General features: G+C 44.8%; 1 protein-coding gene and 1 pseudogene across 1 annotated transcript; both read left to right on the top strand.

Annotated features, from left to right (window-relative positions):
- Positions 1 to 1,858: 1,858 nt before the first annotated feature.
- On the top strand, positions 1,859 to 32,786 carry LOC121582956 (transmembrane channel-like protein 3; the record flags this gene model as incomplete). The annotated part of the gene is given in 22 exon segments (XM_045219732.1): positions 1,859 to 1,940; positions 2,601 to 2,707; positions 4,211 to 4,309; positions 4,735 to 4,800; positions 4,803 to 4,879; positions 11,055 to 11,202; positions 12,419 to 12,462; positions 15,395 to 15,542; positions 16,813 to 16,922; positions 17,102 to 17,195; positions 17,554 to 17,832; positions 21,459 to 21,587; positions 22,041 to 22,108; positions 25,881 to 26,009; positions 27,315 to 27,425; positions 27,914 to 28,039; positions 28,357 to 28,435; positions 28,649 to 28,691; positions 30,659 to 30,806; positions 31,453 to 31,715; positions 31,718 to 32,169; positions 32,201 to 32,786. Coding segments are annotated over 22 exon segments (3,072 nt in total), but the record flags the coding sequence as incomplete, so codon positions are not given.
- A 500-nt stretch (positions 32,787 to 33,286) lies between these two features.
- On the top strand, positions 33,287 to 40,718 carry LOC123489019 (annotated as a pseudogene).
- The last annotated feature ends 26,913 nt before the right edge of the window (positions 40,719 to 67,631 follow it).

A 67,631-nucleotide genomic window follows, 5' to 3' on the forward strand; every position in this document is an offset into this window, starting at 1 on the left:
TAACTGAATCAACAGATCTTCTCTGAGTAAATTAAGCAAAGAGTTTAACCTCTTCCTCCTTCTTAAACACAAATATACACACACACGCACGCGCTTGCGTGCACGCGCACACACACACACGCGCACACACCCTGAAAATAATTTACTGTTTAAGTCCAATGGTATGGGCATCTGAAATAAGACATGATAATAACAGTAAATCAATCAATCAAAAAAGGCTCGCGCACAATTATATATATAAAGGGAACACTTAAACAACACAATGTAACTCCAAGTCAATCACACTTCTGTGAAATCAAACTGTCCACTTAGGAGGCAACACTGATTGACAATACATTTCACATGCTGTTGTGCAAATGGAATAGACAACAGGTGGAAATTATAGGCAATTAGCAAGACACCCCCAATAAAGGACTGGTTTTGCAGGTGGTGACCACAGAACACTTCTCAGTTCCTATGCTTCCTGGCTGATGTTTTGGTCACTTTTGAATGCTGGCGGTGCTTTCACTCTAGTGGTAGCATGAGACGGAGTCTACAACCCACACAAGTGCCTCAGGTAGTGCAGCTCATCCAGGATGGCACATCAATGCGAGCTGTGGCAAGAAGGTTTGCTGTGTCTGTCAGCGTAGTGTCCAGAGCATGGAGGCGCTACCAGGAGACAGGCCAGTACATCAGGAGACGTGGAGGAGGCCGTAGGAGGCAACAACCCAGCAGCAGGACTGCTACCTCCGCCTTTGTGCAAGGAGGAGCAGGAGGAGCACTGCCAGAGCCCTGCAAAATGACCTCCAGCAGGCCACAAATGTGCATGTGTCTGCTCAAACGGTCAGAAACAGACCCTATGAGGGTGGTATGAGGGCCTGACGTCCACAGGTGGGGGTTGTGCTTAAGCCCAACACCGTGCAGGACGTTTGGCATTTGCCAGAGAACACCAAGATTGGCAAATTCGCCACTGGCGCCCTGTGCTCTTCACAGATGAAAGCAGGTTCACACTGAGCACATGTGACAGACGTGACAGAGTCTGGAGACGCCGTGGAGAACGTTCTGCTGCCTGCAACATCCTCCAGCATGACCGGTTTGGTGGTGGGTCAGTCATGGTGTGGGGTGGCATTTCTTTGGGGGCCGCACAGCCCTCCATGTGCTGGCCAGAGGTAGCCTGACTGCCATTAGGTACCGAGATGAGATCCTCAGACCCCTTGTGAGACCATATGCTGGTGCGGTTGGCCCTGGGTTCCTCCTAATGCAAGACAATGCTAGACCTCATGTGGCTGGAGTGTGTCAGCAGTTCCTGCAAGAGGAAGGCATTGATGCTATGGACTGGCCCGCCCGTTCCCCAGACCTGAATCCAATCTGGACATCATGTCTCGCTCCATCCACCAACGCCACGTTGCACCACAGACTGTCCAGGAGTTGCGGATGCTTTAGTCCAGGTCTGGGAGGAGATCCCTCAGGAGACCATCCGCCACCTCATCAGGAGCATGCCCAGGCATTGTAGGGAGGTCATACAGGCACGTGAGGCCACACACACTACTGAGCCTCATTTTGACTTGTTTTAAGGACATTACATCAAAGTTGGATCAGCCTGTAGTGTGGTTTTCCACTTTAATTTTGAGGGTGACTCCAAATCCAGACCTCCATGGGTTGATAAATTTGATTTCCATTGATAATTTTTGTGTGATTTTGTTGTCAGCACATTCAACTATGTAAAGAAAAAAGTATTTAATAAGATTATTTCATTCATTCAGATCTAGGATGTGATATTTTAGTGTTCCCTTTATTTTTTTGAGCAGTGTATATATACACACACACACAAACAAACAAACAAACAAACACTAATACAAAATGGTCATCATATTTTCAGCTGCTGAAGAAGGTCTCCAGGTTGCTGTACAACATTGTGGTTCTGTTCATTCCCTGGGAGATGAGGATCAAGAAAATAGAAAGTAACAACTTTTAATGATCTCTTTTATTACTTACTTGAACATGTAAGATATTGACTATATTACAGTAACATTTTATTTCATTTCCTTTTACTGTAATGTGTATTTGATTGTAAAGCGTATTGGCACACTGTCGCCACACACAAACTTCCACACTTCCACACTCATCGCAGACGCTGCTGCTACAGTCTATTGTCTATCCTGTTGCCTAGTCACTTTATCCCTACCTATATGTACATATCTATACCCTGTGTATATAGCCAAGCTGTCATTGCTCATTGTGTATTTTATTCCTCGTGTTACAATTGTTTTTCTATTATAATTAGTTTATTTTTCGTATTGTATTCTGCATTGTTGGGAAGGGCCCGTAAGTAAGCAGTTCACTGTTAGTCTACACCTGTTGTTTCTGAAGCTATGTGACAATTACAATTTTATTTTATTTTGATTTTATTGAAATATCAAATAAAATTCAGTTTGGTTTGAGATGGTTTGTGATTATCTGTTTCCGTCTCTGGGTGAAGTTTCCCCTAGTACAGATCCAGGATCAGCTTCCCCTCCCCCAATCATTAACTTAACCATTAGTGGTGAAAATGCTAAACTGACCCAAGATCAATGTCTAGGGGAAACTACACCCCTACACCCCTGTCTCTGCATCCCTCTTAGGTCACTTTGGGTCAGGGGTGGCCTCGTACTTCATCTTCCTCCGATGGCTGTTTGGTATCAACATAGTCCTTACCATCATGACTGGAGCATTCATAGTCATACCTGAGGTAACCGTGTGTGTGTGTGTGTGTGTGTGTGTGTGTGTGTGTGTGTGTGTGTGTGTGTGTGTGTGTGTGTGTGTGTGTGTGTGTGTGTGTGTGTGTGTGTGTGTGTGTGTGTGTGTGTGTGTGCGTGCGTGCGTGCGTGCGTGCGTGCGTGCGTGCGTGCGTGCGCGGTGCGTGCGTGCGTGCGTGCATGCGTGTGCGTGTGCGTGGCGTGCGTGCGGCGTGCGTCGCGTGCGTGCGTGCGTCGTGCGTGTCTGCGTGCGTTGCATGCGTGCGCGCGTCGCGTGCGTGCGGCGTGCGTCGCGTGCGTGCGCGTCGCGTGCGTGCGTGCGTGCGTGCGTGCGTGTGTGTGTCTTCCTTATGTCCGAGGGCAATCAGTGCTCTATCTTGGTCAGGTCGTTATTGTAAAATAATGTGTTCTCAATGACATACCTGGATAAATAAGGGAACAATTAAACAATAGAAGAACAGGTGAAGTGTTTGTACCATAGATGTGTGTATTATGAGTAAAAAATAAAGTTATTAGTGAAAGGATGTCAACTGAATTCCGAATAAAACAAAACTTAAAAATAGCAATAGAGAATTTCAATTAATACGATTTGACTGCTCCAAATGTAGACTGTAGCTGAATGTCACAATGGTGAATTGTATGCAGAGGATACTAGAGAGGACCTAACAGATATCGTAAATTCCGGTATGTGCTTGCAAAGTATGACAATAAAAATCAGCACTTTTGGTGCCAGCCGTCACAAATAAGCGTAGAGGGCATTGTTTTTGGTCTAGGTATGGCGGGAAAAGCAGGGCTGATTTATTTAGCCTGCTGACATGCAGACACAGGCAATTTCCCCAGACATCAGCTGGCGCATCACTCACTCCCAATCTCCTGCATTTAGTCCCTCTTTCCTTCCATTCATTCTCCAACCAACCTTTTCCCTCCTTCATTCACCCCAACCTCACAGATTGGACTTTTCCTTTGTAAACTGGAGTTTTCCGTTTTCAGAGATAAGTTGACTTTAGTCGGGATTCAATCCGATCGCAGGTTGCAGACAATGCAGCTTTTAGCTTGGATGGGACAATACAACATTTTACCGTCATGGTGAAGCTGAATGGTTTATGTACTATAATTCAGTCAATATAGATTTCTTTTTTTTAAGCATTGAGTATCTGACTCCATTTCCCACCTGTTATTTATCAGAACTTACCGTTTTCTACTTGATACATATAGACAACCAATGTTATGGTTGGTTGGAGATCATTGTAGATTATGATTGGAGGAAAATCAGAAAATAGAAAATAAAGGGAAAATATTGTTGTGTTTGAGGCAGTGGGTAGTTAAAGTGTCCGTGTGTGTGTGTGTGTGTGCAAATTCAATGGTAAACATTTTCCCTTCCTAATCCATTTGCCCCCACTCCTCCCCACAAAACGGTATGTACTATATCTCCATATCTTTGATTGCATTGGCATAATAATCCATCTGTTTGTCTGTTTTTCCATATCTTCCCTCAGCTCCTGGCCGGAGAGCCATTTGGAACGACCCGAGTAAAAACCATTCCCAAGGAGCACCTGGCCTCAGCTCAGGATCTGGACACCATCTGGTCTCTCGGGGCAAGGCAGATTTATCTCTTAATGTTCCCTTAATATCACTGTTAAATTACATCCATTTTGTTGTGTAGTCCGATTCAACTAAGCAATATTTCAACCACTCCTTGTACTATGAGTGATGTTTATGTTGCCAGCCTTCTTCTCAGCATGACATGAAGTACGGAGGCCCCGAGGATCAACAGAATTGAATCAGGATTTGTTTAAACATTATATATATAATTATATATATAATATATATATATATATTAGTGTTCCATGATTGCCACTATGGTCAGAGAGAGGACTCAGCACTGAATGTGCCAGTAATGCCTCAAAAGCGTGTCTTGGTTTTATTTGTTGTAGGCTTTCAGTTTCACCATGTTTTAAAGACACAAGCCACAACTTATTTTGGTTCCCAGGTAATTTCTTGTGTTTGTTTTGGTCCACAGGGCTATCTCCAGTACTCTGTGTTGTTCTATGGGTACTACAGCCCGGTGAGGGAAGATCGGCAGTGCACGGCTATCGCCTCCCCCTGGCCTACTTTCTGGTTGGGATGGCTGTTTTTGCCTACAGTTTCATCATTCTGTTAAGAAAGTAAATCACTAGAGTCTCTTTTAATAAAGCTCATTTATGTGGATTGATATTGATGTTAAAATGAAAGTGAAGTAATATTGATAGGAATGTATTACCAAAGGAGACCATTGATGGGGCTACTGTAGCTAATAGCTACTACTAATGCCAAATATTATATTTTTAAGGTAGACTGAGTGACGGAGATACACAAAGTAAAAGCATAGTGGCTATTACATTGTAATAGCATGAAGGGAACCCCTGCACATGCACAGATACTGTGTGGGACTGTGTGAGAGCCAAGTCTTGCATCTCGCTCATCTCAATTTCTGCGGCACTGCTCGTGGCATTTCGCTGAGTCTACCTTTAACATGACTTCAAATTGTATTATTTTTCCATGGTCTGTCTGACTAACCTGTCACGGTTTACTAAGCCCGAACCCAGAAGCAGACCAGGACAAGGTACGTTGAGAGAAAGGTGAGTGTTTATTTAATCGATTCCGAGTGAGGCTGAATAATCCAGGGAACAGAGCGGGTGGCGTGGATGGGTTGTTGAGGGTGCAGTGGTTGGTCCGGTACTGGCTCGGCAGCCGCCCGACCATCAGGCAGAGGTTGGGTGAAGGTTCCGGGTGAGAGACTGCAGACAGAACAAAAACGGAGGTCAGTACACAGCAAGTCACAAGGTGCAAAACAACAAAACTAACACTAATGGCTCAGAGGCTGATACGCTGACAAACATACTGTTCATAGCTAACGATCCGGCAGGAACTGGATGTTAGGGCCAGAGCCTAAGAAGGGTGATGATCAGGACCAGGTGTGCAGATTGCTGATGGGATGCAGGTGCGGAAAACAAGAGCGCTCCCGGAGCGTTCCCGAACCCTCGGGAAACTGGAGATTACGAACAGGAACACTAGTCACCAGCCAGGACCCGACTCAGACAGCCGGGATCGTTACAGTACCCCCCCTCCGACGAACGCCACCGGGCGGACTCCCCGGAGCGCCAGGATGGAGGCGGTAGAAGTCACTGATGAGGTCCGCATCTAGGACCTGTCGCCCGGGGAATCCAACTTCTCTCTTCAGGGCCATACCCCTCCCAGTCCACGAGATACTGGAAACCCCGGCCCCGCCGTCTGGAATCCATGATGCGACGCACCGTGTAGGCAGGACCACCTCCGATCATCCGAGGAGGAGGAGGAGGAGGCGGAGGGGAGGCAACAGAGGACTGAGGAAGACAGGCTTGAGGCAGGAGACATGAAAGGTGGGATGGACTCTGAGCGTCCTCGGTAGTTTGAGTCGAACAGCCACTGGATTGATCACCCTCTCCACCACAAACGGACCAATGAACTTCGGTAACAACTTCCTAGACTCAGTCCGTAACGGAAGATCCCGTGTGGCCAACCAAACCCTATCTCCGATGGTATAGGTGGGAGCGGGGATCCGGCGACGATTCGCCTGGAGCTGATACCGGTCCGAAACTCTAAGGCAGGGGTGTCAAACTCATTCCATGGAGGGCCTAGTGTCTGCAGGTTTTTGGTTTTTCCTTTAAATTAAGACCTAGACAATCAGGTGAGTGGAGTTCTTTACTAATTAGTGACCTTAATTAATCAATCAAGTACAAGGGAGGAGCGAAAACCCGCAGACACTCGGCCCTCCATGGAATGAGTTTGACACATGTGCTCTAAGGAGTGCCTTTCTGGCCCGATGCCAGGTCCGGTGGCAACGACGAATATGGGCCTGAACAGAAGGCACTGAGAGCTCCTTCTCCTGAGAAGGAAACAGGGGAGGTTGGTAGCCATACAGGCACTGGAAGGGAGACATCCCAGTGGCAGATGTAGGAAGAGTATTGTGGGCATACTCAACCCAAGGCAACTGAGAGACCCAGGAGGTGGGGTTGGAAGAGACCAGACAGCGTAGCGTGGATTCCATCTTCTGGTTGGCTCTCTCCGCCTGACCATTGGATTGGGGGTGAAAACCAGATGTGAGACTGACTGTAGCTCCAATGGCCAAACAGAAGGACTTCCAGACAGCAGAGGTAAACTGAGGGCCACGGTCGGAAACGATATCACTGGGCAAACCGTGGACCCTGAAAACCTCCCTAACCAGGATCTCGGACGTCTCCGAGGCAGAGGGAAGCTTGGCAATAGGCACAAAGTGGGCGAACTTGCTGAATCTGTCCACGATAGTCAGAACGACCGTGTTCCCCTCAGAAGCGGGCAACCCAGTGACGAAGTCCAGGGCCAGATGCGACCATGGTCGCGGGGAATAGGAAGGGGGTGAAGTAGTCCAGAGCTGGGCCGATTGGTACTCTTATTCTGCGCACACACTGGACAGGCAGCAACAAAACCCCGAGTATCCTCGGCCATGGCAGGCCACCAAAAACGTCTGCGAAGAAACGCCATTGTCCGAGCCACGCCAGGGTGACAAGCCATCTTGCTGGCGTGGGACCATTTGAGGACAGCAGGACGAACCGACTCAGGCACAAACAACCGACCGGGTGGACCGTTACGGGACCGGGCTGAGTCCGAAGGGCCGCCAGCACCTCCTCCTCAATCTTCCACATAACTGCTCCCACGACGCAGTTCCGGGGAGGATTGTCTCGGTCTTGGACCCACTCTCCTCCGTCTTGGAGAACATCCGGGACAAGGCGTCCGCCTTGCCGTTCTTAGATCCAGGTCGGAACGTCAGGGCAAACTTGAATCGTCCGAAAAACAACGCCCACCTGGCCTGGACGGGAGTTGAGACGTTTAGCGATTGCACGTAAGCAAGATTCTTGTGGTCAGTCCAGACAATAAACGGTTGCTCCGCCCCCTCCAACCAGTGGCGCCACTCCTCCAAGGCAAGTTTCACCGCGAGAAGCTCCCGGTTACCCACATCGTAATTCCTCTCCGCAGGCGAAAGGCGACGAGTAGTAGGCGCAGGGATGGAGTTTACTGTCCGTGGAGCATCGCTGCGACAGGATGGCGCCAACTCCCACATCAGACGCGTCCACTTCAACAGCGAACTGACGGGCCGTGTCCGGTTGAGAGAGAATCGGTGCGTTGGTGAATCGCCTCTTCAAATCCAGAAACGCCTCGATCCGCCTCCGGATTCCACTTGAAGGTCCTGATACTGGAAGTCAAGGCAGTTAACGGAGCGGCCACACGGCTGTAATCCCGGATGAATCTGCGGTAGAAATTCGCAAACCCCAAAAAATCTCTGGAGCTGCAATCTCGTACCGGGCTGGGCCCATTCCAGAACCGCTCTAACCTTCTCCTGGTCCATCCTAATCTCTCCCCTGGAGATGATGTACCGAGAAAGGATGTCGTGTGGGCGTGAAACTCGCACTTCTCGGCCTTCACGAACAGGCGATTCTCCAACAATCGCTGCAGAACCTGCCGGACATGCTGGACGTGGTCGGGAAGGTTCCTTCGAGAAGATCAGAATGTCATCCAGGTAAACAAACACAAAGAGACCGATCATATCTCTCAGACGTCGTTCACCATACTCTGGAATACCGGCTGGAGCATTGGTCAGTCCAAACGGCATCACCTGATACTCGAGTGACCCATCGGTGTATTGAAACCCGTCAACCACTCGTCCCCCTCTCTGATCCGGACCAGGTGATACGCATTGCGTAGGTCTAGCTTGGTGAACACCGTAGCACCCTGTAAGGAGTCGAAGGCAGAACTCATCAAGGGCAGGGGATACTTGTTCTTGACCGTGATGTCATTCAACCCCCGATAATCAATACACGGTCGAAGAGAGCCATCCTTCTTACCCACAAAGAAGAATCCTGCCCCCCAGGGGTGATGACGAGGGCCGAACGAGACCAGCAGCTAGGGACTCCTTGATGTAGGTCTCCAACGCCTCACGTTCTGGTCGGGAGATACTGTATAACCTTCCCTTGGGGTAGACAGCTCCAGGGACCAGGTTGATGGCACAATCATATGGTCGGTGGGGAGGGGAGTGACAGAGCCTTCTGCTTACTGAAAACTTCCCCCAAATCGTGATATGTCTCGGGAACCAGGGACAAATCTGGGGGTTTAGCCTCAATCACCTGACTGGGAACCGAATGGGGGCAGGCAGTCTTGAGACAGTTAGCATGACAATCAAGGCTCCAACTCGTTACCTTGCCCGTCACCCAATCGAACGGGATTGTGTTCCTTCAGCCAGGGGTATCCAAGGACCAGAGGAACATGGGAAGACGGCAGAATGAAGAATGAAATCATCTCAGAATGATTCCCCGACAACCGCATCTTAACCGGTTCAGTCCTCATCGTGATACGTGCCAGACTACTGCCGTTCAGAGTGGTCGCTTCAATGGCTTCCGGCAATTGCTCCTTGGAAAGCCCCAGCTGTTCCACCAACTCGGCATCAAGAAAGCTTCCATCGGCACCTGAATCGATAAAGGCGTTAAGCGCTAAGCTCTGATTCCTGTTCACAAGGGTAGCCGGGAAACGGGGGTCTGACAGAGGTACTGAGAGGTTGAAACTGGCTCGCTAAAAGTCCTCCCAACTTTAGCGAGCCGGGCAGTTTGACGACCGCCGGGAACAAGTGGAGATGTAATGTCCCGAGCTACCACAGTAGAGGCAGCAGTTGGTCTTACGTCTATGTTGACGCTCCTCCTTGGTTAACCCGTGCCGCCCCACTTGCATGGGTTCAGAATCGGGAGAGAGGACCTCTCCACTAATCCATTGTGGTGGAGAATGATCGACGTGTTCTGGTCCACCACCCGACCCGACTGGGAACTGAGAAGCTGATCGATTGGACGGACCCCATTGCTTCTCCCTCCTTCGGCTCTCGGACTCGATTATCCACCCGAATAGACAAGGCTACCAAGCTGTCCAGGTCACTAGGCTCCGGATAGGAGATCAACTCATCCTTGAGCTGCTCCGACAGACCCTGGTAAAAGGCCGCTTGCAGAGACTCCCTCGTTCCACCCACTCTCCACAGCCAACGTCTTGAACTCGATCACGAAGTCGGCCACGCTACGAGTTCCTTGGCGAAGCGAAAACAGGCGCCTAGCTGCGTCCCTCCCTCGGACGGAATGGTCGAAGAGCTTCCTCATCTCGGCCGTGAACCCCTGGTATGAAGCCATGCAGGGATCCTGTCGTTCCCAAACGGCTGAAGCCCACTCCAGCGCTCGACCACGCAGCAACTCAATCACAAAGGCTATCCTAGCCTTGTCTGTGGCATAAGAGTAGGGCTGTAGATCGAACACTAATCCACACTGCATAAGGAAGGAACGGCATCTTCCCAGCTCCCCCTCATATTTATCCGGCGTCGGAACCTTGGGCTCACGGATGGACACAGCTTCAGAAGCGGCAGGCGAGATGGGTGAAACCGGCAGTGGATCCTCCACCGGACACTTGCGTTGGTTCTGGACCTCCGTCAGACCGGTAGAAAGGTTCCGAACTGACAACGCGATCTCCTGTAGTACCGTGCTATGATGGCCCAACATCTTCTCCTGCTGGGTAATAGCATGGCGAACAGAGTCCAGGTCCGCTGGGTTCATTACTGGCCGGATCGTTCTGTCACGGTTTACTAAGCCCGAACCCAGAAGCAGACCAGGACAAGGTACGTTGAGAGAAAGGTGAGTGTTTATTTAATCGATTCCGAGTGAGGCTGAATAATCCAGGGAACAGAGCGGGTGGCGTGGATGGGTTGTTGAGGTGCAGTGGTTGGTCCGGTACTGGCTCGGCAGCCGCCGACCATCAGGCAGAGGTTGGGTGAAGGTTCCGGGTGAGAGACTGCAGACAGAACAAAAACGGAGGTCAGTACACAGCAAGTCACAAGGTGCAAAACAACAAAACTAACACTAATGGCTCAGAGGCTGATACGCTGACAAACATACTGTTCATAGCTAACGATCCGGCAGGAACTGGATGTTAGGCCAGAGCCTAAGAAGGGTGATGATCAGGACCAGGTGTGCAGATTGCTGATGGGATGCAGGTGCGGAAAACAAGAGCGCTCCCCGGAGCGTTCCCGAACCCTCGGGAAACTGGAGATTACGAACAGGAACACTAGTCACCAGCCAGGACCCGACTCAGACAGCCGGGATCGTTACATAACCATTGTAGTGATTATATTTGAACTGTTTCTGTATTATCTATAATGGTGTTTGAAAACTGTTCTATCGCCAGTTTAACCTCTTATTAGGAACACAATGATGTGTCGCTAATTGATGCCATTTTGTGTTATTTATTTACATTTTCCCTCAGGATGGCTAAGAACTCCCGTCTGAGCCTGGCCAGTGCCTCTGACGAGAACTTCACCTTCTGCTGGAGAGTGTTCTGTGCCTGGGACTACCTCATAGGGAATCCTGAAGCTGCAGAGAGCAAGGGAGCCGCTATCGTCAACAACATCAGGGTGAGAGAGACACAGGTCATGGTGCAAGACTCAGGGACACATTTCTGTAGTGGAAAATAATTTTGTATTAGTGCAAAACATCTGTAAACCTCATCATCTTGCAGTGATTTAATTTGAAAATAATTATTCAACGTTACAATGTAAACTGAGAAATACGTAAATAGTTGCCTCTTTATAATGCACATTGTTGAGGTAAAGTTTCAAATGTAAAAATTACTATACAACTCATCATAATGTGTTACATGTAATGAAGTCAAAACTGAGGAGTGGGGCAGTATTTTTTTGCACTACGAAAATGTTGCCCTCAATAGTCTAAACGGACCTCCTCTGCTCATCTCCTGTCCGTCATCAGCATTGATCTGAAAGAACTGGACTAGTGGAGCAGATTCACACTAGTCAGTAAAGTAAAGTAAATTAGGTGATTGGTGTGAATGAGCTTCACTTATCCAGTTCTTCCAGATCAGAGCAGATGAAGAACCGTAGATGAGCAGAGGAGGTCTGTTTAGACTATTGAGGGCGACATTTTCGTAGTGCAAAAATAATAGTGCAAAGTGCAAAAATGACTATACAACTCATTATATTCTGGCAGCGTGATTACATTTTAAACTTTACCTCGATCTACCACTTTGCTTTCACTTATCCTGTGTTTTCAGATCATCACAAATGATGGAGAGGAGATGGGAAGAGGAAGCCATGTAACACATTTGAGGTGCACGCTCAATCATCTTACCAGGTTTCCTTTCCTCATCTCCTCTCCTTCATCTGCACTGAGCCATTGAGAAACACTGCACCACTCCACTCCTCAGATTTGATTTCCAACGATCCCGACTTCTTTAATTCACTCACAGCACTCTGTAGAGTAGAAGTCAATGTACCATTGTATTACTGCTGATTTCCCTGAGGGATGATCTATAATCTGTATTCTACGTCTAAACAAGAGAGCCCTTTAACCTGCCTGTTGAGTTTCCCTGTACAGTCAGCAAAATATACATTATATTCCTCTGTTTCAATAAGCTCAGTTTAAATCCCTATATGCTTGATTCAATACATCGTTTTTGATTTATTTATTCTTATTTTACCTGTATTTTACCAAGTTTTGTCTCATCAAGATTTACAATTTAATTTTCTACAGATTACTGGACAAAATTGCAGCAAAGATGTAGTTACACAAGATGGATGACATGAATAAATGCTAATTCTTTGCCCCTTTTTCTAGGAGGCCATTGTTGAGGAACAGGAGAAAAAGAAGGATACTAGTCTGTAAGTATGTTTATTCTCTTGTCCATGTAGAGGGTGGCTAAGTTAGCATCACACATTGATATTGCTTTCCTGTGAGTTGCTGTCACCCTGGACCCATTAATGGACCCTTAGCTTTTGTGCGTCAGTGGTGTTATCCTTTGCAAAGTATCTTGTGTCATTCTGACATTGGTAGAATCCAGGACCGTACCACATTCATTGATGATGCTCTTTGGTTTAGGGGTCTAGTGTGGGAGGAGGGTCTTCCTGGAGTCTTCCTACGGGGAGGGGGATCTTCCTGGGGTCTTCCTGCGGGGAGGGGGGTCTTCCTGGGGTCTTCCTGAGGCATACATCTACACATCAAAAAAAAATTCCAGTGGCAGCCATGAATTTGCATATACTGTAGGGGAAACACTGTATAAAAATCAATATATTGTTATGACTTGTTCATCTCCTGCGTTCCCCAGGTTGCTTTTGAGCCTCTTCTACCTCCATGCGTTCTCCACTGGTCTCAGAAGGACTGATTTACTCTCTCGCTCCCAGTCCATTGCTACCCCGTCCGATCCCACGCAGGCCATCACTTCCTTGTGGCGTAACTCATCCTAACAGCCTTGTACTGTCAGAGATGACTGGCTCTAAATCACCTCCACCAGAGCATCATCAGACCTGAGTAGACATTAAAGAGGGATTAATAGTTCAGGGAACGTTGGTTCACACCGCCCGCAGCCCTCTCCACCACACTATGTAGTGACTTCTTTCAGTCCATTTGAGGTAGATGTCTATTCTTACAGGGGCTAATGCTAGGTGGATGCATGCACTGTACTGTATGTAAATTGTAGTTTCAATGGGAGAGTTCAACCTAAAGTCCTACTGATTGGTTTGGGGAGATTTTCACTGGGGTTTGAGTTATAGTAACGTTACCATGTTGCCACTGTTTTGTGTAGTTTAGGTGGTGATATGATGAAGGCTGTGGTTTGATGAAGACTGTGTAATGTCCAATGTACACTCTTAGAAAAAAGGTGCTATCTAGAACCTTAAAGGGTTCTTCGGCTGTCCCCATAGGAGAACCCTTTGAAGAACCATTTTGGTTTCAGGTAGAACCCTTTTATGGTCCATGTAGAACGCTTTCCACAGAGGGATTTACATGGAACTCAAAAGGATTCCACCTGGAAACAAAAAGTGTTTTACCTGTAACCAAAAAGGGTTATCCTATGGGGACAGCCAAATAACCCTAAGAGTGTACAATACAGGCAGCCAGAGGAGGAAGGACCTCCCCTTTGAATCTGGTTCCTCTCTAGGTTTCTTCCTTCTACAGAGTTTTTTTCTTGCCACTGTGCTTCTATTTCTGCTTGCGCCTGGGTCTAAGCAGGTTTACTGTAAAGCACTTTGTGTAAAAGGGTTTTACATAGTGCCTTAACAAAGTATTCACACCCCTTTACTTTTTTCACATTTTATTCAGCCTGAATTTAAAATAGATTAAATTTAGATTTGCTGTCACTGTCCAACACACTGTACCCCATAATGTCAAAGTGGAATTATGTTTTTAGAAATGTTTACAAATGAATTAAAAATGAAAAGTGGAAATGTCTTGAGTCAATAAGTATTCAACCCCTTTGTTATGGCAAGCCTAAATAAGTTCAGGAGTAAAAAATTGCTTAACAAGTCACATCATAAGTTGCATGGACTCACTCTGTGTGCAATAATAGTGTTTAACAAGATTTTTGAATGACTACCTCCTCTCTGTACCCCACACATACAATTATCTGTAAGGTCCCTCAGCCGAGCAGTGAATTACAAACACAAATTCAACCACAAACACCAGGGAGGTTTTCCAATGCCTCGCAAAGAAGAGCACCTATTGGTAAATGGGTAAAAAAAAAAAAAAGCAGACATTGAATATCCCTTTGAGCATGGTGAAGTTATTAATTACACTTTGGATGGTGTATCAATACACCCAGTCACTACAAATATGGTGTATCAATACACCCAGTCACTACAAAGATACAGGCATCCTTCCTAACTCAGTTGCCGGAGAGGAAGGAAACCGCTCAGGGATTTCACCATGTGGCCAATGGTGACTTTAAAACAGTTACAGAGTTTAATGGCTGTGATAGGAGAAAACTGAGGATGGATCAACAACATTGTAGTTACTCCACAATACTAACCTAATTGACAGAGTGAAACGAAGGAAGCCTGTAAAGAATAAACATATTCCAAAACATCCATCCTGTTGCAACAAGGCATTAAAGTAATAACAATTAAAATAAATGGCAAAGCATTTAATTTTTTGTCCTGAAAACAAAGTGTTATATTTGGGGCAAATCCAATACAACACATTGCTGAGTACCACTTTCCATATTTTCAAGCATAGTGGTGGGTGCATCATGTTATGGGTATGCTTGTAATCGTTAAGGACTGGGGAGTTTTACAGGATAAAAAATAAATGGAACGGAGCTAAGCACAGACAAAATCCTAGAGGAAAAACTGTTCAGTCTGCTTTCCAACAGACACTGGGAGATGAATTCACCTTTCAACAGGACAATAACCTAAAACACAAAGCCAAATCTACACTGGAGTTGCTTACCAAGAAGACCGTGAATGCTCCTGAGTGGCCGAGATACAGTTTTGACTTAAATCTACTTGAAAATCTATGGCAAGACCTGAAAATGGTTGTCTAGCAATGATCAACAACCAATTTGACAGAGCTTGAAGAATTTAGAAAATAATAATGAGCAAATGTTGCACAATCCAGGTTTGGAAAGCTCTTAGAGACTTACCCAGAAAGACTGCTTCCACAAAGTATTGACTCAGGGGTGTGAATACTTATGTAAATTAAATATTACTATATTTCTTAAAACATGTTTTCACTTTGGCTGTAACACAACAAAATGTGGAATAAGTCAAGGGATATGAATACTTGAACTACTGTTTCTCTTTTTTTCTCCCTCTCTTCCAGAGCAGTCCTGATCAGTCTGCGTATCCTAGCCAACATCCTGGTCCTTCTCTCTCTGGCTGGCAGCATTTATATCATCTACTTTGTGGTGGACCGCTCCCAGAAACTAGAGCAGGAGAAGCCAGAGCTAACACTATGGGAGAAGAATGAGGTAGCTAGCTACAGTAGACACTGAGGATACCAAACATTAGGAACACCTCCACCGTGTCCCCTTTAAGGTACAGGCTCAATTCATCGGGGCATGGACTCTACAAGGTGTCGAAGCGTTCCACAGGGAAGCTGGCCCATGTTGACTCCAATGCTTCCCACAGTTGGCTGGATGTCCTTCGGGTGGTGGACGATTCTTGATGCACATTGGAAACCCAGCAGTGTTGCAGTTCTTGTCAACAACCGGTGCGCTTGGCACTTACTACCATACTCCGTTCAAAGGCACTTAAATGTTTTGTCTTGCCCATTCACCCTCTGAATGGAACATACACAATCCATGCATCAATTGTCTCGAGGCTTAAAAAATCCTTCTTTAATCTGTCTCCTCCACTTCATTTACACTGATTTAAGTGGATTTTATAAGTGACATCAATAAGGGATCATTGCTTTCACCTGGATTCACCTGGTCAGTCTGACATGGAAAGAGCAGGTGTTCTTAATGTTTTGTAAGTAGGTTTACTCTGTCCGGGAAACCGGACAATATTGTATTTAACTTCGTTTATGGATTATAGCTACTGCATCTCATTTTGGGCACTTGATTTCCCTGATGACAAAGACATATGTGACAGGACTTCAATTACATCATGCCTTGTGTTTCTCCAGCATAATTTCCTCTCAGGATGCTGTAATAAAGCCGTTAATGTGAAACTGGAGACTAATAGGGAGACTGCTATCACCAGCCACATGTATCACCATCTGTGCTGACAGCTGATCATTTCATTCAGTTCAGGATAATGGACATCTGTAGGGGGTTGGTAAGACTACCCTGATGTCACTGCCTGGACTGATGTTGCTTTCAAGACAACTGGGAACTCTGAAAAAACCCCAGGTCAAATCATGACGTCAGTGAATTTCAGGTTGGAAAATCAGAGATCTAGAAAGATGCCAGGGTTTCCGACTTGGAATTCTGAGTTGGAGCTCAAACGATTTTTCTGAGTCAGAGCTAATTTTTTTCTGAGTTCCCAGACGTCTTGAACGCACTGAAGTCGGAAGTCAGAGAATTCCAAGTTCCGTGTTCCTAGTTGTTTTGAACGCGACATGAGAACAGCCTCTAGCTCCTAACTGCTTGCTCCTCCGATGCCTCCAGATCTTAGTGAAAAAGAGAAGAAAAGGTCCTAATACAATGACTCCTTATGGTGTCATCAGGGGTATATGAAGGTGTCTATTTTATAACATACCCAGTGTCTGATGTCATATCCTGTTTCCTGTCCCAGGTGAGTGTGGTGGTGTCCCTCATCACCATGATCGCCCCGTCTGCCTTTGAGCTGGTGGCCCAGCTGGAGATGTATCATCCCAGGACCTCCCTCCGCTTCCAACTGGCCAGGTCTGACTCTGACAGCACCTCAAATCCCATTTGGTCACACTTAACATTACGTTTACGGATTCTTATTTTTACATGTAACTACACCTTAGCTGTACTGTTAGTAAATGTTGCTACTAATTCGATTTTAGTCTGTTTTCTTTCTTTTGTAATGCAGTGAATGTTTTGTCTCCTCTCCCCAGAGTACTGGTGTTGTATCTGGGTAACCTCTACAGCCTCATCATTGCCCTTCTGGACAAGGTCAACAGTATGAGTCTGGCCTCAGCTGCTGCAGCTGTAAGTAGTCCTGCTGAGATTGAGGCTTTCCTAATATGGACACCATACAAGCCATGTGACTAAACTCTTTACATGTTGTGCCATAGTTCCCACTCAAGAAATGTTACTGTTAATGCTGATGTTAATGTCAATGCTACTGTTAACAACGATCTCGATCTGTCAATGTGGGGAAGGTTTAGAAAACAAAAGGAATGAAATTGAGAAACATTTCATGAATTTGTAAAGCTCTGATTGACTGAGGGATGGACGGACAGACGGACTGACTGGTTGATTGATTCATTGATTGGTTAATTGGTTACTCAGTTGATTGGTTAATTGGTTGTTTGATCACTAACTGGTTTTGATGGATTATTTTCAGGCGGCGGTCTCTGTGGTGTCGGGGAACTGGTCTGACTCCACCGCGTTCATGGCGACCATCTCCCAGTCGGGGGAGGAGAGCCTCTCCACCCTCGTATCGGACATCTCCGTCTTGGAACAACGCAACAGCACCATAGCGACCATCGCCATGGTGCTGGACGTCAACACAGGCATCAGCACCAGCAAGGTCACCATGGCAACCATGTACAACCACACTGGGTTGTTTGAGCAGAACAAGCAGAAGAAACAGGACGAGTGCTGGGAGACCTACGTGGGACAGGTGCAGAAGTTCATTCCTTTACTTGTCATTCGCTCATTCGTTCCTTCATTTATTTGTCCATTCATTCATTTCTTCATTCGTTCATTTGTTAATCTGTCCATTTGTTCATTCATTCATCTTTTAATGTTGAATGAGCAACCCTTTACAGGGGAAGTGTAGGAACAACTGTTCCATGAAGGCAGAGACCTTTTGTATAGGCCAGAGTAGGACTCATACAGGGACACTCCATTATTAACCTGACACTTTACTTTACATTTTTATGAAATCCTTTATGAGTTTTTTTTTTTTTTTTTTTCACCTTTATTTAACCAGGTAAACCAGTTGAGAACAAGTTCTCATTTACAACTGCGACCTGGCCAAGATAAAGCAAAGCAGTGCGATTAAAAACAACAACACAGAGTTACATATGGGGTAAAACAAAACAAAGTCAAAAAAATACAACAGAAATACATATATATACAGTGTGTGCAAATTTAGCAAGTTATGGAGGTAAGGCAATAAAATAGGCTATAGTGCAAAATAATTACAATTAGTATTAACACTGGAATGATAGATGTGCAAGAGATGATGTGCAAATAGAGATACTGGGGTACAAATGAGCAAAATAAATAACAATATAGGGATGAGGTAGTTGGGCGGGCTAATTTCAGATGGGCTGTGTACAGGTGCAGTGATCGGTAAGGTGCTCTGACAACTGATGCTTAAAGTTAGTGAGGGAGATAAGTGTCTCCAGCTTCAGAGATTTTTGCAATTTGTTCCAGTCATTGGCAGCAGAGAACTGGAAGGAATTGCGGCCAAAGGAGGTGTTGGCTTTGGGGATGACCAGTGAGATATACCCGCTGGAGCGCAGACTACGGGTGGGTGTTGCTAAGGTGACCAATGAGCTAAGATAAGGCGGGGATTTGCCTAGCAGTGATTTATAGATGGCCTGGAGCCAGTGGGTTTGGCGACGAATATGTAGTGAGGACCAGCCAACAAGAGCGTACAGGTCACAGTGGTGGGTATTATATGGGGCTTTGGAGACAAAACGGATGGCACTGTGATAGACTACATCCAATTTGCTGAGTAGAGTGTTGGAGGCTATTTTGTAAATGACATCGCCGAAGTCAAGGATCGGTAGGATAGTCAGTTTTACGAGGGCATGTTTGGCAGCATGAGTGAAGGAGGCTTTGTTGCGAAATAGGAAACCGATTCTAGATTTAACTTTGGATTGGAGATTCTTAATGTGAGTCTGGAAGGAGAGTTTACAGTCTAACCAGACACCTAGATATTTGTAGTTGTCCACATACTCTAGGTCAGACCCGTCGAGAGTAGTGATTCTAGTCGGGTGGGCGGGTGCAAGCAGCGTTCGGTTGAAGAGCATGCATTTAGTTTTACTAGTGTTTAAGAGCAGTTGGAGGCTACTGAAGGAGTGTTGTATGGAATTGAAGCTCGTTTGGAGGTTTGTTAACACAGCGTCCAATGAAGGGCCAGATGTATACAAAATGGTGTCGTCTGCGTAGAGGTGGATCTGAGAGTCACCAGCAGCAAGAGCGACGTCATTGATATACACAGAGAAAAGAGTCGGCCCAAGAATTGAACCCTGTGGCACCCCCATAGAGACTGCCATAGGTCCAGACAACAGGCCCTCCGATTTGACACATTGAACTCTATCTGAGAAGTAGTTGGTGAACCAGGCGAGGCAGTCATTTGAGAAACCAAGGCTATTTAGTCTGCCAATAAGAATGCGGTGGTTGACAGAGTCGAAAGCCTTGGCCAGGTCAATGAAAACGGCTGCACAGTACTGTCTATTATCAATCGCGGTTATAATATCGTTTAGGACCTTGAGCGTGGCTGAAGTGCACCCATGACCAGCTCGGAAACCGGATTGCATAGCGGAGAAGGTACGGTGGGATTCGAAATGGTCGGTGATCTGTTTGTTGACTTTCAAAAACTTTTGAAAGGCAGGGCAGGATGGATATGGGTCTGTAACAGTTTGGATCTAGAGTGTCACCCCCTTTGAAGAGGGGGATGACCGCGGCAGCTTTCCAATCTCTGGGGATCTCAGACGTTACGAAAGAGAGGTTGAACAGGCTAGTAATAGGGGTTGCGACAATTTCGGCGGCTAGTTTTAGAAAGAAAGGGTCCAGATTGTCTAGCCCAGATGATTTGTAGGGGTCCAGATTTTGCAGCTCTTTTAGAACATCGGCTGTCTGGATTTGTGTGAAGGAGAAGCGGGGGGGGCATGGGCAAGTTGCAGCGGAGGGTGCAGAGCTGGTGGCCGGGGTAGTGGTAGCCAGGTGGAAAGCATGGCCAGCCGTAGCAAAATGCTTGTTGAAATTCTCGATTATTGTAGATTTATCGGTGGTGATAGTGTTTCCTAGCCTCAGTGCAGTGGGCAGCTGGGAGGAAGTGCTCTTATTTTCCATGGACTTTACAGTGTCCCAAAACTGTGAGTGAGTGCTGTCGTATCATTCATAACACCTTTATTTATCATTTATAACAACATCCATAACACATGCATTCAGCATCATTCACAAGGAGTCTTCAAAATAAAAGTCCCCTAGAATAGATCTTTATCTATTGTACAAAGAAATGTGTATTATTACTGTCACAGTAATCTATCATGAAACATAACACTGGAGTAGTTCAACCATGTAAGCTTAAGTACTCCGTGTGTACGTATGGGTGGTCCTCTGTAGCTCAATTGGTAGAGCATGGCGCTTGTAACGCCAGGGTAGTGGGTTCGATCCCCGGGACCACCCATACGTACAAATGTATGCACACATGACTGTAAGTCACTTTGGATAAAAGCGTCTGCTAAAATGGCTTATTATTATTATTATTATTATTATTATTATTATTATTATTACGGTAAGCACCGATAACTAGTACCCAGACCTAATCATCAACAGCCTCATCCCTCAGACCGTTACCCTTAATACCTCTTAAAGACATTATGCCCGACAAGAAAAATGAAAATGCCTTGTCCTGTGGCAATTGTTCCCCCGTAAACTATAGATTGAGTATGGATTGAAACGTACCCAGGCAGACATTCAGGTAATGAAGCTGTCACTAGGCCAAGGATGCAAAACAAATGACTTGTTCTTGGTGCAGATCAATAGGAGGGTATATCGTGTGTCGTCGTCTTAGGAGTGGATATTCTCAACAGGAAAATGACATCATATAATTAGCAGACCTGGGTTCAAATTATATTTTTATATTTTCAAATGCTTAAGCTGTGCTTGATCGAGCTTTGAACCAATAGTAAAGTCCCAAAAAGTGCAAGAACCAAGGTCTGATAAGTATAACTTGATGATCCATTTCCAATTTGTTATGGTACAGTTCAGACAGATGTTATGAGTTTTTCTGCAAGACATATACATTTAGGTCATTTAGCAGGTGCTCTTATCCAGAGCGACTTACATTCAATGAAGGTAGGTAAGACAACCACATACCACAGTCACCGCAAGTAAAACTTTCCTCAATAAAGCTGACAGTGACATCAGCGCTAGTAGGTGTTAGCTAGTGTCATTACAGAATTACCAGAATTACCTTCAAGGCGACACAATAACAGATAGTTACCAGACAGTAGCTATAACAGTACATTTCATTGTGCTCATACGTTTATATGTGTTTTATTGTAGGAGATGTTGAAGCTGTCTATCATCGATATGATCTTCACGGTTGCCAGTATCCTGTTGATAGACTTCATCAGAGGGCTGGTGGTCAGGTACCTGAGTGACTGCTGCTGCTGGGACCTGGAAAGCAAGTTTGTACGTACTCAACCTCCATTCTGGCCAGACCTGGGTTCAAAAAGTATTTGTTTACTTTCAAATAGTCTAGCTGTGCTTCACTGAGCTTGCCTGGTGCAATCGAATAGTCCCAAAAGTGCAAATACTGACCATATGGCACTCCAGGCAAGCTTAAAGTGTTTGAAAGAAAACAACTACTGTTTGAACCCAAGGGTAATTGTTACTTATCGTCTGATTACAGTTGACGTCTGATAAGTGCACTACAGTTTGCAAGTCACAATTGGATGACATGCTTTTTAGTTGCTCCTGATAACTACATGTTCTGGTTTAGTGCATGCCATCACGGCAGTCCCAAGCTGTTGCATTTATCACCAGTCAACTTTATTTTAATAGATTTGACAACGTCATCAAAATATTTTATTAAGTAATTAAAGGTTTTATTAATGTCACTCCTTTATGCTTCCCACCTGGCAGCCTGAGTATGGGGAATTCAAGATAGCTGAGAATGTACTCCACCTGATATATAACCAAGGAATGATCTGGTATGTCACATTCTACTGTATATGTCACATTCTACTGTATATGTCACTTTCTGCTGTATATGTCACATTCTACTGTATATGTCACATTCTACTGTATATGTCACATTCTGCTGTATATGTCACATTCTACTGTATATGTCACTGTCACGTTCGTTGTGTAAAGGATCGGACCAAGGTGCAGCGTGGTATGCGTACATAGTCGTTTATTTTAATAAACACCGACAAAATAACAAAATCCAACAGAACGTGTAGTTCAAGAGGCTAAACATCAAACAAGCCAAACAGAAACAAGATCCCACAACTAAGGTAGGCAACATGGCTGCCTAAGTATGATCCCCAATCAGAGACAACGACCGACAGCTGCCTCTGATTGGGAACCACACCCGGCCAACATAGGAATATGTCAATTAGATTTCACACCCTGACCAACTCAACTAGAGATCTTAATGTCAGGGCGTGTCAGTCACATTCTGCTGTATTTGTCACATTCTACTGTATTTGTCACATTCTACTGTATATGTCACATTCTGCTGTATATTATTTTTTTAAATATTTTTTTAGTCATTTAGCAGACGCTCTTATCCAGAGCGACTTACAGGAGCAATTAGGGTTAAGTGCCTTGCTCAAGGGCACATCGACAGATTTTTCACCTAGTTGGCTCAGGGAATATGTCACATTCTGCTGTATATGTCACATTCTGCTGTATATGTCACATTCTGCTGTATTTGTCACATTCTACTGTATTTGTCACATTCTACTGTATATGTCACATTCTACTGTATATGTCACATTCTGCTGTATATGTCACATTGTACTGTATATGTCACATTCTACTGTATATGTCACATTCTACTGTATATGTCACATTCTGCTGTATTTGTCACATTCTACTGTATATGTCACATTCTACCGACGACACCATTTTGTATACATCTGGCCCTTCATTGGACACTGTGTTAACAAACCTCCAAACCTTATCTTAGCTCATTGGTCACCTTAGCAACACCCACCCGTAGTATGCGCTCCAGCAGGTACATCTCACTGGTCATCCCCAAAGCCAACACCTCCTTTGGCCGCCATTCCTTCCAGTTCTCTGCTGCCAATGACTGGAACGAATTGCAAAAATCTCTGAAGCTGGAGACTCTTATCTCCCTCACTAACTTTAAGCATCAGTTATCAGAGCACCTTACCGATCACTGCACCTGTACACAGCCCATCTGAAATTAGCCCACCCAACTACCTCATCCCTATATTGTTATTTATTTTGCTCATTTGCACCCCAGTATCTCTATTTGCACATCATCTCTTGCACATCTATCATTCCAGTGTTAATACTAATTGTAATTATTTTGCACTATAGCCTATTTATTGCCTTACCTCCATAACTTGCTACATTTGCACACACTGTATATATATATTTTCTGTTGTATTTTTGACTTTATGTTTTGTTTTACCCCATATGTAACTCTGTGTTGTTGTTTTTATCGCACTGCTTTGCTTTATCTTGGCCAGGTCGCAGTTGTAAATGAGAACTTGTTCTCAACTGGCTTACCTGGTTAAATAAAGGTGAAAAATAAAAAAATAAAAATATGTCACATTCTACTGTATATGTCACATTCTGCTATATATGTCACATTCTACTGTATATGTCACATTCTACTGTATTTGTCACATTCTACTGTATATGTCACATTCTACTGTATTTGTCACATTCTACTGTATATGTCACATTCTACTGTATTTGTCACATTCTACTGTATATGTCACATTCTACTGTATATGTCACATTCTACTGTATATGTCACATCCTACTGTATTTGTCACATTCTACTGTATATGTCACATTCTACTGTATTTGTCACATTCTACTGTATATGTCACATCCTACTGTATTTGTCACATTCTACTGTATATGTCACATTCTACTGTATATGTCACTTCTTCTATTCTTTAGTTTTATAGGACAGGAGTTCCACTCAACCTTTCATTTTACATTTTAGTCATTTAGCAGACGCTCTTATCCAGAGCGACTTACAGGAGCAATTAGGGTCAAGTGTCTTTCTCAAGGGCACATCAACAGTTTTTTCACCAAGTCGGCTCGGATTCGAATCAGTGACCTTTCGGTTACTGACCCAACGCTCTTAACCGCTAGCCTACCTGCCGCCGTAGGCATACGTGCTTATTGCTGGGAGTGTTACCCACCCACTCGACCACGACTCGGCACGTATTTGTCTCTTCTGACATAAGCTATTGGTCTTTGCTGTTGAGTTTCAGACAGCACATACAACATAGACAGTAGATGGAACTAGGGCCCAGAGTTCATCCTCAAGTCACATGGCCAGGAAAAACTCAGGTTAGAGATATAACACACTCTCTCACACACTTGCAATTCCATGTTCACTTTATCTAATTTGTTCATAATGCGTGGAACCGTTGTGTAAATTCCTCTGTCTGTATAATGGCTCTAAATGATATCTATGGCTAGCAGCACCATATCACCAAGTGACATTCTGACTGTGTAAATGTACTTGGCTATTAATGGTGATTCTGATTCTAATGTAGAAGGTAATGTGCCCATACTAGCTATAATATATACCCCAATCCTACTATAAAAGGCAACCTTACTAAGGGCAGGACAGCCCCTGACCCAGAGTAATATGCTGTGCTGTGTGTGTGATCTTTCCATTACACACCTCTGTAGTTAGATGGACAGTATTACCTCTGTTCATTCCACACCCGTCATTTCAGAGCTGATCAACTCAATGGTCCGAAGCCGAGAGCCATCGGCCGGTAATGTGTTTTATATGGGCTATGAGCCCATACCTGTGTGTGTGTGTGTGTGTGGCTCCTTCACAGAGTGGGGACATTCCCCCCCCCCACACCCTCTCTCTCGCTTTCCCTCTCTCTCTCTGTCTTTCTCTCTCTCACACAATCTCTCTGTCATAATATTGTCATATCATTGTCATAATAGTGACATAAACAAAATACTGATGTATTCTAATGGTAACTGACTTTACACAGTCACAACACAAACTGCTGTGTAGGTAACCTTGTTGGCTCATGTATACATTATGATAATTCAGCTCCAGTACTCCTCTCCCCCTCTCTCTCTCTCTCCCCCTCTCTCTCCTCTCTCCCCCTCTCTCTCTCTCTCCCCCTCTCTCTCTCCTCTCCCCCTCTCTCTCCTCTCTCTCCCTCTCTCTCTCCTCTCTCTCTCTCTCTCCCTCTCTCTCTCCCCCCCCCTCTCTCTCTCTCTCTCTCTCTCTCTCTCTCTCTCTTCTCTCTCTCTCTCTCTCCCTCTCTCTCTCACTCTCTCTCTCTCTCTCTCTCTCTCTCTCTCCGCTCTCTCTCTCTCTCTCTCTCTCTCTCTCTCTCTCTCTCTCTCTCTCTCTCTCTCTCTCTTCTCTCTCTCTCTCTCTCTCCCCCTCTCTCTCCTCTCTCCCTCTCTCCTCTCTCCCCCTCTCTCTCCCCTCTCTCCTCTCTCTCTCCCTCTCCTCTCTCCCTCTCTCTCTCCTCTCTCTCTCTCCCTCTCTCTCTCTCTCTCTTCTCTCTCTCTCTCCTCTCTCTCTCTCCTCTCTCTCTCTCTCTCCTCTCTCTCCCCTCTCTCTCCTCTCTCTCTCTCCTCTCTCTCTCTCTCTCTCTCTCTCTCTCTCTCTCTCTCTCTCTCTCTCTCTCTCTCTCTCTCTCTCTCTCTCTCTCTCTCTCTCTCTCTCTCTCTCTCTCTCTCTCTCTCTCTCTCTCTCTCTCCTCTCTCTCCTCTCTCTCTGTCTAGGATGGGTGCATTCTTCTCTCCCTGTCTGCCTGCCTTTAACGTGTTGAAGCTGATAGGCTTGATGTACCTGAGGAGTTGGGCTGTGCTCACCTGCAACGTCCCTCACCAACAGGTGTTCAGAGCATCCAGGTCAGGGGCAGAGACACACACACACACAGGCACGCACACACACATACATACAGTGCATTTGGAAAGTATTCAGACCCCTTCCCTTTTTCCACATGTTGTTACGTTACAGCCTTATTTTAAAATGTATTACATATTTTTTGCAAATGTATAAAAAATAAAATGTACATAAGTATTCAGACCCTTTGCTATGAGACTCGAAATTGAGCTCAGGTGCATCCTGTTTCCATTGATCATCCTTGAGATGTTTCTACAACTTGATTGGAGTCCACCTGTGGTAAATTCAATTGATTAGACATGATATGGAAAGGCACACACCTGTCTATATAAGGTCCCAAAGTTGACAGTGCATATCAGAGAAAAAACCAAGCCATGAGGTCGAAGGAATTGTCCGTAGAGCTCAGAGACAGGATTGTGTCGAGGCACAGATCTGGGGAAGGGTACCAAAAAATGTCTGCAGCATTGAAGGTCCCCAAGAACACAGTTTGGAACCACCAAGACTCTTCCTAGAGCTCCCCCGAGTGCTCTCTCTCTCTCTCTCTCTCTCTCTCTCTCTCTCTCTCTCTCTCTCTCTCTCTCTCTCTCTCTCTCTCTCCCTCTTTCTCTCTCTCTCCCCCTCTGTAGTACTGATTAATCAATAACAAACAGTACCACAAAAGACTAACATTACATAATAGCATAGTGGTACACTGCCTCTTTTGGACAGTGAGTGGGTCTGATTCACTCTGGGCCTTTAGTCCTGTTCCTGTGGTTCTGGTTCTGTGGTTCTGGTGTCATTACTCCTGTCCTCCCCTCCCACCTGATCTTATTTTCCAGCTCTGTGGAGAGAGAAAACAAAATGAGCCACTGCACTGCTCCCTCCCTCACACACACACACACACACACACACACACACACACACACACACACACACACACACACACACACACGGCCTGCAGCCACTCAGCCCACTCTGATTTATGTAACGAGTCTGTTGCTGCCTCTTTCAGGCCTTATCAGTCACTCCCAGATGTACAGGAAAGTACGCACTCATGCACGCGTGCACGCACACACACACACACACAGTTATGTAAAACAGCATGATTGTTTAAAAAAATAGCATATACGTTTATTAAAGAAATAGAATGATATAAAGAAATAGCATGATAGTATATGAAAAATCTATTCCACATATTTTCTTAAGATTACAAAGATAGGATAACTTGAAATAACAAAGAGATACATACACAATATATAAATAAAAATGCACAAAATAAAAAATAAAATACATTTTTAATTCTGTATTTTACTTCTCTCATTTGTTTCCAGATCAAATAATTTCTACCTGGCTATGCTGTTGTTCATGCTGTTTCTATGTATGCTGCCCACCATCTTTGCCATTGTGAGATACAGACCTTCCCAACACTGCGGGCCATTTAGGTAAACAATTGTTCCTGTGAAGCTCTTTAAACGTGGTGCCCATTTTAAAGTTAGGCCTTGTAAATTAAGGTAATGTAAGCCACACTTTTAATAGGGTTGCAGTACACTGTGTGTGTGTGTGTGTGTGTGTGTGTGTGTGTGTGTGTGTGTGTGTGTGTGTGTGTGTGTGTGTGTGTGTGTGTGTGTGTGTGTGTGTGTGTGTGTGTGTGTGTGTGTGTGTGTTTGTAGCCCAAGTGAGTGAGTGTGTGTGTGGACGAGCTAACTCCTATTGAGCACCTTGAAAATGGCTATAAAACATAAATCCATGATTATTTTATTACCATCACACATCATCATCAGCTGAATAGCTGAAAGCAGTATAATGGCCAAGAAGAAAAGCCTGTATAGCTTTAATTCTGCTGTGCCACTATGCTTCATCCTTTCCTGTAATACAATGGTCCGATTTAGTGTGTGTGTGTGTGTGTGTGTGTGTGTGTGCTTCCCTGCAGCGGTCAGGAGAAGATTTATGACATAATCTCGGAGACGATAGCCAATGACTTCCCGCTGTGGTTCAGTAAAGTGATGAGTTATGTCACCAGCCCTGTCGTAGCGCTGCCCGCTCTGCTGCTGCTGTTGTGAGTACACACACACACACATGCAGACTCACACACAGGAATGCAGACTCTCTCACACACACCCACAGACTCAGACACACAGACTCACACACACAGACTCACACACACAGACTCACACACACAGACTCACACACACAGACACACACAGACTTACACACACAGACTCACACACACACATTATGTCTGTAGCCTGACTTGCTTGATGCATTCGGATTGGTCAAGTTGTGTCACTCTTAGGTAACTCTACCTGTGCCTTTCAGCATGTTGATCAGACATTGTGTCAGTCCTCTTGGGGTAACTCTCTCTGTGTCTTTCAGCATGTTGATATACTACCTTCAGGCCATCGCCAGATCCCTCAAATTCACCAACAACCAGCTGAGGATGCAGCTTCAGACTGTGAGTTCTAGACGCTATTGTTAAAGTTCTCGGATTCAGTCACTATTATACATTAAAGAAACTTAGAGTGCGTTCCAAATGGCACCCTATTCCCAATACAGTTTACTACTTTTGTCTCTGGTTAAAAGTAGTGGACTACATAGGGAATATGGTGCCATTTGGGATGCATGCTTAGTCTCATGACTGTGTGCTGAACAGAAATGTCTTTGTCAGGAGAGAACAGAAGACAAGAAGAAGGTATTCCAGCTGGCTTCAGGTAAACCTCATCATTTGACTTTGTAGTTGGTTGGTTCTATGTTTTCTATATCTACAGTTGAAGTCGGAAGTTTACATACACTTAGGTTGGAGTCATTAAAACTCATTTTTCAACGACTCCACAAATTTCTTGTTAACAAACTAAAGTTTTGGCAAGTCGGTTAGGACATCTACTTTGTGCATGACACAAGTCATTTTTCCAACAATTGTTTACAGACAGATTATTTCACTTATAATTCACTGTATCACAATTCCAGTGAGTCAGAAGTTTACATACACTAAGTTGACTGTGCCTTTAAACAGCTTGGAAAATTCCAGAAAATGATGGCTTTAAAAGCTTCTGTACCTGTAGATGTATTTCAAGGCCTACCTTCAAACTCAGTGCCTCTTTGCATGACATCATGGGAAAATCAAAAGAAATCAGCCAAGACCTCAGAAATGTTTTTGTAGACCTCCACAAGTCTGGTTCATCCTTGGGAGCAATTTCCAAACGCCTGAAGGTACCACGTTCATCTGTACAAACAATAGTACGTAAGTATAAACACCATGGGACCACGCAGCCATCATACCGCTCAGGAAGGAGACGCGTTCTATCTCCTAGAGATGAACGACTTTGGTGCGAAAAGTGCAAATCAATCCCAGAACAAAAGCAAAGGACCTTGTGAAGATGCTGGAGGAAACAGGTACAAAAGTATCTATATCCACAGTAAAACGAGTCCTATATCGACATAACCTGAAAGGCCGCTCAGCAAGGAAGAAGCCACTGCTCCACAACCGCCATAATAAAGCCAGACTACGGTTTGCAACTGCACATGGGGACAAAGATCATACTTTTTTGAGAAATGTCCTCTGGTCTGATGAAACAAAAATAGAACTGTTTGGCCATAATGACCATCTTTATGTTTGGAGGAAAAAGGGGGCTGCTTGCAAGCCGAAGAACACCATCCCAACTGTGAAGAACAGGGTGGCAGCATCATGCTGTGGGGTGCTTTTGCTGCAGGAGGGACTGGTGCACTTCACAAAATAGATGGCATCATGACGAAGGAAAAGTATGTGGATATATTGAAGCAACATCTCAAGACATCAGTCAGGAAGTTAAAGCTTGGTCGCAAATGGGTCTTCCAAATGGACAATGACCCCAAGCATACTTCCAAAGTTGTGGCAAAATGGCTTAAGGACAACAATGTCAAGGTATTGGAGTGGCCATCACAAAGCCCTGACCTCAATCCTATATAAAATCTGTGGGCAGAACTGAAAAAGCGTGTGCTACAAAGGCCTACAAACCTGACTAAGTTACACCAGCTCTGTCAGGAGGAATGGGCCAAAATTCACCCAACTTATTGTGGGAAGCTTGTGGAAGGCTATCTGAAACGTTTGACCCAAGTTAAACAATTTAAAGGCAATGCTACCAAATACTAATTGAGTGTTTTTAAACTTCTGACCCACTGGGAATGTGATGAAACAAATACAAGCTGAAATAAATCATTCTCTCTACTATTATTCTGACATTTCACATTCTTGAAATAAAGTGGCTGGTAGCTTAGTGGGTAAGAGCGTTGTGCCAGTAACCGAAAGGTCGCTGGTTCTAATCCCCGAGCCGTCTAGGTGAAAAATCAGTTGATGTGCCCTTGAGCAAGGCACTAACCCTAATTGCTCCTGTAAGTCGCTCTGGATAAGAGCGTCTGCTAAATGACAAAAAAAAAAAAAAAAAGTGGTGATCCTAACTGACCTAAGACAGGGAATTTCTACTAGGATTAAATGTCAGGAATTGTGAAAAACTGAGTTTAAACGTATTTGGCTAAGGTGTATGTAAACTTCCGACTTCAACTGTACATCTCCCCTTACCTCTGACCTTTAACCCTTCACCTCACTTGACTATTAACCTTTGACCAATAAAGTTTTGAACTTTTGAACACTTATGCTATAATCCCTGACCTGTAACAGCTGACCTTTGACCCCCACCCACAGCGAGGCTACAGGCCACGGAGGTCCCTGGCGGGGACAGGAAGCCTGACCAGCAGGACAGTGACATCACCAGCCGCGAGTCGTCCATTCGCACGCCGTCGCCCCGACGCAACGGCAGCGTCACAAACTTCCAGTCGCCTGATCGACACGGGCAACGGCATCCGCACCATCACCCAGTCGGCATCGAGGGCCGAGATCGCTAGGGCGACGGCTGCTGCTGGGGCGTCTAGAAGTCCAACAGTGTCCATACTGCACAAGCAAAGGCCGGAGCACATTCCTAACAGGTGTGTCACACACACACACATATATTGTGTTATTCTGTCTGGTCAGTCATGGGCTTTAATACAGTCCTCTACAGGTGTGTCTACAGGAGGATTAAGGGTTGGCGTCCATGTTGTTAGTCCTAAATAAACATCTGAAGGGGGGATTCCAGCACCTAGTCCAAAGTTTAAACTTAGTCTCCCATTAACATCAATGCATGACTAAGTGAAAATTAGAAGTCAGGATTCGCCCTAAGAAATTTAGTGTGATTCCACCTCAATGCTTTCACTCATCCAAGTCAGATTAGTGGTCATGAAAGGAAAAGTGTAATTTTCTACAACAGTAGCTAATAAGCAGTGGGTATTTAAATCCTACTAAAGTCCCTTTTGGCATACTATGGCCTGGAGTATTGTCACTACTAAAGGAATCAACGATACACAGCATCAGTAGTATTTGTTACCGTAATGATGCAAGTTGAAGTGGTCTCTTATTACGACCACATAGTTTACCATCTGTATTTCCCTCTGTCACCACAGACACCCTGCCTACCTGGGAGGCCCTGAGCGGTACCTGCAGGTCCAAGTCCTACCACCATGTGGCCTACAACCCCCGACACGCTACTCCTCAGAGAACATCCACTCCGACCCCCTCTTCAGGAAGACCATCAGGCCCATGCACCCCACAGAGGCAGCTGGGATAGTGACCGCCCAGAGCCACGTGGGCCGTCGCCCCCACACCACGCGCTACGTCATCGTCAACGAGCACGAGCTAGGAAAAGCTGCTCGATCCGCCACGCGCGTCCTCGCCACTTCCGAGCGGAGGACCCGGTGGGTGAGATCGTGGAGCTGATCCCGCGGAATATCAAGCGGTATACTCCAAGGGCTCCGCATCTGCATGGGCACCCGCATAGGTCGAATCCGCCGCAGTCGCACCTGAGTGAGGAAGAGGATGAGGAAGAGGGAGGGGGGAAGAGGGAGTCTAGGAGGGGGTTGTTCGGGCAGACGCACCGGCCCCGCTCGCTCTCCGACCTCCACCAGCCGGCGCGCTTCTACATCGGAGAGCGCCTGGAGAGCAAGTTGTCTATGGCACCGAAAGACAGCCACACCGCTAGGGGGCGCTACGGCGGTGAAGCCCAAGAAGGGGACTGGGAGGATATGGAGACGCGCTTGCACTCCCTCTCCCAGACCAGCATCAGAGGAGCCGAGCTTCCACCACCAGTCAGGCACACACAGTCCCCGGCCAGACACTCCCACTCCCGGGCAGACTCGCACACTCTTCCCCCAGGGCCCTGGAAGACGCCTGGAGCTCCAGGTCAAGCCCAAGACGTCCAGGTCGAAGATGGAGCCTTCCCTGACTGAGTCGGACTCGGCCTCTCTGGCCTCCAGTAGCGACCAGCAAAACAGCAGCACAGACCAGTACATCCAGGTCATTCACAACAAGGAGAAGTACCTCAAGTCTGAGGCCAGGCAAGGCAAGCTGGCTAAGAAGAAGTCCAAAGCCAGTATAGACACCAACGTGTCTGGGTCTAAAGAACTGGTCTTCTCCAATGTGTAGTTTGTGTATTGGTATTGTGAATCTATCTATGTTTATTTAACCTTTATTAATCCATGTAAGTTATTGAAAGCAAATTATATTTTACAATAACGACCTGTAGAGTTAATTACTTTGCAATGGGTTACATTAAGTCGTATTGTAAACCACAGAAAAAGTGAATAGCCCATTCATGGCTAATGCTATACTTTGTTTGTGTGTGTTAACAAAAAGCTCTATGTGCATAACATGCATAATATATTATATGCTCACATTGTCATGGATACTGTATTTGCTCTCAATAAAATAAATATAATGGTCAATGGTCCATAATAGTGTACCTAAGCATCAGATCGTTTTGTTCTACACTAAGGTTATTGGTATGGCACTTGATGTTTGTTTTAGGGTTATCACAAACAGGTGTTGTTATATTGGCTATTGTGTGTACATTACATTGTACCAAGCAAACATGGCCTTCAACTCAATAAAACGATGATACTGTGGTAAAGTATGATGTGCAACATGTATAACACCTTAGGATATGTATAAAGTACATTTAGAAAAGGAATACCATGTCGATGATAACTTCCAGACCAAAAGTGGCCTGAGTCTGCACTGTTGGTGGAGAAAAAAATACTTGACAGATGAACAGATGTGTTTCGATAACTGATTGTCGTTGCAATAAGAACATTGAAAGTATCAATTGTTCTCACCCTTCCATCTCACCTAACTATCCATTTCAAACTACAATTCCCAGCATTCACTTCAACACAGTTCCAAGCTTCCAACCAATCAGAAAACATACTTTTTCACATTAATTTTTTCATCAGTTGATGGGAAAACGGCCAGCTAGCCTGCTGGCTAAATAAGCTGCATATTTACTACACATTCGTATTAGATGTTTATGACAATCAATATTTATTTTTAAGCAGATCTGTTGATGGTTGCCAGATGTGGCTATTTTACTGACTTCAGGAACTTCGCGGCTAACGATAATGCAAGTCTTTCATTCAATCTTTTCATTAGCTAACGTTAGCTAGCTAACGTTACTGTAAATGGTCTTATATTGGCGTGTGTGGCTATCTGTTACTAAACGTAACTGTCTCATATTCATAGCTCATATTCTACGCTTCATAATCTACGCTAACTAGTTATCTTGTTTGTCAGTCTACATCCATCCATTTGGAATCACGGCTAATGTTAGCTAGGGAACTAGTCGGTTAGCCTGACAGCTGGCTAGCTAGTTGAACAGGTTGCAAGACCTCCATCTTCACATCTGCCTGGCGGACTCAACAAGCATGGATTACCAGCACAGAGCGAATGCAGTTGGGGATTGTCTTTTGAGTTACACAAAGGACGAGTCTGGGTGGAAAGTCTGCAAGAAATCGGTGCGTAATGTTCTAGGTAGCAATATTAATATTTGATCATCACAGGTGACGTGCCTTTCCGTGCACCGTGTTAACAGCTCCATTTTGCTGTGTCATTGTAAATAACATAGCTAGGTAAATGCAGTGGGTGACAACAGCAAGCAATGTTTTGTTTATGACAAATGGATGCGTCTGTCCATTTTTAGAATGACGTCATCGTGTCCTGGCGGCCTTCGACTGAGTTCCCTGGAAATGTGTAAGTATAAGTTATTCTCCTTAGCAAGGCTAAATCATTCATTTCTACATTTTTGTATAGGATTGGAAGCAAGTTTTCATAATCTTATCTCCGGAGAGTCTTTAATGTTACTGCTTAACAGGGGTACCTAGTTCCTGTCAAGGCTTTCTCCAACAGAACTGACAGCATCAGTTATTGATAAACTGTTGGACTGATCAATTGTTACTAAGTTCATCTTCAGCTGTGTATCATAATAGTCTAATGAGGCCTACTTTCCCTCTCCTCAACCTGTTTCCTTCAGCTGCATTGATGTGAAAAAACGGAGAAACAAATATCCACCAGCTTGCTTTTACCATTCCTGTTTTCAGTTCAGTGCAGATGAAGGAGAGAACATGGAGATGGAGCAACGTTAGACTGTTAATTAAGATACACCCCAGGATTGGTGCTATAACACCCAGGGCTGGCTTCCCAGACACAGATTTAGCCTAGTCCTGGACTAAAAAGCATTCTTAATGGAGAATCTCCATTGACAGTACTTTTTAGTTGAGGACTGGGCTTAATCGGTCTCTGGGAAACCGGAAACCACCCCCAAGTAGACCTATCTCTACATGTGTTATGTTTGACAGGTATTAGGGTTAGTGGTGTTCTGTCTGTCTCTACATGTGTTGTGTCTGACAGGTACAGTGCATTCAGAAAGTATTTAGACCCCTTCACTTTTTCCACATTTTGTTACGTTACAGCCTTATTCTAAAATGGATTAAAAAAAAATAAAAAATCCATCAATCTACACACAATACCCAATAATGACAAAGCAAAAACATGATTTTATAAATTATTGCAAATGTATTCAAAATAAATAAAAATATCACATTTACATAAGTATTCAGACCCTTTACTCAGTACTTTGTTGAAGCACCTTTGGCAGCGATTACAGCCTCAAGTCTTCTTTGGTATGATGCTACAAGCTTGGCACACCTGTATTTGGGGAGTTTCTCCCATTCTTCTCTGCAGATCCTCTCAAGCTCTGTCAGGTTGGATGGGGAGCGTCGCTGCACAGCTATTTTCAGGTCTCTCCAGAGATGTTAGATCGGGTTCAAGTCTGGGCTCTGGCTGGGCTACTCAAGGACATCAGAGACTTGTCTCGAAGCCACTCCTGCATTGTCTTAGATGTGTGCTTAGGGTCATTGTCCTGTTAGAAGGTGAACCTTCGCCCCAGTCTGAGGTCCTGAGTGCTCTGGACCAGGTTTTCATCAAGGATCTCTCTAATCATTTTATACTTTGCTCCGTTAATCTTTCCCTCGATCCTGACTAGTCTACTAGTCCCTGCCGCTGAAAAAGATCCCCACAGCTGCCACCACCATGCTTCACCATAGGGATGATATTGGCCAGGTGATGAGCTGTGCCTGGTTTCCTCCAGATGTGACGCTTGGCATTCAGGCCAATGAGTTCAATCTTGGTTTCATCAGACCAGAGAATCTTGTTTCTCATGGTCTGAGAGTCCTTTAAGTGCCTTTTTGCAAAGTCCAAGTGGGCTTTCATGTGCCTTTTTACTGAGGAGTGGCTTAAGTCTGGCCACTCTACCATAAAGGCCTGATTGGTGGTGCTGCAGAGATGGTTGTCCTTCTGGAAGGTTCTCCCATCTTCACAGAAGAACTCTGGAGCTCTATCAGAGCGGGTTCTTGGTCACCTCCCTGACCAAGGCCCTTCCCCCCCGATTGCTCAGTTTGGCTGGGCAGCCAGCTCTAGGAAGAGTCTTGGTGGTTCCAAACTTCATCCATTTAAGAATGATGGGGGCCACTGTGTTCTTGGGGACCTTCAATGCTGCAGAAATGTTTTGGTACCCTTCCCCAGATCTGTGCTCTACGAACAATTCCTTTGACCTCATGGCTTGGTTTTTGCTCTGACATGAACTGTCAACTTATACAGACAGGTGTGTGCCTTTCCAAATCATGTCCAATCAATTTAATGTACCACAGGTGGACTCCAATCAAGTTGTAGAACATCTCAAGGGATGATCAATGGAAACGGGATGCACCTGAGCTCAATTTTGAGTCTCATAGCAAATGGTCTGAATACTTATGTAAATAAGGTATTTCTGTTTTTTATTTTTAATACATTTGCAAAAAAATCTAAAAGCCTGTTTTTGCTTTGTCATTATGGGGGTATTGTGTGTAGATTGATGAGGACATTTTTTTTTATTTAATCCATTTTAGAATAAAGCTGTAACAGAATGAAGAAAAAGTGAAGAGGTCTGAATACTTTCCGAAGAGTTAGAGTTAGTGGTGTTCTGTCTATCTCTACATGTATTGTGTCTGACAGGTATAAGGGGGAGTCGGTGGTGAAGGGAAGTCCAGAGGAAGGTATGGGAGTGTCTGAGCCAGTGCCCAACGGACTGCGGGTGAAATGGGACAACAATGTCAAGAAGTTTGAGCTCGTAGAGCAAGTCACCGAGGTAGGCTAAGTTTCAAACTTGTGAAAGTATTCACCCCCCTTGGCATTTTTCCTATTTTGTTGCCTTACAACCTGCAATTAAAATTGATTTTGGGGGGGTTGTATCATTTGATTTACACAACATGCCTACCACTTTGAAAGATGCAATCTTTTTTTTTTTTTTTTTTTTTTTTTTTGTGAAACAAGAAATAAGACAAAAAAACAGAACTTGAGCGTGCATAACTTATTCACCCCCCAAAGTCAATACTTTGTAGAGCCACCTTTGCAGCAATTACAGCTGCAAGTCTCTTGGGGTATATCTCTATAAGCTTGGCACATCTAGCCACTGGGATTTTTGCCCATTCTTCAAGGCAAAACTGCTCCAGCTCCTTTAAGTTGGATGGGTTCCGCTGGTGTACAGCAATCTTTAAGTCATACCACATATTCTCAATTGGATTGAGGTCTGGGCTTTGACTAGGCCATTCCAAGATATTTAAATGTTTCTTCTTAAACCACTCGAGTGTTGCTTTAGCTGTCCTGATGAAAGGTGAACCTCTGTCCCAGTCTCAAATCTCTGGAAGACTGAAACAGGTTTCCCTCAAGAACTTCCCCTGTATTTAGCGCCATCCATCATTCCTTTAATTCTGACCAGTTTCCCAGTCCCTGCCGATGAAAAACATCCCCACAGCAGGATGGTGTTCTCGGAGTGATGAGAGGTGTTGGGTTTGCGCCAGACACAGCGTTTTCCTTGATGGCCAAAAAGCTCAATTTTAGTCTCATCTGACCAGAGTACCTTCTTCCATATGTTTGGGGAGTCTCCCACATGCCTTTTTGGCGAACACCAAACGTGTTTGCTTATTTTTTTCTTTAAGCAATGGCTTTTTTCTGGCCACTTTTCTGTAAAGCCCAGCTCTGTGGAGTGTACGGCTTAAAGTGGTCCTATGGACAGATACTCCAATCTCCGCTGTGGAGCTTTGCAGCTCATTCAGGGTTATCTTTGGTCTCTTTGCTGCCTCTCTGATTAATGCCCTCCTTGCCTGGTCCGTGAGTTTTGGTGGGCGGCCCTCTCTTGGCAGGTTTGTTGTGGTGCCATATTATTTCCATTTTTTTATAATGGATTTAATGGTGCTCCGTGGGATGTTGAAAGTTTCTGATATTTTTTATAACCCAAACCTGATCTGTACTTCTCCACAACCTTGTCCCTGACCTGTTTGGAGAGCTCCTTGGTCTTCATGGTGCCGCTTGCTTGGTGGTGGTGCCCCTTGGTGGTGGTGCCCCTTGCTTAGTGGTGTCCCTTGCTTAGTGGTGTTGTAGACTCTGGGGCCTTTCAGGTGTATATATACTGAGATCATGTGACAGATCATGTGACACTTAGATTGCACACAGGTGGACTTTATTTAACTAATTATGTGACTTCTGAAGGTAATTGGTTGCACCAGATCTTATTTAGGACCTTCCTAGCAAAGGGGGTGAATACATAAGTTATTTTTTTCATTTCACTTCACCAATTTGGAGTATTTTGTGGATGTCCATTACATGAAATCCAAATAAAAATCCATTTAAATTACAGGTTGTAATGCAACAAAAAATTGGAAAAAACGCCACGAGGGATGAATACTTTTTCAAGGCACTGTATACTCACAGTCAGTCACAATTCAGTTGTGTTTTCCCCATCAGCATCTATGTTCTGAGTTTGCTTTAGAGAGTTGTCACTGATCATTTGATTCATTTGTTTCTCGATTGATTCTTAGTTATCATTCCTCACTCACTCACAAACAAATCACAACTGAATAGCCGCTTTGTCATCCATTCTTGCTGTATAGTTCTGTCTCTCCTGTATTCTGCCCCAACTTTGTTGATAATGCTCAGGGGTTTTTGGAAGTGAGTTTTACCTGACCTCTATCGGACTTCCCTGGTTACGTGAAGGTTAAATAAGTTACCCAAGCAACCAAAGTGTGTCATCCAGTTTGTTCATGGTTTTGATTCCTGTTTCCTAAAGGGCACCTGCCAGCGACCGTCACACCCACAGCCCCAACGCAGCACTCCTATCCTTTGTTCTCTATTCCATTAGTCACGTTCATGTTTATTTGCTTTGGGACGAACACAAGTACAGGGACATGATCAGTAGGAAAACGTAGATAAATTATCATGGATAGAACTGATGCGATACCTTATTCTGCAGGTCGGAGGGGTACTTTTGTCGTGTCCCGTTGAACGAGGCCCAGTGTTTATCTTGTGGAATGTTGCACTTAGAAATGTCATGGATAGAACTGATGCGTGCCTTATTCCGCTTATCAGAGGGGTTCTTGTTTCATTCTACTTGGTATATTTCTATATGAAGATTTCCACCACGCTGTGTCCTGCTGAGCGAGGCCCAGTGTTTACCTGCCTAGTCTCTCCCCCTCTCACACAGAACATCACTGTCTGCCGAACAGTCACTCCCTCAGCAGCCATGGGCATCATAGCCCCCAGAGACTTTGTCGATGTTATTCTAGTGAAGCAGTACGACTGACGGCACCATTACATCCAATGGTGCGTAACGCCTCAATCTCTCCTTTTACTTCCTTCTGTCTTTTCTCTCTTATATTTTTGAATATTTATCTAACTAACAATGTATTATTTAACTACATTTCTCTACTGACTCAATTCCACATTTCTATTGAAGTGTAGCTCTGTAGTCTTCTCTCCTTGAAGACCACACAGACCTTGGGGTTTTATATGAGCAACTGTTTTTTTCTTTTTTTTTTTTTTGTAGGCTATTTTTATTGAACATTGAGACATTTACAGAGCACATAACAGCTCAGATATTAAGAAATATAAAGGGATAATAGGTATTCTAACAACAACAAAAACAAATCAAGACAATAAAATGAATGATATACAAAGAAAAGAAAAATCAAACACCCGGGATGCACAGACACACCACACTATCAGCAGTAGGCTGAAATCAGAGTAAAGTACAAGAGGAACTCTTGTCACTAATGGTGGTAGTGTGTGGATGATGTAGCCTAATCATCAGCCTTAACCCTCAGAGCGAGGCTGGCTGGGTGGGAATCTCTGGGCCAGACAACTTATCTTATCCACTGCCCCAGACTGAGGCCTAGGCCTAATCATCCATGTCGAAATGTGGGTCGTGTTCAGTAGGCACGAAAAGGAAGAAAATGCTCAAACTGTGATGTACTAGGTCCAATAAGAAAGACTTGGTTATGTATTCCGTTGCAAAATGTTTTGCTACAGTGTGCCCAAGATGAGATACCTATATGTGTTTTACCTTCACTATCAGTGTACTAATTAACATGATGTGATAGATTGAATGATATGTACACACAATTGCATCCCTCATATGTTCTCTCCCCTGTGTTCTGTCCGTTAGCCACCCACGTGAGCCACCCCAGCTGCCCTCCCCAGTCAGGGTACGTGAGGGGCTTCAACCACCCCTGTGGCTGCATCTGTGTCCCCATCTCTGGGTGAGTCATGCTCTGAGACACGCTTCTCTGTTTCACCCTATTGTCGTTGTCTGATGAAAACCTCATCTCCAAAACAAACTTTTCAGGATATTGAAAAAAATGACCGCATTTTCCCATTAACGAACATACAATTATGAAACTTCAGAAGCTATTTTGAATACATTTTATTGGTCCTAGAGTCATTACATTTTCTGAGTACAATGTTCAGTACATTTCATATTTATTTATGCATAAATTGAGTTACAAGGTTTGCAACATTCTCAACATTGTGTTCAGTTCTGTGAGAACCAAGGACGTTTTTGTAGAGGCAATTGTCCGTCACAGGAGGGCAGTAGAGAGCTAAACATCAGTTGAAGCACTGTCTTACTCTATAATGCTGCACAGCAAATAGGTTTGATTTGTGCATCTTCTCACTCTCTCATTATCTAACATGACCACCTGTCTTGATAGCTATGTGGCTGAAGCACTTTCTAATATTGTTCATAAAGTATAGTGTAAATGCAACGTCTCTGTCTCTCCCAGGGAGCCGAACAAAACACAGCTGTTCAGTTTCTTCCAGACGGATCTGGGGGGCTTCCTGCCTCGCTCCGTGGTCGACTCCTTCTTCCCATCCAGCATGGTGGAGTTCTACAGCAACCTGGCCAAGGCCGTCAAGTCCCTCAAGGATCACTGATACACTCATACTATACCTTCCCTTAGCCCTGGTCCCAGATCTGTTTGTGCTCCATAACTAACTCCTGGCAACAGGCGGTACTCAGATCTAGGACCAGCCTTCAGGGGGACCGAAAACACAGCGATTATCTATGAATCGCTTTTACCTGAAGGAATAGATGGATCTAAATGGATTTTTAAAATCCTTATTGAGAGCAAAGGGGGCACACCTCCCCCACCCCCTATGAGCTAAAGCATATATTTCTAGCCTAAAACTAAGGATTGTGTTGTTTCATGAGTCAATAAATAATGTTATATCAACCATACAGGCAACACTCAAGCCAAAAAATGTAGATAAACAATTAGCAACTAAACTTCTGTACAGCCTCTTTAAAAGAGTGGCCACCTGGCCTTGGCTTGGAGCAACTGTATCCTAAGAGCATACTGGTTCAAAGGGAGATGATATTGGATGACATGAGGGAAGGAAGGAGTGCAGCTTGGATTGTCCCAGCACTAACACAGCTGATTTCAGGTGGGTTGAGGTCTTGGTTAATTTGTGTAATAATGGTGTGTTGAGTGCTGGAGCAAAAGCCTGCACCTGGTGCTGTTGCTCTCTAGGACCAGGTCTGGTGGCCACTGTCTTACAAAAAGGTGGGAGGGTCTGTTCTAATTTCATTCATTTAACTCTGGAAAAAGATTGAATATGAATTTCATAGAGGTTCATGGGTAGTTTTCTTGAATTGAAGCGATTGAAATGGAATTGACCTTAGCCCCGATGTTAAAGGTGCAATCTGTATGTTATTTCTCCCCTATTGTAACAAGAATGAGTACAAACACCATCATGAACCCACCCCAACAAAAACACACGTTACATTATTGGACATAATGTAGTTCCTGTTCATGAACCCCCACCAATTCCCACCCCAAAATAATGAGAATAGATTTGAAATCTATATTTTGTATATTATTTAGACACACGGAGGATATGTCCTCCTTCCCTTTTGTACTGTTGCTGTTGAATACAGTCCATTCCGTTACACTGGCTGAATCTACCTACAGTAACATGCATGTTGCATGGACCTTACAGGGAACCCCAGAATGGAATCGGATTCCATTGGGACGAGTCATACCTAATTTTTTGTTGTCCTTTGTATACAGTAGTACTGTACTCGAAATGTTCCAGTTTAATCTGTCTCCACAGCCCTTTAACCGATACCTTAAAGATGGAATCCGGGCAGTAGGGGAAACAGGCGCCACAACCATTGTTATTGTATTTGTTGCCGAGCCGAGGAGCGTCATAGCAGCATGGTAAAAAAATGTTTTGCAGTACATATTGTGGTCTTCTATTGCGCGTGCAATGATGCCTGAGATGGAAAAAAACTATGTTTGTTGTTTGCGGTAACTGGAAAGAGTTATGGACATGGCTGTTTTACCATTAAGGATTCCAGCTTTAACCAATAACCTTTAGAGGGTGTATATACAGCCGGCAGATGTTTCTGGTTACAATAACCCAGCCCCCTCAACTCTATCCTATTCCTAACCTTGACATCTGCTGGCTGTGTATACACCTAACCTCCAAGCATGGATTCCTGCCTCAGTTACTTTTCTCCATGTAGTATGTAGATGTCAAACACAGAACACAGAATTATTCTTAAGCAAAGGTATTTGCGTATGTATGGGCAAATGGCAATATGAACAGCTTCATCTAATGAAGAATGTACATAGGGACCTCCGCTAGAGTAGAGACATGGTATTTGTCCCATAAGGCTCTGGTCAAAAGTAGTGCACTATATATAGGGAGTAGGGTGCCATTTGAGACAGCCCTGGAGTCCCAACATATTTTTAAGCACAGCAGCAGCATAGGACTGCCATATTCTGGGATCAGCTGTGAGTAGTGTGCCATTTTACACTGTAAAGAAACATATTACCAGCATAGAGTTGAGAAACCACTGTCTTTGGTATGGCACAAGAGGGCATGGCCATCCATCTAGGGCAGGGTGCGTCTCAATAGCTTATTGTTTTGTGGAGGAAGCCTCTTCAGAGTATTGAGATATATCCCTATCAGGTGGAGAGGAAGCCTCTTCCAGAGTATTGAGATATAGCCCTAGAATGTGTCTTCACAGTGCTGTACAGTCAACCATCTGCATGCCTGCTGAGTCCTCTACATGTATGATGATAAGCCATTTTACTAATAATGTTTTAAGATCAATATTTTTTTCCTCGTGGTTAAGTTTCCTTTTGAAATGAAAGACTACTAAACTTCCTCTCTTATCCCGAGTGGATATTAACCTTAACTGACAAACCTTTACAAGTGCATTGCATTCCACCTCATTCACAACCAAGTCCTATATGCTTGCTTTTTTAAGTCATCATTTGCCTTTTGTTGGTGTAATACTATTAAGGCATTGTTTTGATGTGTGTTGTTGTACTGTAACTGGAGGCTGAAGATCATACCTTACCTACAGTGTATCGCTGTCTTAACGTCAGAGTACACACATTGTCTATTGGTGGCTTGTTTTTTAAATTTACTCGATAATGCATTTTTCTGCGGCAGATGTAGTGTTTTAGGGTACGTGTTGAATGCTGTCTGTTGTCCTCAACTCCTGATTGGGGAAAAAACAGCTGCTATGGAAAATGGCTACTATCGAATATACTATTAGTTAAGTTGTCAATGAAAGCAACACAGGAAAATAACAGGGGTTTTAGGTAACATTTCCACTTCCAGAAATTTCATTTGGAGGATTCCGGAATCAGGAGGGAATAAACAGAGGGAATCTGGAAATCCTCCAACCAGGATTCTGGAAAACCTGTGAAATTGGGGAAAGTTGCCAGAATTTTGCAACCCTAATCTTAACCTGCACCTTCTACGTACTGTATACTGTGTGTTCCACCCAACAGATTTTGTATTTCACCAGCATCGCATTTAAAAATGACTGACGGTTACATCCAATGTTGTCCTTCTTCCTTGGTGTTATATTACCATCACCACAAGTAGGAAAATGATTATACCCACTAAGACAAATTCACCGGCTGTTTTTCAAAGACCGGAGAAGAGAAGTGGTGGACTAACAATGATGGATGAATAATGGTTACTCAACTTTCCCAGAAGTCCTGTTTGGAAGCTCCCAAAATCAGAAGGGAATAAGCAGGAATTGCAGAATCCTCCAACTTAGGATTTCTGGGAATTTTGGGAAAGTTAAAGTCGTTTTGTCTACAACTCTCATAGTCTCATTAACTGAGTTGATAAATGCATCTGTTTGTTCCATATGAAGTCAAATAACATATAGGTTTTAAAATGTGAGATGGTTATTAAGCAATAAACAGTCTTGTGAATAAACTTTTGAAACATACACATACAGATCGACAGACAGATTGAATTCAATTATTTTATTAATAAATAATGTATCTTGAGGAAAAAGCTTTAGCAGTACCAATATTATACAGAGTTTTAAGTATCTATATATTCCAATAGATTTTGGTACAAAATGTTCACACCCTGTGTTTTTTCCTCCCAATATTAAATTAGGTGACAAAACAAGGTGAACATTTGCTCCAGTTTAGTTATATCTTTGGTTTGACTTCATTGGGAGAATCTCAATTACATTCTCTCGCGTCCTCTCGCCTGGATTCCTTCTCAAAACCAATTGGAGGATAAAGGTCAGAGGGCGGGACCTCTGGCTTTCTCATCCAATGGTTTTTCAGAAGGAGAGAGGACGCGAGGAGAATGCAATTGAGATTCTTCCAGTCAGTTTACCCAATAAACAAATTAAGGGGCTCTCTATTAAATCAAGAGGGCTGAAGATCCGCTTTATAGCGTGATTTACAATTAAAGGCTTAATGTCCTGTGGTCGTGGAGACTGCATTCATGGTAAATGGAAATCTTTACATTGCGATGCTGATCTTCCGCGAGTATGGATTAAATCCAACTCATAGTCTTTGGTCTAAATAATGATTCCAACATCAAGCGCAATACCACAATATTCCATGAAAAACGCAAAATCCCATTTTAAATATTTTTGTATCAGTGTCAAAATCTTTGGACTACATTACAGTATTGTACACTATTTCTAACAGCCAAAAGCAATGGAATGTCTCTCCCCTTCCATGTAAATACTGTATATCTGTGCAAATCTCAAATTCACTGTGGTCCCTGATCTAGAAGTTCTGGGTGTAGGAAGGCAGTCAGAGCAAAGCACCTGTCAACTCACCGCTCTCTACAGCAACAGTCCCTGGATTCTTATTGCAATATGATTTGATCTAGAATATAGATATTATATTCATAATTACAGTATGTTAATAGTGCTCATAAGGAATGGTAAGGATGGCGTGCTGATTTGTGTTCCAGTTGGCCCTGTTTATACCTGGTGCTAACTTGCGTGTTAGGGCTCTATTAATCCGTAGCGCTGAAGACCTGCACTTCAGCATGATTGAAATATAAAGGCAGAGAATGCATTCACGGCAACCAGCATGTGTAATCGAAATTACCTTTAATTTTCAATTGTGCTATAACGCTGAAACTTCAGCGAGCAGATGAATGAGGTAATGTACATTCTGATAGTGGCCACATTTCTGCCATTGCACGACACGTTGTATTAAAAATGTGTTTTAGCCGTATAGAAGTCACATGGTGACCAGATTTACTGTCCTCCCTGTATGGAAATTATTCACAGATATTTTTTCAATAATATTTATTTATTTATTTAAAGACACATATTGATGCATAAAGACAATGGCCCCACCTGTCAATGGTTTTAGAGGGCCGGATAATGATGATTTAAATGGTTTACTGGGTTACACATCCATCTACACTTGTAAGATACCCAGACACAGTGTGTGCCTGACTACCCCGGAGGTGGTAGGAAGATCTGACTACAATCAATCACAATAGGTATTTTAATCAAAGGACACCTGTCATAAACCGCCACATCTTGAGAATCAATAGCCCCGCTTATACTGGTGCCAATATGAGTCATTTGTCCTGGATCTTGTCCACATCCCACTTGTTATGAGAAGTGTACTGTGATCGATTGCATTCTGGATACCACCATGTAAACAGTGTTAGGGCTAACTCCTCAGTCTCCTCCTCCTTCCTCCTCCTGTTAACTACAGTGAGATGCCCCTCAGGCAGAGCTTTCTGCCTCATCCTCCCCCCCTCCGGGATGACTAGAGTGATATGGCCCTCAGGCAGAGCCTTGACGATGTTCCAGGGCCTCGAAGCGGCTCAGCCTCGGGAGGGAGGAGCTCTGGACCTGCAGCAGTTATCGCCAGACTGCAATCCACTCTGCTCCGCAGCGCCACTCTATCAGGAGCAGGAGAACACACTGTCACACATTGGTCTGGGGTAAAGTTTCCCCTAGCTGCAGATCTGGGATCAGCTTCCCTCCCCCATTTTATAAAAATGTAAGCTTATAAAACTGTATTTCTGCTGTTTGCATGCTCTCCACTTTCTGTGACATCACAACTTTTCTAACCATAAAATCAATTGTTAAACGTGTTAAGAACAGGTCTGTGTGGCTCAGCTGGCAGAGCATGGTACTTGTAACGTAAGATCGTTGGTTTGATTCCTGCTGTGGTCACCTATACTAAAAAATGTATGCACACACTACTGTACGGATAACAGTAAAAGTTCATAAATGGCACATTATTGCTTTTTAAAGTTCACCCAAATTACAAAATGATATATCGGTTTCCTTACTCCTGTAAGGGCTTAGGACATGGTAAGGCAGCAATCCATGCTTTGGTTTTGTTTACCTGGCCACTGTCTCCAAATATTAACTTTTTTGTGAACTATCCCTTTTACTCCTGTATAGTACGTACTTTTAAAGATCCTGTTGATGACCAGAGACCTGTCTCTGTGGATAGTACTGTACCTTTTAAAGATCCTGTTGATGACCAGAGACCTGTATCTGTGGATAGTACTGTACATAAAGATCCTTGTTGATGACCAGAGACCTGTCTCTATGGATAGTACTGTACCTTTAAAGATCCCGAAGTTGATGACCAGAGACCTGTCTCTGTGGATAGTACTGTACCTTTAAAGATCCTGTTGAGGACCAGAGGCCTGTCTCCATGGATAGATCCTTTCCCTCCTTCCAAACTGAATCCCCACGACCTCCTCCTGTCTCCAGCTCCTATTGTCAGCATGGTTGTCCATCCTCCACTACAGACAGAGCGAGAGAGAGAGCGAGAGAGAGAGAGCGAATGAACAACCAACGTATACATACAGTACATACACTGTATGATACAGCCACAAATGCAAGCATTTTGCTACATCCACAACAATATCTGCTAAATCTGTGTTTGCAACCAATAAAATTTGATTTGATTTGATGTGCACGCACACACACTCTGCCACATTGGGACCACACGGTTTTGGGTGTGCTATCTTACTAGGTGAACTTGTCTGATCACCTTCAACTAACTGTAGGGTTGAGGTCTGTACTGCTACTGCTGATAGAGGATCACCAGCCTTGCTCCCTCCCTTCTTCCTCCCCCCCCCCCCCCCCCTCTCTCCCTGCTCACCACCACCACGGTGGGTTATGGTGCGGGCCTGGCGCAGTGTGGCGGTGGCATGGCGTGTGTCGCGTCTTAGTGTTGGCCGCTGATGGACAGCACCGCCACCCTTCTCCACGGTCCCCTCTTGAGCCGCCAGGCCATGGGGGAAAACACGATGCACCTGGGGGAGGGAGGAATGTCACGAGCGTTAACAATGGACTTTCCCATTCTAAGCACTTCGCCTGATTGGTGGAGCAGGCGGCAGACATTTTGTAGAGTTGCCAATTATCTGGCCATGCTAGAAAGGACAGTATCAGGGATTTATAGCCATGGGATCCTATCTTTAATCTTTAAGTCCAAAATCATACGCCTAACTAGACAGACACTGTATGTTGTACAATACAATACAACTTTATTGTCATACAGTATGTTACAGTGAACAACAGAAACGTGTCTTCTGCAGAATTCTCAACTCCCAGATAGCACACATGACATAGAAATACACTCCTTAACATAAATTTGACGATATATACTTTTCATCTGCTCTAGCATGACCTTAGAGTGTGATTGGCTATAGTTATGTGGTGGGCCTTTCAGTATGGTTAAGAGTACAGTATACTCACTGTGGTGGCCTTGCTCTCCACAGGTCTATCCCACCAGCGATGCTGAAACCCAGACCTGCTCCTTCCTCCTTGTGCAGAATCACCACGTGGATGTGCTCAAATTTGCTAGAAAGAGGAAGGAAAGATGTAATCTCTTTCATTCTAACACTCAAAATAATGTTTTCATCTTTTTTTTGTCTACTTTAGAATTTTACTGTTGGCCTAGTGATTTTTGCATTGATTTCAAATTATTCTAGTTATATTTATAACATTGATAACACATTTTGGCCATTTGGGACTTTGGGCCTTAAGTTCTTGTTCAAATCTATTAAGTGTAGGAGTACTGATCTATGCGTTCAGGTCCCCCCTGTCCATGTAATCTTATTCACTATGATCTAAAAGACTAAACCATTCTTAGATCAGCAACATTGTTACCTGGGACGATTAATACTTTATGACGTTAGTCAGACTTGGATTCATGTTGCATTCACAGAGATACAGTTCTCAGTTTGATTATTAAACCCAGCTGTGTTGGGATGATTTCCAGATGATTGCATGTTGTGAGAGAGCTTGAGGGGGACCAAGTGTCTCGCCCTCACCTCCGGTAAACCACACACGCAAACATCTAAGCACACAGACACACACACACACACACAACAGACGCACACAGTCACACATGTAGTAAGAGTGGCGTGGCAAGACATCGAGAAAGGAAATGCATACAGATGCACAGAGCCAAGTGGTCCCTTTGAGAGAGAGGTCTGTGTGTGTGTGTGTGTGTGTGTGTGTGTGTGTGAGTGTGCGTAAGGGGTTGCGTAGACAAAAGCTTTGATTGCCTCATAGAACGGAAATGAAGAACAGCAAACACAATACACACTGTAGATACTCTGTCCACCCTGAAAGCCTCTTAATACACACTGATACTCTGTCCTCCCTGAAAGCCCTCTTAATACACACTGTGATACTCTATGTCCACCCTGAAAGCCTCTTAATACACTGATACTCTGTCCTCCCTGAAAGCCTCTTAATACACACTGTGATACCTGTCCTCCCTGAAAGCCTCTTAATACACACTGTGATATCTGTCCTCCCGAAAGCCTCTTGTAATACACACTGTGATACTCTGTCCTCCCCTGAAAGCCTCTTAACACACACTGTGATACTCTGTCCACCCTGAAAGCCTCTTAATACACACACCTCACTGTCCTCCCTGAAAGCCTCTTAATGCGCGCATGTGATACCTGTACCTCCCTGAAAAGCCTACACACTGTGATACTCTGTGCTCCTCCCGGAAAGCCTCTTAATACACACTGTGATACTCTGTCCACCCTGAAAGCCTCATAACACTGTGATATTCTGTCCTCCCTGAAAGCCTCTTAATAACACTGTGATACTCTAGTCCACCCTGAAAGCCTCTTAATACACACTGTGATACTGTCCACCCTGAAAGCCTCCTTAATAACACTGTGATACTCTGTCCTCCCCTGGAAAGCCTCTTAATACACACTGTGATACTCTGTCCTCCTTGAAAGCCTCTTAATACACACTACACACACACACAGACATACAGACTCACACACACAGACACATTCACACACACACACACATAGACACACACAAAAATTACACTCACCCACACACACACAGACACATTCACACACACACACACACACACAGCCAGACACACTAAAAAAAAAACACACACACACACACACACACACACACACACACACACACACACACACACAGACACATATCTGCAGCTGAGCACTCCTAACCGTAATCCTTAATGGTCCCTCCAGTCCAGTAGCTCATTCCATACGGGCTTGTTGTTTTGCAGAAGCCAGTGGTGAGTAATGCATGAGAGAGCAGCTCTTACCATGCTTCCCACATGGCACCCTGTTATCCAGAGACTTATGGGCCCTGGTCAAAAGTAACGCAACTACTAAAGGACTAGCATGTCATTTGGGACAGCCTTGGACTCAGGGGTATAGATATACTGATAAAGGGGTTTGAAACCCATTATTTTATGTTGTGTATTTGGATTCGGGATATGACCTCTTAGAGAGTAGACCACAGTTGAGAGATAATCAACAGTAAGAGTTGACAGTCTGTCATGACTGGAGTGTTAACTGGTGTTATTGTGTAATGTTAATGTTGTGTTACTGTGGCTAACGATGTGGTGTTGATGGTGTTACTGTGATGTTGATGTGGTGTTGATGTGGTGTTGTGATGTGGTGTTGATGTGGTGTTGATATTGATGTTAAGTGGTGTTGATGAAATTGGTGTTGATGTGTTACTGTGGGTGGTGTTAATGTGGTGTTGATGTGGGGAACATCAGTATTTTACATATAACACAGGTGAGGGAAAAAAGTAGTTGATCCCTGCTGATTTTGTACGTTTGCCCACTGACAAAGGAAATGATCAGTCAATTGTAATGGGGTTTATTTTGAACAGTGAGAGACAGAATAACAAACACAAATGTTGGTGAATAGATTTGCATTTTAATGAGGGAAATAAGTATTTGACCCCCTGTCAATCAGAAAGATTTCTGGGTTCCAGGTGTTTCTTTTATGACAGGTAACGAAGTTGAGATTAAAGAGGGAGTGCTCCTAATCTCAGCTTGTTACCTGTATAAAAGACACCTGTTCACAGAAGCAATCCAATCAATCAGATTCCAAACTCTCCACCATGGCCAAGACCAAAGAGCTTCTCCAAGGATGAGGGACAAGATTGTAGACCTATACAAGGCTGGAATGGGGCTACAAGACATCCATAGCCAAGCAGCTTGGTGAGAAGGTGACAACAGTTGGTGGGATTATTCGCAAATGGAAGAAACACAAAAGAACTGTCAATCTCCCTCAGCCTGGGGCTCCATGCAAGATCTCACCTCGTGGAGTTGCAATGATCCCTTGAGAACGGTGAGGAATCAGCCCAGAACTAACGGGAGGATCTTGTGTCAATGATCTCAAGGCAGCTGGGACCATAGTCACCAAGAAAACAATTGGTAACACACTATGCCGTGAAGGACTGGAACGGTAGCGCCGCAAGAGTCCCCTGCTCAAGAAGCACACATATACAGGCCCGTCTGAAGTTTGCCGTAAGAATATCTGAATGATTCAGAGGAGAACTGGGTGAAAGTGTTGTGGTCAGATGAGACCAAAATCGAGCTCTTTGGCATCAACTCAACTCGTGGCGTGTTTGGAGGAGGAGGAATGCTGCCTATGATCCCAAGAACACCAAACCACCGTCAAACATGGAGGTGGAAACATTATGCTTTGGGGTGTTTTTCTACAAGTGGAGGACAACTTCTACCCACATCAAAGGGACGATGGATGGCGCCATGTACCCATCAAATCTTTCAGTAAGAACCTCTTCCCTCAGCCAGGGCATTGAAAATGGGTTGTGGATGGGTATTCCGGCATGACAATGACCCAAAAACACGGCCAAGGCAACAAAAGGAGTGGAAGAAGAAGCACATTAAGGTCCTGGAGTGGCCCAGCCGTGATCTCCAGACCTTAATCCCCATAGAAAATCTGTGGAGGGAAGCTGAAGGTTCGGAGTTGCCAAACGTCACGCCGAAATCTTTAATGACTTGGAGAAGATCTCAAAGAGGTGGGACAAAATCCTCCGCAGAGATGTGTATGCAAACCTGGTGGCCAAACTACAAGAAACGTCTGACCTCTGTGATTGCCAACAAAGGGTTTTGCCACCAGAATACTAAGTCATGTTTTTGCAGAGGGTTAAAATACTTATTTCCCTCATTAAAATGCAAATACATTTTATAACATTTTTGACATGTGTTTTCTCTGGATTTTTGTTGTTGTTATTCTTGTCTCACTGTTCAAATAAAATGGGCTTCATTAAAATTATAGACTGATCATGTCTTTGTCAGTGGGGCAAACGACAAAATCAGGGATCAAATACGTTTCTCACTGTACCTGAGTCAGTGAGGCCCTCAGGGAGGAAGAGGGATGGTCCTCCCAAATAAAATAAAAACAATGAAGCAGACATGCCCAGTATAGACAGACAGACTGACAGACAGACAGATAAAGTCTCACCTTTTGAGTTTCCTCATCCCAGAGCTTTCACTTCCTGGATCATGGTCTGCTTATCTGCTGTGGAGGGATGGCTGATATGACAGAGTGGGCACATGCTGACAGGGATGGGCGTGAGACCAGGTCCCTTCCCCTCCTCCCCCCGCTCAATGGTACACTGCCTCAGATCAGATAGGCTGAGAGGAATAAGGAAGCAAACAGAGTTCAACTGACACACTGACTGACTGGTCATAGATTACACCTCTCTCACACACACACATTCTGTATTACAGGTTCGTCGTAGCTTCTCTCATAATCATGCATTTCATTGTATGAAAAATAAATAGAGATTTCTGTATGTTTTAACATTGTCAATCTGTTACAGACTCAACTCTGAGAGAGGGTTTCAAATGGGGTGATTGAACACCAAGACATAATCCACACATAACAGGAATAAGACGTCAACTTCCTGTGTTCATACTTCCTCTTACTAAAGATGATACTGCCAAGGTTGTATTAAGCACTGTGAAGCAGGGACAAAACACAGTAAGATTTGATCTAAAACATTTGATCTAAAACATGCCAAAGCCATCTCCCCTTTGCAGAATCTGACTTCCAGTGCTATCTTACTTTTTTTTCATAGCGTAAGCACTACTACAGTGTATGTCTGTAGACATACTGATATTCTTCAGCTCTCTTGTGAAATCAGTGTATATTTATACCTTCTCATCCAATCACCTGAGTGGTAGTGTGTGTACAGCTGTGTGGTGTCAGTCATTGGAAACCGAGAATATGCTGTATATACCAGGGTAAGGGTCAATTCCATTTTCAATTACATCAATTTAGAAGTAACCTGAAATTCCAACTTCCTAAATAGAGAAGCATTGAGAAAAACTGGAATATGAACTTCATTTTACTTCCTGAATTGATTGTAATGGAATTGACCCCAACCCTAGAATATGCTGTATGTTGATGTTTTTCAGAGAGTTTTTACCTGACAGAGAAGCTATTCTCGTTGCTGTCGGGGGCCAGGGAGAGGGGGTGTTCTGGGCCGGGTCGGGCTCCTCCGGGCTGCTGACTAGAGGGGATGCAGGGGAGGGTCTGACCCAGGGTTATCCGGCACAGTTGTGGACAGGGAGGGAGTAGGGGAGTTGCATGGAAACGTATCAGGGCATGGGACACCTGGAGTAGAGTAGAGTAGAGTGAGAGTAGAGTAGAGTAGAGTAGAGTAGAGTAGAGTAGAGTAGAGTAGAGCAGAGCAGAGCAGAGCAGAGTAGAGTAGAGTAGGAGTAGAGTGAGAGTATAGTAGAGTATAGTAGAGTAGAGCAGAGCAGAGTAGAGTAGAGCAGAGTAGAGTAGATGGGTAGAATAGAGCAGAGTGGAGAGTAGAGTAGATGGGGGTAGAGTAGAGTAGGAGTTGAGCAGAGTAGAGTGGTAGAATAGAGTAGAGGCAGAGCAGAGTAGAGTGAGAGCAGAGCAGAGCAGAGCAGAGCAGAGCAGAGTAGAGAGTAGAGTAGAGTAGAATAGAGCAGAGTAGAGTAGAGTAGAGTAGAGTAGAGTAGAGGAGTAGAATGGGAGATGGAGAGCAGAGTGGAGGTGGGAGTAGAGTAGAGTAGAGTAGAGTAGAGCAGACAGAGCAGAGCAGAGTAGAGAGAGCAGAGCAGAGCGAGTAGAGTAGAGTAGAGTAGAGGAGAGTAGCCGAGTAGGAATAGAACAGAGAGTAGAGTAGAATAGAGCAGAGTAGAGTAGAGTAGAGTAGAGTGAGAGCAGAGCAGAGCGGGAGAGTAGAGGAGTAGATAGAGCAGAGCAGAGCAGAGTAGAGTAGAGTAGAGAAAGAATAGAGTAGAGTAGAGTGGAGAGCAGAGCAGAGCAGAGCAGAGCAGAGCAGAGTAGAATAGAGTAGAGCAGAGAGAGAGTAGAGCAGAGTAGAGCAGAGCAGAGCAGAGTAGAGTAGAGTGAGAATAGAGCAGAGTAGAGAGAGCAGAATAGAGCAGAGAGTAGAGAGTAGAGCAGAGCAGAGCAGAGCAGAGAGAGCAGAGCAGGAGTGGAGAGTAGAGCAGAGTAGAGTAGAGCATGGGAGTAGAGAGAGTAGAGCAGAGCAGAGCAGAGCAGAGTAGAGTAGAGTAGAGTAGAGTAGAGTAGGTAGAGCAGAGAAGAGAGTAGAGAGAGAGAGGAGAGTAGGAGTAGAGCAGAGCAGAGCAGAGTAGAGTAGAGTAGAGCAGAGCAGAGCAGGCAGAGCAGACAGAGCAGAGTAGAGCAGAGCATGAGCAGAGCAGAGCAGAGCAGAGAGAGAGAGCAGAGCAGAGCAGAGCAGAGCAGAGTAGAGTAGAGTAGTAGCAGAGCAGAGCAGAGCAGAGCAGAGCAGAGCAGAGTAGAGTAGAGTAGAGTAGAGTAGAGCAGAGTAGAGCATGAGCAGAGCAGAGCAGAGCAGAGAGTAGAGTAGAGTAGAGTAGAGTAGAGCAGAGAGAGCAGGCAGAGTAGAGTGAGAGTAGAGTAGAGTAGAGCAGAGTAGAGTAGAGTAGAGTGATAAGAGCAGAGAGAGAGTAGAGTAGAGTAGAGTAGAAAGTAGAGTAGAGAGAGTAGAGTGAGAGTAGAGCAGAGTAGAGAGAGTAGGGAGGAGTAGAGTAGGAGTGGTAGAGAGAGCAGAGTATAAACATGTTATGGTTAGGGCCCTGCTGTTCTTTTCTATCCTTCATCCCACCTCAGGAGGCACCTTCTTACACCATGTGGCAAAACAATTCTCACGTGTTCATACTAATAATAGTCTAAAGGAATTATCCAATTAGTCCAAAATAAATTGCCCCAATCCCAACCTGGTGAATCGACTTCAAATTCAATGTCTGCCGACACTTATTGCCATCAGCAGCCTACACCGTAATGTACCAAATTATTTATTATTATTATTAATTACTATCTCAAGGACATGATCAACATAATGAACCACTTAAATCATTATCTCTTCACAACATTATATGAGAATAATAAGCATTTTATCTAAGAAAATTGAGGTGGGAAAAAACAACGGAATTCAAAAGAACAGAATAGATGAGTTGACTGTATGTTACGGTGCTTAGTCTGGCTATGCACCATGCCGATGGCATCCCACTGGGCACACAGTGTTTAAATTAATGTTGTTTCCACGTTATTTCCACATTTCGCACGTTATAGACGTTGATTTGATGTTAAATTGACGTCTGTGCTGTGGGATAGCCTGTAGTTCATTTGTTCATTTAGCAGACAAGACATTTATATTCCTGTGGCCTTACCACGGTCAAACACATATATTTTACAGTAAGAATATAATGAAATATAACAGAATAATATATAAATTATATTGTATCCCAAACAAACTATTGCCAAGTGTCGCAGGTGCGCACAATCCACACACTAAAATGACAGCTACAAATGTATTGCATGCACTTACCTGTCTACAGGTAATTACATGGGTTATTCAGCTGGTATGAAGCTTGTGTGACATTTTCGCCACATTTCATACATTTTAGTGGACATTTTACAATTTAGCTTGGACTATGTGATGTAATGAAAAGTGTTAATCAAAAGGCGCATACCTGTTTGCTGAAGGAAAGTATCTTTTCGGGCTCTCTCGTCCAGTCTCTTAGAGTTGTTGACCCATCTGGGGAGAGGAGGCAGGCAGGGGAGGCTCGCGCGTCCGCATGGGCCTGGCCTGCTTGCCTGAGCCTGGGGCTTTGGCTCCTGGCTCTCCCTCCCCCTCTCCTCTGGTGGTTGTGGCTGGACCAAGGCTTTCTCACTTGGGCTGGACCTCCTGGGCACGGGCCAGAGGGGGGAGACGGAGCCTCCACGGCCTCATCCAGGGCTCTGTTTCTAGGTCGGCCTCGAGGGAGTATGCTCTAGGTGGATGGGGTGGTGAGTGGTGTCTCTGGGGGATGGTGAGGTCAGAGATTTCTGTGTGTTGGTGTCGGCCTTGTCTCTTCCACCCGGGGTCTGGGGCTCCACTGGGGTCCCTGGAGCTCCGAGGCAGGAGTGGGGGAGTGGGAAAAAGAGAAAGGCAAGGTTGGAGGAGGAGAAGGGTGGGGAGGCAGGAGAGGGAGGATGGGTGGAGTGGGGAGGAGGCTGCATGGAGAAGAGGACACCCTGCAGTCCTTTTTCCTATCCGTCGGAGATAGGAAGGTGCTCTGGCTCCTTTGTCCATGTCATGTTGGTTATGGGCCATTCTCCTCTAAGAGAGGGGTCACTACTAATAGTCTGCCATTGTCCTTCCAGAGGAGGAGTGGGGGCTTCTCACTGGCTGGTGCCCCACCTCCTCCTGTGCCCTCAGACGAAGGGTAGAGGGTCTCAAATGAATGGATCTTCTGCTTGATTGACAGGTTGGCTTACCCAGGAGAGGTGGGCGTGAACTTCGGTGCTGTTGCAATACACATTTAAAAACGTTATTGTCCATCCACCTGGACAATTTACACGAAACAGAATTGTTGTTGACATAACTCGCGAACACACAACACTGGGAGTCAAAGCCAGATCACCAACGTGGCAACACCACCTTAACCCACTGCTGAGAAATAAAGGTGTAGCGCTGCTAACACAAATCTTCAGATCTCGGGGCAAGGACTAAACACCCTTTGCTGCCATGCTGTAAAGCAAAGACAAAAAATAAATATGGTCAGGAGAAACTTACCTACTCGTTCCACACTTATCTGTTGTCCAGGGTTTGTGAGCTCGCTGGGGCCTCCCGTTCAAATACTCCTGTAGGCTCTGGGCCGCAGTTCCACATAGGCTTAGGGGGCAGCGGGGGGCCTTCCCCCTCCCCTGGCTCCAGTCATTGGGCTAGGGGGGGGATTCAGGGAGGCAGGTGGGGGTGGTGATGGTCTGGGGTGGTGTGGTGGTCGGGGAAGTACTATGAAAAGGTTCAGGAAGCTCAGGAAACTCACTCGCTTTGGCTCATATTGGCGACTGGTTGCAGGATGGAGGTGTGTGTTGCGTCGTGGAGTGAGCTGAGATGGTGTTTGTTGTTGCCTTGATGTAGTGCTATTGTGGGAGTGTGTATTTGTGTTGGTGTGGGTCAGAATGATTCGGATCTGGTTGTGATGGGGTCTCAGGACCTCCAAGATCAGAGAGCTCGTGGGAACTGGGTGGTGAAGCTTTTCTCTGGGGTGAGCTGCTCCCGCGAGCCTCCTCAGGCCCGGCCTCTCTCTGGGAGCAGAGAGGTGGAGACAGTCACTCTGAACACAGACACAACCCTAGGAAACACAATCTAAAGGAGGAGAAATACAAGTGCTTCGCAATATGAGCTAGACTCTCACAACCCTCACTGCAATAGCGCATTCATACCTGCCAGCTTTCTGCTTTACTAATGTAAGTAAATAATAGAAGTTAGTGGTGCCATTAAACTATCACAGTAGAAATGATCAAAGATAGCGTTCTAGAAGCTGGCATTCACAACTAATCCTAAACAGCGTGTTGTCTTTCAGGAAACATCTTCACAGGAAGCTTGAACTGCAAATGCCCCTAAGGTGTCTCAAGGAGCTGGATATTTGACTGTTGCCTCTGTACTGTACAAATGCTGTATTCTAATTTGTTTTTGGAAACTGGAAATGTGACTGACAAAAAAGAAAGTATCCCTTCTAGGCATGCCCTCTTCTAAAAGCACATTTAAACGCTTACAGCATAGATGTTATAAATTCGTTTTTAACGAATAGTGTCATAAATTATATAAAGAGAGGTAATCATAGGAAATATCCACATGAGGTTGTAGCAAGGTAGCCATCGCAGTACCTGTGGTAATGGTCTGTCTTCTGTGCCCAGGATGAGTATCGAGGGCAGTCGGTGATAGCAGCAGAGTGAGCGTCAGAGTGGGTGAGATTCTCTCCACTTCCCCTAGTGTTCTCTCTCTCTTTCTCTCTCTCTTCCTCTCTCACCCCAACACCAATAAAGAGGAAGTTAAAAGCAGTAGGCATTTTCCCTCAGCCTCCGACCGCGAAAACAATTCACCCTGCAATTACTGTCGCCCGTTAACACTCTGCAACTCCACATGGACATGCCCATCCATCCATCACACTCACAACGACCAGATGCAGAACATGTGGTGGATCACACACAATGCCAAAGCAAAGGCCATTCTATGATATCCAAAAGCTTCATGCTTGATGTTCGGGTATAACACAAGCATACGTTCAGAATAACAGGGTATTGCCTTCAAACACGCAAGCAAATGCTTCCAGAATCGAAATGCCACTTACTATTAAAGCTTGCATTGTGCAGACAGGTTTAAGGTTTAATGTTCCCAGGGACCAGGATACATAGGGAAAAGAGGTGTCCTCTTTTGACATCAGTGCCTGCTCAAAGGCATGAATGTATGACACTAAAAATAAACAAAAGGTACGATTGGTATGTTCATTTTCTATTCCAGTCCAAAAGTAACAATCTCCACTTTACCAAAACATTCACACTGTACATTCAAGTGTGAAACGGTCCCACACATACATTTCTACATAGTAACCTTATGCTCTTTCTCAAAGCCTTGTATGCACACTGCTAAAAAGGCTGGAAGCATGTAGATGTGAATACAGAAACAACACATATAACGATACACATTAGTTAGAGAAAAATACATTCGGTATTCCGCATTTAGTAAATTCAGCATGGTTTAGCATATTGCTTATGGACAGAGAATAAGAAAAAACAGTGAGATTATGTCTAATGGTATCCTTCTCTGCACTAATATCTATTGTTGTCCTTCTCTGCACTACCGTCAATGGTATCCTTCTCTGCACTACATCTAATGGTATCATTCTCTGCACTAATGTCTAATGGTATCCTTCTCTGCACTGCTGTCCTAATGTTATCATTCTCTGCACTAATGTGCGGTATCCTTCTATGCACTACTGTCTAGGTGTCACGCCCTGACTCCAGGGAGGCGTTTATTTGTTGAGTCAGGGTGAGTATTCCGTGTTATGTTGGTTCTATAGGTGTAGATTCCAGAATGTGTAATCTATATTGGCCGGGGTGGTTTCCACAATCCCAGAGGCAGCTGTAAGCTTCGTTGTCTCTGATTGGGGGACTCATGCTCGTTTCAGCCTTTTGGCACCTGTTGAATTTGTGGGATCTTGTTCCGGTTATGGTATGTTTGGCCAATATTTGCACTTGGACTTCACGTTTTGTTTGTTGTTTTTGTAGTGTGTTTAGTCGTTTAAATAGAAGCATATCACGCTTATCAACTCGGCTTGTAGTTTCGACCAGTCTTTAAACGATGTGACACTAATGGTATCTTCTCTGCACTACTGTCTAATGGTATCCTTCTCTCTGCCACTTTTTTCTCTGATGCATGGTATCCTTCTCTTTGCCTAATGTCTAATGGTATCCTTCTCTGCCTTTACTCTTGTTTCTTTTTCTTTTAGTTTTTCTCTGCTAATGTCTCAATGGTATCCTTCTGCAACTGTCTAATGGTATCCTTCTCTGCACTTTACTGTCTAATGTTATCCCTTCTCTGCACTACTGTCTATTGGTAGCATCCTTCTCTGCACTACTGTCTAATGTTATCCCTTCTCTGCACTACTGCTGTCTATTATAGGTATCCTTCTCTGCATAATGTGTATTAGGTATCCTTCTCTTTATTACTGTCTAATGTTATCCCCTTCTCTGCATAATGTCAGGATGTTGTCCTTCTCTGCACTAATGTCTAATGTTATCCTTCCTCTGCACTAATGTCTAATGTTATCCCTTCTCTGCACTAATGTCTCAGTGTTATCCCCTTCTCTGCACTAATGCCTATTGTTGTCCTGTGGTGTTCGTTAGGCACTTCAAATGAAAAAAAAACTGGGACTACCTTCAAGCTTGTCCAATAAGAAACTTTCATTCTCGTGGTCAAGGCGTTTCCATTTGCATGCCTTAATGAACTCGACCCAAGCTCATGCCAATCAGCTTCACAGACAATGTGGTTTTACAGGAAGAATAGGCAAGCAGCGAAGAACCAATGCAAACAGAATAGCGTCTGTACAAACCACCTTCGATGCTGATCTGCATAGAAGACAATGCAACTCTTTACACTGTTTTACAGACATTTCCCTGAGCACGCCCCACTTCTTCCTACAGTAGCACCATTTATGGGCAATAAAAAGCATCCAGTCCAGCTCTTCCTCAAATTTAAGGAGGAACGAATGACAGACATTCATATAAAGCTGTCCTGTTGAGATACATCGATATTTAGATGACTTATACAAATCACTTTGTGTTTTGAGATGTGGATGGCTTTGATCCATCAATTCAAATTAATTATTTCAAGCTATTTCAAACCTGCTTTACAATATACCTATTCATTAATCCATCCATCCATCCAGTAATACGTTGAAGTTAGACCGGCTGATTTAGATATGAGTATTAGTATTCAGCATGTTTTAGCATATTGCTTGTGGACCAAAAAAATACAAAAACAGTGAAGAGTTATGTCGGATGCTGTCCTTTGCTGCGCCACGGGTTGTGTTGCTTTAGGCGCTAAGCGGTAAAAAACCAAACCATATCGTTGTAAATAAGGTGTAAATATTATTCTCTCTCCCTACCTGACAGTTGGTATGTGCGGGCCATTCGTGCTCTCTACAGAAAAGCCTCTACTGGAACCATTAGAGATCGGCAGGCCCCAGAGGCCACCCCTCCTCAGTAGTAAGCGTACTGTGTCTGCTGTACACTCCTTGGGAGGTGCCAGGGCTTTGGCCTGTTCTAGGTCAGATTGGAAAATATGTGTTGTATAAGCGTTTCTTACTGGACAATTCCAGGTGGTCCCAGCCTGTTTCAGTGCATTATTCTTCCATTTGGTGCCTAAAGTGTGGCCTTCCAGAAGCTTGTTGGGGAAACCTCTGGAGTTAAGCTACCTTGTTTGCCCCTGTGTGCCAGTCTAAGGTACGCTTTAGGCTAGGTTGGCTGCTGGGAAATTGTAGGGGACATTGTAGTCGTCATCAAGGCCCAGGGGCTGACCAGTGCAGACAGTCTGTTGTCATACCATGGCTACGTGGACCCCTAGAACCATGATATCAAGAGGATTAGGACCCCTCGAACCATGACCACAGCCCTGGGCACTCTCAGAACCACATGAGACAAGAAAGTAGTAGAACCTCCTAGAACCCATGACCCCTAGAGCTCCCTACACCGCCCAGGGGAATAAAGACGGAGTAGAGAATCCCACAGAACCATGACCCCAGAAGCCCCTACCCGTGAGATAAAGAGCGGATTAGAATCCCTAGAACCGCCGCGTTCCTTAATCTCTGCCAGAACCACAGAGATGAAGAGTATTAGAACCTCAGACAGACAGCCGATGCCACAGCACATCTACGAGCCAATCCTTTCTCATCTTATTTCTGGGATGCCTGGTTGTGGTGAGTTACCATGGGGATGTCGAAGGCTGTGGACCCCTCCATCGAATTATAGGTGCTGCGTGTTTGTGGTTGCGTGAGTACAGTCAGGTTTGACCATTAACCAGGTTGGTTCCTGGTCCGGGGACGTGCATTTTGCTGATGGTTATGATCGGGGAGTTCTGGTTGTATGTGTTGCTGTCACCACAGGAAGCGAGTCTATGTTCTTCCCCGGCAGTCAGTTGGCATGAAGCTCCTCGCCACACCCCAAGCGCTCCACACTTCCCTCTGGAGTGGGAGCATGGGGGTCAGACCCTCTTCGCCCAGGCCTGGGGTTAGGTCTGGGAGAGACAGAGTGAGAGAGAGAGAGAGAGAGAAGGAGAAGAAAAAAAAAAAAAAAGAGGGCCAGAGGAGAGTGAGACAGAAAGATGAAACAAAAATACAAAGACACAAAGTGGGTAGTAGGTAGGTGAGGTGGAGACGGTGTGTATTCCGGTGGAGGAGAGTTAGCGTAGGTGGCGTGAAGGTATTTGAGTGGTAGGTGGAGTGGTGGAAGGTGGTCCCGGTGGGGTAGGTCGGTGGATCGGTCAGTGTCGGTGGTGGTAGAGGATGGATGGGCCACAATGCAGTATAATCACGGAAGGTAATGTGTGTGCATTATCGTCTGGCACCTTCAAACTAGCTGAGAGTTGATAAAGGTTGTTGACTGTCTATACTCCACTGAGTTGATAAGGGTTTTTACCGTCTCTACTCACCTGAGTTGATAAAGGTTGTTACTGTCTATACTCCACTGAGTTGATAAAGGAGTTGTTACTGTCTATACTCCACTGAGTTGATAGGGGTTGTTACCGTCTATCTTTCCTCCACTGAGTTGATAAGAGGTGTGTTACTGTCTATACTCCACTGGAGTTGAGTAAAGGGATTGTTCCTGTCTATACTTTCCCACTGAGTTGATAAAGGTTGTTTATCCGTCTCCTTACTCTCACTGATTGATAAAAGTCGTTACCCGTCTATACTCCACTGGGTTAATAAAGGAAGTGGTGCCACCCCTAATCTGCGCCTCCACTGATTGATCAAAGGTTATTACCGTCTATACTCCCACTGAGTTGAGAAGGTTCGATGCTGTCTATGCCTCCACTGAGTTAATAAAGGTTGTTACCGTCTATACTCCACTGGAGTTGATGAAAGTTGTTGCTGTCCTATGCTCCACTGAGTTGATAAAGGTTGTTGCTGCGTCTATACTCCACTGAGTTGATAAGGGTTGTTACTGTCACTATACTCCACTGAGTTGATAAGGTTGTTGCCGTCTCTTGCTCCTGTCACGCCCTGACATTGAGATCTCTAGTTGGCAGGTTGGTCAGAGGTGTGAAGTCGGGTTTATCTATTTCTATGTTGGCGGGTGTGGTTTTCTGCCCAGTCAGAGGCAGCTGTTGATCGTTGTCTCTGATTAGGGATCCTCCTGGGCAGCCCCTAATTTTTGTCTACACCTCTATGTTCTGGGATCTTTGTTTCTGTTTGGCTGTTGGATGTTTGGCCTCTTGAACTTCACTGCGGTCTGTTGGATTTTGTTATTTTGTAGTGTGTAATATAATAAACTTAGCTGTACTTATACCACGCTGCACCTTGGTCGATCATACTTAAAAGCGTGACAGATACCCCACTGCAGCGGACCAAGCAGCGTGGCCAGGAGGAGCAGACATGCTGGACACAGGTGGGGAAAGACATTCTGGACATGAGGAGGAGATGTGTGGCGTGTAGGGACCTGGGCGGGGGAAGAAGCCCAGCAGAAAGGATAGGCGGCGCGAGAAGGCTAAGAGGTGGCCCCAAGAAACATTTTGTGGGGGGCACACGGGGTGGTTTGGCGGAGCAGCGAAGACCTAGAAGGGCAGATTATGGAGAGGGGGAATAGCTACTGAGAAGAAGCCGCTATGATAGGTAACGCCTCCAAGACCTGCAGCTCAGTACTCTGAGAGAGGAGACCACACGCCTTCTACACCAGGGGCTGTTAGTTAAGAGGGCAGGAGCTCTCCCCTCAGAGGGCTGTGGAGGCCCCTCAGGAGGGAACAGTGGATGCACCGAAGCACAACAGCAAGAGCCTCCAGCAGCAGAGAACTACCAGCCCTAGAGCAGAGGCTGGGAGGAGCCAAGTTTCCAGAACACTGAGAAGGGGCTGGCCAGACAACAGGAGGAGCTGAAGAGGAGTTAACGCCTACAACTCTCAGTCCTTAGAGCATAGGCTGGCGAGGTTTGCATAAACCAACTCCACACTTTCGCTTTGAGGCGTGTGGCTCCAGGCACCGGGCTGTCGCGCGGCTTCCTGGCCCTCGCCTTCACAGGCTGGTGCGGCCCGTGCCTGCTCCCTCGCGGTGGTGCGTGTCTCCAGTCGGTATGACTCATGCCTGCTCCTCGCAGCAAACCGGTGGTGCATGTCCCCGGCCGGTACGGCCCGTGCCTGCTCTGCGCGCTGGAAACCAGTGGTGCGTGTCTCCCAGCCGGTGCGCCCGTGCCTGCCTCGCACCACCAGTGTCGTGTCCCCGGAGCCGGTGCGGCCCGTGCCTGCTCTGCGCATCAAACCGGTGGTGCGTGTCTCAGCCAGTAAGAGCCCGTACCTGCTCCTCGCACTGCAAACCAGTAGTGCGTGTCTCTCCCCAGACCGGTAAGGCCGTGCCTGCTCACCACCGCACCAACCCGGTGGTGCCGTGCCCCAGCCACGTCGGGCCCTCTTGCCAGGGGCTGCAGGCACTCCCACACCAAGGGTCCAGACAGGGCTTGGTGCCTACCTCGGGAGGACTGCCGAGCCGGAACCAGGCGTCAGCCCCTCTCGGGTCGGGTCTCCCACACCAGGGTCCAGACAGGGCTTGGTGCATGCCGGGGGAGGACTGCTGGGCGGGACCAGGTTTCATCAGCCCCCACTCCACTGAGTTAGAAAGGTTATTCCTGTCTATACTCCACTGTTGATAAAAGTTTGTTACCGTCTATACTCACTGAGTTGATAAAGTTGAATTACTGTCTATACTCCACTGGAGTTGATAAAAGGTGTACATACTGTCTATACCACTGAGTTGAATAAAAGGTTGTTTACCGTCTATACTCCACTGAGTTGATAAAGGTTATTTTTACTCTATTCTCCACTGAGTTGATAAAGGTTGTTACTTTCTATACTCCACTGAGTTGATAAAGGTTGTTCACCGTCACTGCTCACTAGTTGACAAGGTTTGGCCACTGTCTATATCTATAGTTAACTCCACTGATTGATAAGTTATTTACCCCGTCTGCTCCACTGAGTTGATAAACATGCGTTATATTTGTTGTTACGTCTGTACTCCACTATGAGTTGATAAAGGTTGTTACTGTCTATACTCCAAGTTGAAAGGTGGCATCTGCTCACTGGAGATTAATAAGTTGTTACCGTCTATACATATTAATTATATATCTCCACTGAGTTGATAAAGGTTGTTACTGTCTATGCTCCACTGGTTGAAGGATCTTGTTCCACTGAGTTGATAAAGGTTGTTACTGTCTATACTCCACTGGGTGTGATAAGGGTTGTTGCAGTCTTACTCCACTGAGTTATACAAAGTTGTTACCGTCTATATCACTGAGTTGACGATAAAGGTTGTTACTGTCTATACTCCCACGGGAGTTGATAAAGGTTGTTGCACGTCTATACTCCACTGAGTTGATAAAGTTGTTATACCGTTTATACTCCACTGACCGGCGTCTGCTTTAGTTTGCTGGTCTCTACAGCCTGGGCTGTGGCATCGTTCAGCTGCTGCTCTGACACCCTACACCACACATATTGCATTAACCCACAGCCGCACACATACAGCCCTTTACCACCACTAGCAAATGCACTTTCCCCATCCCCCCTCCCCCAAACCCACACAACACTACATGATATACGTTTATAAGGAGGCTTTGTGTGTATATACAGTGGGAGAAAAAAAAGTATTTAGTCAGCCACCAATTGTACAGAGATTTCCCACTTAAAAAAGATGAGAAGACCATAATTTTCATCATAGGTGCGCGTCAACTATGACAGACAAAATGAAAAAAAACAATTCCAGAAAATCACATTTGTAGGATTTTTATGCAATCGTTGTGTACGTATGGTGGAAAATAGAAGTATTTGGTCAATAGCAAAAGTTTCTCAATACTTTATTATACTTTTACCCTTTGTTGCTTAATGACACATGGTCAACGTTTTCTGTAAGTCTTCACAGGGTTTTCACACTGTTGCTGGTATTTTGTGCCCTTCCTCCTTCCATGATCTCCTCTAGAGCAGTGATGTTTTGGGGACTGTCGCTGACAAGCACAGACTTTCCAACTCCAAAAGATTTCCTGGGGTTGAGATCACGGGGCAGACTTATCCAGTTGCCAATCATGTCTTCTTTAAAGCCCTCCTTACGTTGCCAGGTAGTGTGTTTGGATCATTATCTGCTTTTTGCTGAAAGACCCAGCCACGTTTCATCTTCAATGGCCTTGCTGATGGAAGGAGGTTTCCTCAAAATCTCGATACATGGCCCATTCGTTACTTGCTTTACGGATCGATGCGTCCTGGTCCCTTTGCAGAAAAAACAGCCCCAAAGCATGATGTTCCAACCCATGCTTCAGTAGGTATGGTGTTCTTTGGATGCAACTCAGCATTCTTTGTCCTCCAAACATTGACGAGTTGAGTTTTTACCAAAAAAGTTATATTTTGGTTTCATCCCAATATAAACATTCTCCCAATCCTCTTCTGGATCATCCAAATGCCTCTAGCAAACTTCAAGACGGGCCTGGACATGTACTGGCTTAAGCAGAGGACACGTCTGGCACTGCAGGATTTGGTCCTGACAGTAGTGTGTTACTGATGGTAGGCTTTATTACTTTGGTCCCAGCTCTCTGCAGGTCATTCACTAGGTCCCCACACCGTGTGGTTCTGGGATTTTTGCTCCTGTTCTTTTTGATCATTTATTTGCAGGGGTGAGATCTTCGCGTGGAGGCCCAGATCGGGGGAGATTATCAGTGGTTTTTGTATGCCATTTCTAATAATTGCTCCCACAGTTGGTTCTTCAAACCAAGCTGCTTTACCTATTAGATTCAGTCTTCCCAGCCTGGTGCAGGTCTACAATTTTGTTTGTAGTGTCTTTTAGCTCTTTGGTCTTGGCCATAGTAGTTGGGTGTGTGTTTGTTTGAGGTTGTGGACAGGTGTCTTTATGCAATGTTGAGTTCAAACCAGGTCTCATTAATACGGAGTGAGTGGGACAGAGGAGCCTCTTAAAGAAGAAGTTACAGGTCTGTGAGCCAGAAATCTTGTTTATTTGTAGGTGGTAAATACTTATTTGCAATGAAATTCATTACAATGTGATTTTCTGGATTTTCTTTCTCAATTTGTCTGTGTAAGTTGGCTGCCACCTATCATGGTAGGCCTCGCTCATCTTTTTAAGTGGAGGGCACACAATTGGTGACTAAATACTGTATATAAGGCCAGACATTGTGTGTATATAAGGTTAGACAGGGTGTGTATAAGGTCAGACAGGGTGTGAGGCCAGACAGGGTGTATATAAAAGTGTGAACTGGGGTGTGTATATAAGGTTAGACAGGGTGTATATAAGGCCAGACAGGAGGTGTATATAAGGCCCAGACAGGAGTGTTTATATAAGGTTACTTAGACAGTGTATATAAGGCCAGTCCAGAATTATTGTATATGGAGTTGAACCCAGAGTGTGTATATATAAGACCAACAGAGGTGTATATAAGGCCAGACAGGAGTGTGTATAAAAAATGCCAGACAGGGTGTGTATGAATTAGACAGGGTGTGTATATAAGGTTAGACAGGAGTGTGTATATAAGGCGACAGGTGTGATCCTCGTTAGGCAATTTATGTATATAGGCCAGGTGAGGTGTATAAGACCAGATTGAGGTATGTATATAGAGAGGCCCAGACAGAAATTGTGAATATAAGACCAGACAAAGTGTGTATATAAGGCCAGACAGGGTGTGTATATAAGACCAGACAGGGTATGTATATAAGGCCAGACAGGGTGTGTATATAAGGCCAGACAGGGTGTGAATAGACCAGACAGGGTATGTATATAAGGCCAGACAGCGTGTATATAAGGCCAGACAGGGTGTGTATATAAGGCAGACCATGGGGGTGTGTATATAAGGCCAGATAGAGTGTGTATATAAAGGCAGACAGGGTGTGTTATAAGGCCAGACAGGTGTGTATATGAGCCAGGCAGGGTGTGTATAGAGCCAGACAGGGTGTATATAAGGCCAGACAGGGTGTGTATATAGGGCCAGACAGAATTTGTATACATAAGGCCAGACAGGGTGTATATAAGGCCAGACAGGAGGGTGTGAATATATAAGACCAGACAGGAGGTATGTATACTAAGACCAGACAGGGTTGTGTATATAAGGCCAGACAGGTGTGTATATAAGACCAGACGAGGGTATGTATATAGGCCAGACAGGGTGTGGTTCTAAGGCCAGACAGGGTGTGTATATAAGGTTAGACAGGGTGTGTTTATAAGGCCAGACAGGGTGTGTATATAAGACCAGATTGTGTATATAAGGCCAGACAGGAGTGGTGTATA

Source organism: Coregonus clupeaformis, unplaced genomic scaffold (genome assembly GCF_020615455.1).
Source record: "Coregonus clupeaformis isolate EN_2021a unplaced genomic scaffold, ASM2061545v1 scaf2691, whole genome shotgun sequence".
Lineage (NCBI taxonomy): Eukaryota > Metazoa > Chordata > Actinopteri > Salmoniformes > Salmonidae > Coregonus > Coregonus clupeaformis.